This window comes from Taudactylus pleione, unplaced genomic scaffold, assembly GCF_031769625.1.
Source record: "Taudactylus pleione unplaced genomic scaffold, aTauple2 ptg000502l, whole genome shotgun sequence".
NCBI lineage: Eukaryota > Metazoa > Chordata > Amphibia > Anura > Myobatrachidae > Taudactylus > Taudactylus pleione.
The window spans coordinates 2,215,023-2,287,111 of NW_028284904.1; the positions used below are offsets into that span (position 1 = coordinate 2,215,023).

At 45.9% G+C, this 72,089-nt stretch overlaps 1 protein-coding gene across 2 annotated transcripts; it reads left to right on the top strand.

The window, feature by feature from the left end:
• Positions 1–12,670: 12,670 nt before the first annotated feature.
• Positions 12,671–56,736, top strand: LOC148501788 (neurotensin receptor type 1-like). Of its 2 annotated transcripts, none has more exons than XM_088449946.1 (3): positions 12,671–12,691; positions 49,277–50,204; positions 56,236–56,736. In XM_088449946.1, exons 2-3 carry the CDS (start codon positions 49,301–49,303, stop codon positions 56,694–56,696), a joined length of 1,365 nt encoding a protein of 454 aa, XP_088306072.1. In that variant the 5' UTR covers positions 12,671–12,691; positions 49,277–49,300; the 3' UTR covers positions 56,697–56,736. The 2 variants fall into 2 exon arrangements, with proteins under 2 accessions (XP_088306072.1, XP_088306071.1); XM_088449945.1 differs by lacking the exon at positions 12,671–12,691 and adding an exon at positions 33,218–33,277.
• The last annotated feature ends 15,353 nt before the right edge of the window (positions 56,737–72,089 follow it).

The window sequence follows — 72,089 nt, forward strand, 5'->3', positions numbered from 1 at the left end:
CCCTAACTCTCCACTGCCACAGCCTAACTCTCCACTGCCGCAGCCTAACCCTAACTCTCCACTGCCACAGCCTAACCCTAACTCTCCACTGCCGCAGCCTAACCCTAACTCTCCACTGCCGCAGCCTAACCCTAACTCTCTACTGCCGCAGCCTAACCCTAACTCTCCAATGCCACAGCCTAACCCTAACTCTCCAATGCCACAGCCTAACCCTAACTCTCCACTGCCACAGCCTAACCCTAACTCTCCAATGCCACAGCCTAACCCTAACTCTCCACTGCCACAGCCTAACCCTAACTCTCCACTGCCACAGCCTAACCCTAACTCTCCACTGCCGCAGCCTAACCATAACTCTCCACTGCCGCAGCCTAACCCTAACTCTCCACTGCCGCAGCCTAACCCTAACTCTCCACTGCCGCAGCCTAACCCTAACTCTCCACTGCCGCAGCCTAACCCTAACTCTCCACTGCCGCAGCCTAACCCTAACTCTCCACTGCCGCAGCCTAACCCTAACTCTCCACTGCCACAGCCTAACCCTAAATCTCCACTGCCGCAGCCTATCCCTAACTCTCTACTGCCACAGCCTAACCCTAACTCTCCGCTGCTGCATCCTAACCCTCCGCTGCCGCAACCTAACTCTAAACCTCCGCTGCTGCAGCCTAACCCTAACTCTCTACTGCCGCAGCCTAACCCTAACTCTCTACTGCCGCAGCCTAACCCTAACTCTCCACTGCCACAGCTTAACCCTAACTCTCCACCGCCACAGCCTAACCCTAACCCTCCGCTGCCACAGCTTAACCCTAACCCTCCGCTGCCACAGCTTAACCCTAACTCTCCACCGCCACAGCCTAACCCTAACCCTCCGCTGCCGCAGCCTAACCCTAACTCTCCACTGCCACAGCCTAACCCTAACCCTCCGCTGCCGCAGCCTGACCCTTACCTTTCGCTGCTGCATCCTAACCCTGCACTGCCGCAACCTAACTCTAAACCTCCGCTGCTGCAGCCTAACCCTAACCCTCCCCTGGCAAAGCCTAACCGTAACTCTCCACTGCTGCTGCCTAACTCTAACCCTCAACTGGTGGTTCAAGTAGAATGTTTGCATTGTGAACATGTTGACATTCTGCAGATGCCGACATGTTCAATGACAACATTTCAACAATGTCGACTTAATAACCGTTAACATTGTGGTGTTGACAGTATGAGTGGCGACATTGTAAATGTCAATATTATAACTACATTCTGAATATAGGGCCTGATTCAGCTTTGGGAATAGAGTAAGATAGAGCAAGTAACTCTGTACCTGGACAAACCATTTTGCACTGCAAGGGGTGCAAATACATTTATTTATTTATTTATTGCATGCAGGGTAAATGCTGGCTGCTTTTGCATGTAGCCCACAAATGCTGGACAGCTTTATTTTGAAATTGCAATTTATCACATCCCACCTGCAGAGATGCAGGTTGAGATAAATATACCCCAGGTTGAGATAAATATGCCTTGTTTGGAAGCAGCCATGAGAACAATGGGCAACATTTTGAAACAAAACTGAAAGGAAATATGTCCGTGCTCAATTTTACCCATATTGTACTGTACATAGGGCCTGATTCAGACCCGCTCGCAAGCGGGTCGATGGTCCCCCACTGCGCATGCTCCGTCTCCGGCGTGCACATGCACGAGACCCGTCCAGCGACGGCAGCTCAGTCGCTACGGGTCTCGCTACAAGATGTGGCGAGCTGTTACTCACCATCGACAGCCGGGAGGGGGGGTGGCTGCACAAACGCAGACGTTCCCTTAGGAACGCCTGGTGTTTATGGGTGGCCCTACTGACATCACTAGTGAGATTTTAACTTCCTCTATAAGAGGGAGTCTCTGGCACCAGACAGGTGCCAGAGTATAGGCTCATTTACCATACTCCAGCGTACCTGTGATATTCCTTTACCTGTTTCTGACCTTTGCTTCGTTTGTGACTCTTATTGCGCCTGACCCCTGGTACTGCATCTGATATCTGGTTTTGACTTAGGCTATTCCCTGTGACCTGTTTACGCCTGCTCTCTGGTACCGTCTAGTCCGTTTGGTTCTGACCCGGCCTGTCGACTAAGCTATACGTCTTCTCCGCTTCATCCAAAGTTTACCAGCACCTGTATAGGGGAACCTATCCTTAGGGCCGCGACCTGTGTGTCGGACGCAGCCAAGTCCATATCTTCTTGCGAGGGTCCCTGGTGAATACCGCTGGCACATCAGACTCCGCACCTCAGTAGTTAGGTCATGCCAATCCCCAAATATGGGTTACATCCACTATCCACCCAGGAGTTGTGACAGGTGTATATATAAATATATATACAGTATATTTGTGTGTGTGTAAACCCCCTCTGTAAAAATCCTGCTCTTGCCTCTGATTACTAACATCCGCTGGTGCATTTACCGTCACACGGCTGGAGTACTACAACGCCCAGCAATACCCTAAAGTTCCAGTCTGCTTCTATATGCTACAGTGATACCTGTCATATCCCTGGGTCTTATTACACTTGTTGGTCTACAGCACCTTGTTCAATAAACCTAAGAACTGGTAAAGCTGTACCACATGTGGAGTAACCGCCACCAGCACCAAACAACTTGGCACCATACTCAACATCATATATATACTGTAACCAAGTTTATTCCCTCCTGGTGGGTAAATAAATTGTCTGGTGGACTACATACTACATCCAGCATCACTGCTGCGTACCGCACTGTCACACAGTCTGATAATAGGTTATGGGAAAGCAGTTTCAAGTTAATAGGCTCTGGATCCCCATACACCTACTGATACTCTGCCAATAGGGGGCGTGGTTTTCTGTTGTTGATCTTACCCTATTAATTGTAAGCTCCCTCTTAAAGGACCCAAATTTTCCTAAGTAATTAAAGCAACTCTTTTTTTATTTTTAGAGCAATTCTGTACACTGTCTGAGCAATTGAGGAAAAGAAGATACTTTGAAACAGCAGCAGTCGTGACTTCTCATAACCTCTTTGGGGTTTGGTATTAACCCGAGTCAGGTAGTTTAATATAGTAAACCAAAAGAAGTAGTTAACAAATATAAATATTTAAATATAAATTACTTTAGCTTCTGATGTACCATACCACAGTTTCTATTGGGTGAGAGTTACACAAGTTTCAACAGTGATTGGCCGCTAGGAAAACAAACCGGATTGGAGGATTGATACACGCCTCCTCCATTTGAATGGAGAGCTCTGACAATTTAAACCTAGTGCCAAACTATGGTTTTGTGCCAAATCATCCTCTGACGATGTCCTGGTGAACGTGGCTTGGCTTTGCCGCACCGCACATCCCGGGAGTGTTTTTATACTGAGTTTTGTCTGTTCTCAATATACGATAGAGCAGTGTCATTAAAGTCTGTAATATCATCATTTGGTAATAAAATACTCTTGCTTTCGGATGCATACTGTAGTTTTGTTTTTCTATAGCTGCTGATAATAAAGTCCACTTGTACCACGAAGAACGCACCCTGCCTGCTTCCCATCGTCTTTATTAAAAGAAAAATATATAATTTGTGTTTGGGTAGATGCTTCTTATAGGGAAATGTTTTGCACTTCCTTAATACACTTCAATAAATTGGAAATAACATAGGAGTAAATGTATGAAAGATACTGTCATGACAACAATGATTTAATTTAATTTCTTCAAGATGGATGATTAAATCAGATTAGCTGTTTTTATCTGCCCAGTTCAGCCTACAAGCAGCAAATAAAGTCTCCGCATCACAAATCTTTGCTGTTAATTTAGTATGCCCATTGTTCCTGTTCCTCAGTAGGACACAGCCTTTGTGTTGCATTATTTACTTCATAACTATTAACCATATACTGGCACTTTAAGGTAAATTAAATAGGATAATTAAATAAATGACTGAAACACGGACATAGAGATAGGACAATACAGATTGTATGAATCTTATTAACAGACAAATCCGGTTCTCCGCATAATGCAGTCTGTAACATTTCCATCTATAATGCTAATTATTTTAATCTTAGCTAGCTGGCATCTTATTGATGTACATATCTATTGACAATGGGCCTGATTCAGGGATGGCCGCCATTCTCATATTTACGCAGTTGAGCAATTACCGGTAGACTGCACAGGCATTGCGTTTGCTTTGCGCACACGCCAAGGTATTATTGCGATGGAGCTCGCTGTGAGGATTACTTTGCAAAGTGATTGCCAGTCAGGGACCGCTTGGGAGGGGGGTGGCAAAAATCTTAGGCGTGTCCCGACCAGTTTTAGGGACGTGCCTTAGCCTGCACTGCAATCCCGTATGGAGAAAAAGTGGTTCCGGTCAGGGGCGTATTAAGAGAGGGAGGGGGCCTGTGTGCATTCCCCATCTGGGGCCCCCTACTCACTCCCTGGCGGCCAGCAGTGGACTGACCGCAACAGTAGACTCTGGGCACTAGTGTGTGCCCAGAGTCTACTGCGCATGCGCAGGTCACTGGGAAAATGGTGCAACCGCCATTTCCCCAGTGATTTCCCCACTGCGCATGTACAGAATGCCGGGAAAAAGGCCACGGCGGCCATGTTCAGATGGAGATACAGCGCCTCCATAGAGCTGGTGTTATATTCGATGGTGCTACCGATGATGTGCCTTAATACGCACAGTGACAGATTAGCGCCACAGTCAGTAGGGGTCTCATTAGGAAGACCATCGGCCACGGCATTTGAATAAAGACACAGTCACGGCTGTGGCAGTCGCATTAGTGGCTGAAACTGCATCCACCTCTAATTCAGGCCCTGAAGCTCTGGGCCTGATACAGATCTGTATGCAATGCCAATACTTACGGAGTTGAGCAACGTTTTGCAAATGCACATGCGCAAAACAGCCTGAAGAGGCGCTATGAACATGCCCGAATATAGAACTTCGAAGGACTTTGCGAACTCTCTGTCATCGCAAAGACATTAGCACAGAATTGGGAGTTTAAGGGCGGAGTCCGGGAGGTGTCCAGAGTTGATCGCAAATATGGGCGGGGACATGAGTGTGTTGTGAGTGTGTCCGAGATTACAACTGCGTTCCCAGACAGCGCGTATATCAGCACACTTGTATATTTGAGGCTCCTTGTTTGCGTAGCTCTGAGTCAAAGCAGAATGTGTTACTAATGATAATTGATCAGCTGAAACATGGATAATCGGTGCACATCGCCCAATAGCAATGACGGGTGAAATTGCTTTCAATGAAGTTATTAGCTCATTTACTATTTCTCTAACAATGCTGATTTTAAAAGGCACTTTTATTGCACAGGAGTGTTATGAATGCTTATGCGTTTTCATTTGGAACTGTAATTAACACATTTAATAATGACTTCAGAAAAGACTCACCCTTGCTTCACCATAACAACCAATTTGATTTCAGCATATGCTAAAACATTTTAAACATTTAAAGTAAAGATGAGCGGGTTCGGATCTCAGAGATCCAAACCCACCTGAACTTAGGGGATCCAAGTCGGCTCGGGTTTTTCCGCCTGACTCGGATTTGAAAATGAAGCAAAACTTCATCATCCCGCTGTCGGATTCTAGCGGGTTTTGGATTGTATAAAGGTCCCGCCTTTGCCGCCATTTTTCATTCCGGCTGTGGAGATTGAAGAGGGAGGGAGCTGATAGCTGTGCTAAGGGAGCTGGGAGCTGTGCTGTTCTGTTCTGCTTTGCATAGGGACTGGCTAGTGTTGTGTCAGGGGCTGGCTGCTTATGTCCATATATGCATAGGGGCTGGCTAGGCTACTGTTGTGTCAGGGGCTGGCTGCTTATGTCCATAGGGGGCGGGGCTGGCTGTTGTCCATATACTGAGGCTGGCTGGCTGTTGTCCTGTCCACTCCATAGGGGCTGGCTGTTGTCTATAGGGGCTGGCTGTGCTGCTGTGTTGCACCAGGGGGTGCTCTGTCCATCAGGGGTGCTATTAACCCCCAGTGTGAAAAAAATAAAGTATTTTATTTTGTGTGTGCACTCCTGTTAGCCACACTTATCAGCAACGTAGGTGCGTAGGGGTGCTGTGCTACCTGTGTCTTATTTATCAAGGGGCTGCTGCCTCATTCAGGGGTGCTCTTTACCACCAGTGTGAAAATAAAAAATATTTTTTAGTGTATGCGTGTTACCCTGCCACACCACCAGTGAAAAAATAAAAACATTGTTTTGTGTGTACACCACCAGTGTGAAAATAAAATCTTTTTTTTGGGTGTGTGCGTGTTAGCCTGCCACACATCCCATTGTTGGCATGCCTGGGCAAAGGACCAAAAAAATCCACATCTCATGTGTGGAATCATTTCCACCCAAATCCGGACAACCTTTGCAAAGCCATTTGTAACCATTGCCATGTAACAGCGAGTAGAACCATCTTGGATCCTCCTCCCTGTTACCTCACTTGCAGCGCATTCATCAAATTGGAAAGGGCATAGAAACTTTGTGGACAATAAACTGAACAACAATCAGTCCAGTGTCACCTAGCTGCTCCCTTCTATCTGGATCCAAGCGCCTGCAATTTCCAACACCAACACCTGCATCATCATCAACATCCTCATTCGTGATCGGAAGTAGTCCTGCATTCAAAATCATAAGGACTGACTCCTCTCCAATTTGTTGTTCCTCAAAAGGATCCTTGAGTGTTACGCCTGCTGCTGCTGTTGCTATGAGTGGATCTTCATCCCAGAAGGGGACCAGGAAGAAGACTACTTTCAAGTTCAACCAAACAATTGACTATCACACAATCCATTGATTTGGCAAACAAGTATGACAGCAAACACCCAGTTGCACAGCGGATTACTGATGCCGTAACAGCTATGCTGGTATTAGATGTGCATCCAGTATCCGCCATTAATGCAGTCGGTTTTAGACAGTTAATGGAGGACCTGTGTCCCTGCTACCATGTCCCTTCTAGATTCCACTTCTCTAGAATAGCAATTCCCAATCTGTACAAGGACATTAAAAAAACCTTATTAATGTCCTCTGAAATGCCGTTGTGCCCACTGTCCACTTAACCACAGATATGTGGACAAGTGGGACAGGGCAAACTAAAGATTACATGACTGTGACAGCCCACTGGGTAGGTGTATTGCCTCCAACATTGCAAACAGCAGTAGCAGCATCTAACAAATGCCAGCTCATTCACAGGCAGGCTACTCTGTGTATCATTTCACTAAGAGGCATACCGCTGAGAACCTCTCAGGGAAATCATTGCAAAATGGCTTACCCCACTTCGACTCTCCTCGGGATTTGTGATTTCTGACAATGCCAGCAATATTGTGCGAGCATTACATCTGGGCGAATTCGAACACATCCCATGTTTTGCGCACACAATGGATTTGGTGGTGCAACATTTAAAAAAAAAATGACAAGGGCACCTATTTGATCGAGCGCACAGGGCTTTACACCCCAGAGGCATGCTGTCTGAAAGATCCCGGGATATAATCTGCAGATTACACTACTTCCGTGTTAAGGAAGCGATCCTTCGCAAGGTTCGCCAAGTAAAGGAGACCTTTCTTGGAACACAATCTAGCAACGATGCTTGTTACGTCCCCTAACAGAGGAACTTCGGAAGCGGGACATTAAGATTAGATGGGGATTTCCCCTTGGCATTCAAGTCACGCACGAGGGCCAATTTCTTGTTCTCCGGGACTTTGAAGATGTTCCTCAATTCTGCTCCTCCATCGGCTTGCCTACCGTTGCTCTTCTAACTGGCTGGATTCAGCTTCTGCTCCATCCCTTTCACTGCCCCAAGGAGAACCATGGCGGCATGTCTGGAAATCAAGACGAAGGCATGGTGACAATTCTGCTCCTGATGACACTGAAGTTACTTGAATCAGGACTCTATTGCCTCTATTTCATATCCTTTTTTCTGCAAATAATTGGCTGATGCTCTCATTTTATCCTGTTATTTCTTTAGTCCTATATGTCTAGTCCATATTAGTAGACTTTATTTAAGGTTTAACAAGATATCTGAATTTTACGATTTTCTACTTTTATTGTGTTTATTTGTTACTAATATATTGCATTTCTACCACTCATCTTATTTCTAAGGTATTAATATTTTTAGGGGCCTCTATGGCTTTTTTTACAGAGTTGATCCTATTCTCCAGTCTATTTATAGTCTGGTTAGTATTGCATACTACAATGTGTTTCTTTTTTGATTTGCTTTTTGTTTTTCATATGTCTTTCTATCCCCTTCCACCTTTCTTTTGAACTCTCTTGTCTTTGTTTTCACAAGCGGATGTTGTTCACCATTCCAGAAGGGGATCTCATCTCCTGATTCAAAGGTACTCTCCACACCAAGAGATTATGGCTAAACTCTCTATATTTTCTAATAATGCTCAAGGGCTTAACATCCCAGAAAAGCGCTCTCGTCTTTTACACTCCCTACATGTTGATAAAATTGATATAGCTTTTATACAAGAGACTCATTTTAAAAAAGGAGCCTCCCCCTCCCTTCAATCTTGTCATTATCCACTGGAATATTTGAATAACTTTTCTTAGTCCAAGGCTAGAGGAGTGGCTATCCTCTTTTCAAAGAATCTGCGGCTATCTGATATCTCTGAGATGCCAATTGGGGATGGCAGAGGTTGCCTAGTTAAAGCTACCATTGCTGGTCAGAAATTCTCTTTTGTAAATCTATACTTGCCCAACCAAGGCCAATCTGCCTTCATGCGTAAATCTCTAGAATTTATTGAGAGTCAGTTAGAGGGGATTTTAGTTGTTGGGGGGGATTTCAACTGGGCTCTTGAACCCTACTTGGACACCTCCTCAGGTGCCTCTCGCTACTCTCTTAAAGAAACAAGGAAATTTAAATTGACCCTCCATGACTTTCAATTAGTAGACACCTGTTGCTTGCTGCACCCAGCAGAGAGGGACCACACATAGTATAAAAACAATGAAGAGTGCTGGACAGTGGTAAATAATTTATTACTCAAAAAAACACTTTCAAAATACATATAATACAATCTTAATAACATGAATTAACATGTGCACAGAATAAAATCTGACCAGACTAGATATTATTGATATGGCACCTTAAATGCTAATGAGACATGATTAAGCAAGATGGTCGCATGCAATGAAAGGTTAATGGAAATGCATATAATTAACTGCAAAGCGTCTCATGCATCCAGCTGAGCCAGCATTAATACAGCAAGTGGAAGATGTTAGTAATAATTCTATGATCTGTATTCCAAATAACTGTTAGTTATTGATGCAGCACAAACAACTTATAGGGATAACAGGCAGCGGTGGAGTTTGACACCTGTATGGAGATGGAGCTGTAAGCCGGCGTCCCGGCAAACAGCTATATGACAACTTGCCTGCCTCTTGAGAAATCCAAGCGATGGGCAGTGGCTAAACCGCGTGGAGAGGCGGTGAGCCACACTGCTATCACCGGAGTCAAGCGGGTGGTGGCTGCGAGGAAGATGGATGTCGGCGTCTGTGCCTGCAGAAGTCCCGGCAGAGGGCTGTCAGGAGTGGAGTGAGCGGTGGTGCTGTCTCACTCGGGCCCAGTGGGAAGGTTACCCGGGGGCGGAGGTGCAGGCAATGTGTGGATCTGTGGAAGTCCAGACAGGCTGAATGTAACAGCGTGTGCGCCTGTTCCTGTGTGAGTTGCCGGTGTGCTGGAACGCAGGTGGGCTGGCAGCGGCTGGTAAACCTATAGGGTGCTCTCTGAGTCTGGGAAGCACAGGAAATCAACTGACGCGTTTCTCGGCCAATGAAAAAGGCCGTTTCATCAGAGGTAACCAGTGTGCAAAAGTACACTCTATTTATACTAACAATGATTAATTAAACATTAGCACATGAGATAATTAAAAACCATTTCAATTAACCATTTGTGTTTCTGATGGGACAAATAAAAAGAAATATTGAAAAAATCTCTACATATCTATGATAGAGAGTTATTTATATGCACACAGTAATAAATCTATGATGTACTAGATAAATAACTATCTATATATGGATATATGAACCGGACCTACATATATAAACAGGATTTATGCATATATATTTTGTTTAGTTGATATAGTTATCAGTCCTCACACGATTGTAAATATATATACACACACACACGGCTGTGTATATATATATATATATATATATATATAAAATATAATATAAAATATAAATACACATAATTAACAATCTTCCTAGCATAATGAAAAATAAAAAAATAAATAAATATTCTAAAACTTAGATGATGATAACAATAATGATAAATAAAAATAATAATAATGATGATATATAATATATAATAGATTATAATGCATAGTATTAATGCTAGTAATGATGCACAATAAACAAACTGGTCAAAGTACTACAATTAACAAATGGACATCTAAATCAAATATTAAATCCAAAAGCTAAACTAAATGGATAACAATAAATGGGAAAAAAAATAAAAATAGTAAAAATAAAAATATTAATAATAATAATAATAATGAAAATAAAGATGATAATCCTAATAGTGATAATAATAATAATAATAATAATAATAATAATAATAATATACTAATGTCCAAAATGCTTCGATCATATATGTAAGAGGAAATATGTGTATATGACGCTCCATACATATATGTAAATGCTACTGAAGACCTAATAGCAAAATATTAATGAAAACGAATGGATCACTGCCATAAGAATCTTAGACTGGGGATGTATACATATCACAGAACTAGAAGGGTTCTGTCCATGGTGGAACTAGGATGTGACCTGTGGGGATCCAAAGTGTCACTAACTAGTCTAAAACTGAACAGGATCTAATATAAACATATATGTGGAATCTAAATGAACTAGAAATGATTGAGTTCTACTGTATCATTCAAACCGAAAGACATCAAAGTATCTAACTGGAATATCCAGAAGGCCTCTCTTCTACATAACTTGAGAAACCTATCACCTCCTCTCGATGTGTTAGGAATCTGTTCTAAGGCCATAACTGAAAGACCTTCAAGATCTTCTTTAAGGCAAACAACTGCATGTCGAGATAGACTATGGGTTTTGGTGCCATTGAGTATATTCCGTCTGTGTTCAGCAAACCTTACATGTAGGGGCCGAGTGGTCCTACCCACATATTGGATGCCACACTTGCATTGAATGACATAGATAACATATGTAGATTTACAGTTCATAAATTTTGAAATATTATACTTTTTCTTATTATGAAAAGAAACTACTTCTGTCGCTTTATTCTTACAAAACTTGCAGGTTATGCATCTTACTCCACTACATTTGAAAAATCCAGATGGTTTCGGGGGTAACCAGGAGATCGTACTGAAATTGGGGTCTTTGGTTTGGCCTCTGAATAAACTGGGAGCTAAAAATTGTTTGAGATTGGATGCCTTTCTAAATACAACCCTTTGTTGGTCGTCAAGAACAGAGCTCAAAACCCTATCTGCTCTTAAAAGTGAAGTATTTTTAGAAATAATCGTTTTTATAGCATAAGCTGATGTATTATATTGTGTAATGAAAGGAATCTTTTCTTTCAAATCTTCATTCTCTGGAGTTGATTTCAAATATTTGGATTTGTGACCAAGTAATGAAATCCTATCTAGATCAGTGACTTCCTTTATTGCTTTGTCGAGAAGACCATGTGGGTATCCTTGTTTCAAGAAGGTGTCATATAATCCTTTGGCTTGATCTTGAAATAATTCTATATTGGAACAGTTTCTCCTAATACGGAGAAATTGACCTTTGGGTATGTTATTCTTCCTAGGATTATAATGACCACTAGAATAATTTAGATAATTCCCACAATCTACTGGTTTTCTATAGGTGGAAGTCATAATCTGATTATCTACTACTGTCAGCGTGATATCCAGAAAATTAATCGATGATGAACTGTAAGTGCTAGTGAACTTCAACCCAAAAGTGTTAGTGTTAAGATGTTGTGTGAAGGAAAGAATAGAATTGGAGTCCCCATCCCAAACAAAAAACAAATCATTAATAAATCTGCCATAGAGGACCAGGTGCGCCCCAAATCCGCTCTCCCACACATGGTGATCTTCAAATCTACCCATGTAAAGACTTGCGAAACTCAGGGCGAACCTGGTCCCCATGGCAGTCCCCCGTGTCTGTAGATAATAACTTGAATCAAAAGAAAAATAATTGTGCTCTAGAAGGAATCTAATACTATCTAAAATAAAATGGCGTGATGCCTTAGTAGGCATGGTGACGATTCTGCTCCTGATGACACTGAAGTTACTTGAATCGGGACTCTATTGCCTCTATTTCATATCCTTTTTTCTGCAAATAATTGGCTGATGCTCTCATTTTATCCTGTTATTTCTTTAGTCCTATATGTCTAGTCCATATTAGTAGACTTTATTTAAGGTTTAACAAGATATCTGAATTTTACGATTTTCTACTTTTATTGTGTTTAAGCTGTGTCTGATCTTATTTGTTACTAATATATTGCATTTCTACCACTCATCTTATTTACTAAGGTATTAATATTTTTAGGGGCCTCTATGGCTTTTTTTTACGGAGTTGATCCTATTCTCCAGTCTATTTATAGTCTGGTTAGTATTGCATACTACAATGTGTTTCTTTTTTGATTTGCTTTTTGTTTTTCATATGTCTTTCTCTCTATCCCCTTCCACCTTTCTTTTGAACTCTCTTGTCTTTGTTTTCACAAGCGGATGTTGTTCACCATTCCAGAAGGGGATCTCATCTCCTGATTCAAAGGTACTCTCCACACCAAGAGATTATGGCTAAACTCTCTATATTTTCTAATAATGCTCAAGGGCTTAACATCCCAGAAAAGCGCTCTCGTCTTTTACACTCCCTACATGTTGATAAAATTGATATAGCTTTTATACAAGAGACTCATTTTAAAAAAGGAGCCTCCCCCTCCCTTCAATGTTGTCATTATCCACTGGAATATTTGAATAACTTTTCTTAGTCCAAGGCTAGAGGAGTGGCTATCCTCTTTCAAAGAATCTGCGGCTATCTGATATCGCTGAGATGCCAATTGGGGATGGCAGAGGTTGCCTAGTTAAAGCTACCATTGCTGGTCAGAAATTCTCTTTTGTCAATCTATACTTGCCCAACCAAAGCCAATCTGCCTTCATGCGTAAATCTCTAGAATTTATTGAGAGTCAGTTAGAGGGGATTTTAGTTGTTGGGGGGGATTTTATAAAAAATAAAAAATGACAGGGGCGTGCAGGAGATGCTCTCAGTGGCCCGAAAGATTTCTGGACATTTTCGACATTCAGCAACTGCGTGTTGAAGATTGCAGCACCAGCAAGAACTGTTGAATTTGCCCTGCCATCAGCTGAAGCAAGAGGTAGTAACTAGGTGGAATTCTACCCTCTATATGCTTCAGCAGATGGAGGAGCAGAAAAAGGCAATCCAAGACTACTCTGCAGCCTGTGACATAGGGAGAGGAGCGGGAATGCACCTTAGTCAAGCGCAGTGGAGAATAATTTCCATGTTGTGCAAGGTTCTCAAACCCTTTGAACTTGCCACATGTGAAGTTAGTTCAGACACTGCCAGCTTGAGTCCGGTCATTCCCCTAATCAGACTTTTGCAGAAGCAGCTGGAGAAAGGGAAGGAGAAGCTGAAACGGAGTGTTTCTGCTAAGCATACCGGACTTGTAGATCAAGCCCTTCTTTCGCTTCGACAGGATCCAAGGGTCGTCAATCTCTTGAAATCAGATCACTATATTTTGGCGACCATACTTGATTCTAGGTTTAAGTCATACCTTGTGTCTTTCTTTCCGACGGACATAAATCTGAAAAGATGCAAAGAGTTGGTGGTGAAAAATTTGTCTGCTCAAGTGGAATGTGACACGGCAGCATCTCCTCCTTCATTTTCTACAGCTGCCAGGAAAAAATGACATTTTCCTAAGAGACCCACTGCTGGTGGTGATGCGATCAGTCAGCAAAACCTCATGACATCTGGTTGGGTCTGAAAGAACTGGTTACAATGAGTGACATGTCTACCGTTACTTTGTCTGATACGGTCACCATTCAGAGAATGGTGGATGACTATTTCAGGGATAGCCTCCAAATATGCATGTCAGACAGTCCGTTTCACTACTGGCAGGAAATAGAGGCAATTTGGAGTCTCTTACACAAACTGGCTTAGCTATACTTAAGTTGCCCACCCTCCAGTGTGTACTCTGAAAGAGTTTTCAGCGCAGCCGGGAACCTTGTCAGTGATTGTCGTAGGAGGTTACTTCCCCAAGATGTGGAAAAAATGATGTTCATCAAAATTAATGACAAATTAAATGAGTAAGACCTTTGCCAGCGGGGACAAATTAATATTGTGTGAGGAAGAGGAGGATGCACACACTGATGGGGATGATGATGACGACATCTAATCTATTGTATTGTAAAGCCAGTTTGTGTATGGGATCATTGCCACCAATGTCCACTGCGCATTGGCTACTTGTTTTGTGGGGGGTCCAAACAAACCAATCATTTCAGCCACAAGTGGCAGTCCCTGTCGTTGAAGTGATTGATTTGTTAAACTGTGAATGTCCTGTTTCATATATACACAACATAAGGGTGGGTTGGAGGGCCCAAGGACAATTCCATCTTGCACCTTTATTCCTGTCCATTATGTGCTGTTTGGGGCATTGCTGCCTGACATTTTTAATGTTATGGTTTATGAATGTCCAGAAATTATAATGGCCACAGACAGCATCTCCTGCATGCCCCTTTCATTTTTTTTAAAGAAGTCGGAACCAACTGCTGCTTGTTGTGTCAACCTGGAGGCACAAGTCGCACAACAGTGACATTGAGCCAAGGGTTCTCAGCCCTCGAGACTGCTACACGGCCCAAAGGCGATCTGTCGTCACTCCTCACCAGCCCTCAAGGCTGTAACGGCTGCAACTTGCCAAGACTTCCAGCCCTCAAGGCTGTTGCAGGACTGGTTCCTTCCTAATCATAGCTCTGCATTCCACTACTACTCAGCCCGGATGCTGCATCAAAATTTAACTATCATCTATCAATTCTTCAGCCAGTGGCTGCACCAATTATCAAGTCTCATCTCTTCTTACCTCAGCCAGTGGCTGCACCAATTATCAACTCTTCTTTCTTCAGCCAGTGTCTGCACCAACTATCAATTCTTCAGCCAGTGGCTGCACCAATTATCAAGTATCAACTCTGCTTTCTTCAGCCAGTGTCTGTGCCAAATATCAATTCTTCAGCCAGTGGCTGCACCAGTTATCAAGTATCAACTCTTCTTACCTCATCCAGTGCTGCACCAATTATCCAGTATCAACTCTTCTTACATCAGCCAGTGTCTGCGCCAACTATCAATTCTTCAGCCAGTGGCTGCACCAATTATAAAGTACCACCTCTTCTTACTTCAGCCAGTGTCTGCGCCAACTATTATTTCTTCAGCCAGTGGCTGCACCAATTATCAAGTATCAACTCTTCTTACCTCAGCCAGTGGCTTCACCAATTATCAAGTATCAACTCTTCTTTCTTCAGCCAGTGGCTGCGCCAACTATCAACTATCAAGTCTTCAATCCTCAAGGGGTACCCCAACCATCATCTTTGCTCAGTCCTCAACTGTATTTATCACTCAGTTTTGAGCCAGCTAGCTGGATGCAACCATTTGGCCCTGAACTAGATGAAAAAAATCAATATTGTGTGCTGTGAGGTGGTCAAAATTGACTGGAAATGAGTGGAAATAGATGTTGTTGAGCTTAATAATACTGTAGGAACAAAAACAGGCCCATTTTATGTGATTTTAGCTGTTTTTATGATTTTTTTAAGAAAAAATCCAGATCCAAAACCAGAACCGAAAAACAAAACACGGTGGTGAGGTTTTGGAAAATCCAGAGTCAGCGCACATCTCTAATTTAAAGGCATATTTATCACAATCCGCATCTCAGCTGCGGATGGGATGTAATCAATTTGCCCAAATTCGCAATACGATATTGGAATACATTGAAAGGATGTATCAAATATCACGAGCCAGGACATAGCTTGCGAGAATGTTCTGTCCCTGCAAATCCTCTGCCCCCTGCTTCTCAGGGTATTTTTCGCAAATAACCAGAGAGTGTGAGCGAGCATGTGCCACCTGCTATACTCCGTGACCACCCGTGATCTTCCCCTCCTTTCTCTCCCACTAAGCCAGAGGTTCCCAAATGCTGTCCTCAAGGCTCACCAACAGTGCAGGATTTAGAGATATCCATGGTTAAGCACAGGTGACTTACTTAGCACCTCAGCCAATTTAATTTTACCATTTGTGCTCAACCATGGATATCTCTAAAACCTGAACTGTTGGGGAGCCTTAAGAACCGCGTTTGGGAACCTCTGCACTAAGCTAACACTTACTTACACACTGCTGCACCCAATGATCGTCGTCCAGCTCCTCTCTGTGACCCCGGTCAGCTGATCAGTGCTGTAAACTGGGAAGCCGGCTGTGAGTTTCACAGCATCAGCTGACAGGTCACAGGAGCCGGACAGCGATCCCTGGTTCCAGCAGCGTGCAGGTAAGTTTTATGTTATTATTTTTTTTTTTTTAAAGGTTTATTTTATTCAGTAATCAGCCTGTGGTCTATTTAGACACACATCACTGATCACAGGTGCCAGCTCTGAGCTCTTTTCTGGCTGTCAGAGCAGAGCAGGAGTAGGGGAAACAGGAGGGAAGCCATAATAACACCATCTGAAGACAGCGTTATTATCACAGGGCTACCGCCGCTATTTTTTTTAATAATTTAATTTGAAAAAATTTGGGCAAATCCCATTTCCCATTACAAGTATGTAAGGGAGGAGGAAGGTGAGGTGGCAGAATGGCAGGGGGCAGGTGTGAGAAGGATGCACGGAAGGGGGAAGAAGGGATCCAATGGGACATAGGATAGGGGCAGAGCTCAAAAGAAGGGTATCTGGAGGCTGAGGAATAAGGTCCAAGGTTCCTAGACCTTTCTGAACAAGTTAAAGGAGATCCATAAGGCTTCAGTGACTAGATTTGCAACTAAAAGACAATAGAAGTAGTAGGTATGGAACTAGCATGGAAGTTTGGGGTGCAGCTGGGGTGGGGTGCCACCTCCCCTGTTAAAGCCCCATGCAGTAGTAGACCATTTCAAAATAAGACAAATGGTCAGATTGTGCCAAAAAATTATTTTCTGGTAATTTGCATGTAAGCGTCACCCCTTTTCCAGGTCAGCAACTTGGGACTGTCCCATCGAAATGAGGACAGTAGGGAGATATAATCCTGTGGCCTTTTATGGAGCTACAAAACCCAGCATGCTATGGAAGGGTATTATAGTTATTATCTTTATTTATTTGTATAGAGCCACCATATTACGGAGCACTGTACAGGGAATGGTAAATCGTTCACATCTGCCTCAGGCCATTGGAGATTACATTCTATCTTCCTCATAACACAAACATTCGGTTGATTTGTGATCTAAAGCTTTTATTCCCACAGATAGTAAATGATAAAGTTATCTGACATTATATGAGCATGGGTGTAAAGGTCAGGGCATAGCAGGGGGAAATATCAATATACTCGAGTGTAGAGATGGCTAGTGAGTGAGTGTCTCAACACAATGACTCGAATCATTCAGATGTTTGAATGATTCGAGTCACCCAACGACTGCTGTGTTGAGAATCCCATCTCTCTAGTCTCTCGGTCGGTGGGAGCCTGAGTCAGTGGCAGCTCCACCCCCTACACTGCTGATCCGACTTGATCATACTTCTGCACAGATCAGCAGTGTAGGGGGCGGAGCTGTCAGCGACTCACTCGCAGTCGCGATGCTACTGCCTGTGCTCCCCCCAGGAGAGTCAGCGCAGAAGCACGATCTGCAGTGCTGGGCTGCGGGGGGGCGCAGCTGTCATCGACTCACTCAGAGTCACCGGCACCCCTGCTTCCTACAGCTCTAAAGAGCCTTGTCCCGAGACACTGTCTCGATACACTCCACTGAGTTGAGCCATGTGGCTTAATTCAGTACGGGGAAATCGATCTGCCCATCAGTACTCGAGTGCTTCTATAAGCTGGAGAGAATATAAGCACCTGTTTTTTTATGGGAGCAAAATGGACGGTGATTGGTTGATGTATTTTAGCTGGTGATTGGCTTGCTGGGTTGTCAGGGAGTAGTTTAGCCAATCGACAGCTCTTGGTAGGCGGGGTTCTTTAGGTGGTATATATTTGCTGGTCGAGGAGTCATCTTCCTCTTTCCAGTATGTGATCCCTCCCAGGCTGGCTAAGTACTCAGTGTCTCACTGATTTATTGTACCTCAGTTTCATATCTTCCCAAAGCCTTATTCGTTAATTTCACTTCTATTCCTTTACATTAATTTTCAGCCCTCCCCGTCAGTTTATTTATCCTTTAGAGTCCCCTCCTTAGCGTCCCTATTTTTCAGCATGCCCCGTCCCCGCCGTAACGCCCCCCGCCATCCGCTCTCCTCAGTGGCGTTCACCCTGGCGCTCGTTCTGTCCCTCCCCGCGCCTCTGGGCTGGGTCGGCCGCTCAAGGGGATGCCAGGTCTGTAGTGGGATCTGCTCCCTCCCCTTCCACCCTGCAGGTCTCTCTATCCAGGGGGGTCCGCGAGCATTGCAGGCACCCCTGGCCCTGCTTCCCGGCTTTCATCGCCGCAGTTCAGGTTGTGCTCAGCGCCGAAGGCAGGCCCTGCCCTAGTTGTCATGGGCCACCATTTTAGATTCCCTCAGGACTCCAGGAGCTGGGGGAATTCCCTCTGCAGGGCTGATTTCTGCTGTAGCATCTCTGCTTCAGCGCCCGGACATGTTGCTTTCACCTCCCCCGCATAGTCTGCAGTTTTTTAGCCCCCCGGCGCAGTGCGGGGCCGGGCGGCAGTCGGTAATTCCGTGGGTGTTGTCATCCCCAGTGCCACCTAGTCTTCTTAATTTGATATCGCCCATGCCACGATTGCTTCCCTTGAGGCCAACCCAGATGGGTTTTGGCTGGTCACCTTATTTTCAAGACATGCCACAGTAGCAGTTCTGCCCGCCCCTAATGGCTTTTTCACAGCAGCAACCCATGTTTGCTCTCCCCCCCTGCGCAATACATGCAGCAAGCGTATTTTCAGCCTTTGCAGCAGCCTGTCAGTTTTAGTACTGCCCACTATCCGTTGGTTCAGCATTCGCTTGGCACGTCGTTCAGGCCGCAGCAAGCATTTCAACCCCCTCTCCCACTGATTCCCCCTCCAGTTACGCCGCCTCCCCCACCGCAGGTAATGCAGGTGCCCCCCCTGCTCCATCCACCCTGACGGTTTCATCAGCTCCTATTAGGCAGGATGATAATATTGTAGTCCACAGGTTTTGGCAATGCAGTCAGTCGCATCGGTGTCAGAAGTCTCCTGCTTGAAGCCAGTAGATGCTGTATCAGCGAGTCAAGCCGCGGTGGGCACACTGTGCAGCGAAGGACAAGATTCAATCTATAAGGAGCCTTCGGCGAGCCCTTCCACATCAGGAGCAGGTGAGCATGGTGTCTCTTTTCCCAACAGTGCCATGCAGCAGTCATTTTCGGATGATTGTACTGATTCATCCAGCTCTTCAGGAAAACCTTGTAAGCTTATGCGTTATTTTACTCAGCAGCTAAAAGGGAAGCGTGAGTCAGAGGAAATCGCGTAGTGTGGTGAGCAGTTCTGTGCCGGATGCTGATGGGGACATGGTACACTGCGCGAATACAGCTATATTTAAGAGGGGTAAATTTGTAGATTTATTTGCAATAACGCACGATGCCAAGAAGGCTTTAGATGCAGCTAAGTCAGCTAGTCCAGTGGTGGAGAAAACAGGAGGAGTTATGCCAATTGGCTGTCTGGCATGTATATATTTGCGGCTTGTTACTTAGAAACTCATCCCGGGGAGTATGTGAATGTTTTCAAATATATGCATATGGATCATGGCATGAATTTAATAGCTAGGGCTATTGTTTGGCGTCAGTATGACGAAGTGTTTCGGAAGAAGCAGGATGACCACAAGGTGTTGACTTTAGGCTTCAAAGATGTTGAAGTATGGCTTGAAGTTACACAGCATGGGAAGGTCATTGTTGAGGGCCAGTGGCGGGCTGGGCAGGGGGGCAGGGTGCCATGTGCCCCCCGGGCCACAGCGTCATGCGGGCCGCGGGCCGGTGCAGTCTGTGTCACTGTGACACAGACTGCACCGCGTGTGTAGCGCTGACCGGACCGAAGCCGGCAGCTGTGTGTTTGCTGTAATCAGCAGCCGCTGAGAGTCTGTCAGACTCTGATCGGCTGCTGCTGCTCCCACTGCGGGAGCCATCTTCCGGCTCCCGCAGTGGGTAATGGGAGAGCCGTCATCATGACGACATCTCTCCCATAATGCAATGCGGCCAGAGGAGCCGGTGGAAGCGTCGGGACCAGGAGCGGGAGTTTCAGGTAAGTGTTTTTTTTTTATTAATTAAGTCTCTCTCTCTACTGGGGGGGCTACTGGGGGCACTACCAAGGGGGGGATTACTATGGGGGCACTACCAGGGGGGGGATTACTATGGGGGCACTACCAGGGGGGGATTACTATGGGGGCACTACCAGGGGGGGGATTACTATGGGGGCACTACCAGGGGGGGGGATTTCTATGGTGGCACTACCAGGGGGGGATTACTACTGGGGGCACTACCAGGGGGGTGGATTACTACTGGGGGCACTACAAGGGGGGGACTACTACTACTGGGGGCACTACAAGGGGGGACTACTACTAATGGGGGAACTACAAGGGGGGACTACTACTACTACTGGGGGCACTACAAGGGGAGGCGACTACTACTAGGGGCACTGCATAGGGGGGAGGGGACTACTACTAGGGGCACTACATAGGGGGAGGGGACTACTACTGGGGGCACTGCGAGATACCACTGCTGGGGGCTCTATATAAAGGGCAATACTGGGGGTACTGCATAGGGGGGAGACTACAACTGGGGCCACTATTTAAGGGACATTGCATAAGGGTTACCACTATTGGGGGCACTGCATGGGGGAGAGGACTGCTACTGGGGGCACTGCATAGGGGGCACCACTATTGGGGGCACTATATAAGGGGCTTACTACTGGGGGCACAAGGGGCACTGAACAGGGGGGACCACTACTGGGGGCACAAGGGGCACTGCATAGGGGGGGATCACTACTGGGGACACTACTGGAGGCCTGCATAAGGGTGTTCTCTCCTGTGGCACACGGGGGCACTGCATATGGGCACTACGACAGGGGGCTGCCCCATATCTTTATTTTTACCTTACATTAATCCCATATGGACCCGCCTCCTCCCTGAAACACTTGAGGGGGGAGCGGCGCCGTAGCACGCACGTTCTTCGGGCACCCTGGCTACACGCTACTCCTCTGCCAGGGCCGCCTGCATGCATTTGCCCCCCAGGCTAAAAGTTGCCAGCCAGCCCCTGTTGAGGGCTCATTTAACTGTAAGCAGCCCTTTCCGGCAAGGCAAGATCTTAATGTGCCAGGAAGGGGAAGATGTTACACCTTCAACAATGAACAATGTGATAGGGGTACAGGCTGTAAATACAAGCATATCTGCATGTCATGTGGGGGTGGTCATCCTGCCAAAGATTGTAGTCGTCCCAGCGGTCAAGCAGCGGGTCAAGGAGAGAGGAAAGCAACGGATGGTTGGGGCGTTGTCCTCCGAGGGACGAAGTGGCCTTTTTGCTACAGGGTTTTAAAGAGGGTTTTCGTGTGCCGTTTAGTGCGCCCAGTTTTAGTAGTAGCTAGAAGTAATCTTAAGTCTGCTATGGGTTTTCCAGAGGTGGTTTTAACTAAGGTTAAAAAGGTCATAGAGTTGGGTCGCATGGTGGGTCCTTTCCAATCTCTGCTTATTGAGGGTCTCTGTTTCACCTTTAGGGGTGGTGCCAAAAAAGGAGCAGGGTAAGTTCAGGTTGATACAGCACCTCTCTTACATGGAAGGAGGATCAGTAAATGACACGCTCGATCTTTCAGATTATTCTGTCATTTAACAATCCTTCGAGGATTCTCTGAGTGTTGTGCAGGGTTTTGGGGTTTTAGCTTTGCGTTACTAGCTAAGGTGGATATTGAGACCGCTTTTCGGCTGCTTTCCCTTCATCCTAATTCCTTTCAATACTTGGGGTTTAAAGTCGGCAGCCAATAATATGTGGACAAATGTCTGCCGATGGGTTGTTCGATATCAAGTTCCTTTTTTGAATGTTTTAGCTCTTTCTTGCAGTGGTGCATTCAGGCGGGTACAATGCAATCGGGTATTGCCCACTATTTAGATGTCTTGCTGTTGATGGAGCCGGCTGATCCAGCAGTCTGTAGCAAACTTCTTTTTTCAGTAAGGGCGCTTTTCTCAGTTATGGGGGTTCCCATAGCAAAGGAGAAAATGGAGGGGCCGGTGACTAGGTTATCCTACTTAGGTATTGAGATAGATACGGTCTTGGGTCTGTATAGGTTGCCTGTGAGAATAAAGTTTACCGGTTACAGGAGGTATTGGTGTCTTTTGTCTCCGCTAAGAAAGTTTTGCTGAAGCAGATGCAATCATTGTTGGGTTTATAAAAATTTACTTGTAGGGTTATCCCAATGGGGAGAGTTTTCTGCCGTAGATTGGAGAGGACTACTGCCGGGGTGAGGAGGGCTCACCATTTAATCCTACTGTCTGTGGAATTAAGAGGATTTGCGGGTGTGGTTGGCTTTTTTGCAGAGCTTCAATGGCGTTCGCATTTGGCAGCAGCAATCGGTCGCCAACGGCGAACTTCAGTTGTACAGTATACTGACGCTTCTGGCTCGGGTCTTATCCGAGCAATGAATGGTGTGCGGCAGCTTGGCCTGAGTTTTGGAGATCTGAGGGTTTAACTGCTAACATGTTGCTTTTGGAACTTTTTCCGATCGTGGTGGCTGCTGAACTTCGGGCCTCAGAACTCAGCAATCAGTGTATAGTTTTCTGGTGCAATAACAGGCGTAGTGCAGGCCATCAATAACCAGAGAACAGAATGTCATCAGGCTTTGCGTTTGATGAGGCATCTGGTTTTGCTTTGCTTAAAGGTGAATATAGGGTTCACGGCTCGTCATGTCCCAGACATTGAAAACGGGATCTCAGATGCACTATCTTGTTTTCAGTGGGCTAGGTTTAGATCTCTGACACAATTGGCTAGCGAGGTTGGTTTAGCTTGCCCTGATTATATCTGGCAGATTATCAGGCCAGCATTGAAGGACTAGCTCTGAAGGCTTTGGCTCCGGGTACAATTAAATCTTATTCCGCGGCTTGGAGGGATTGGCAGGGTTTTTTGGCAGCGAGATGTGAGGGTAAGGAATTGCATGAGGTAATGTTGGAGTTTGTTTGGGATTGGCATGAAAGGGGCCGTTCCAAAGCTGCAATGTCGGCGGCGTTAGCAGGGATTTCTTATTTTTCTAGAATTTTCAGGTTTTGCGATCCGACAAAATCATTCCTTCTTGCTAAAGCTATGAAAGGTTGGGAGAGGGAACAGGTTCAGGCTGGTGATTCGTGCAGGCCAATAGATATCAATTTGTTGAAAGATTTAGTTGTGGCAGTGTCAGGTATTGCCATGGGACCTTAAAAGGCTGTCTTATTTAGTTTAGCGTTTTCTTCAGCTTTTTTGGGGGCGCTAAGGGTGGGAGAGTTAACAGCATCTAGTAAGAGTTCAATTGATTCCAGGCTTTTAGCCTCCAATGTCATAGTAAAGACAGAGATTGTTTTGTTAAAAATTCAATAGGTCAAAAACTGATCAATTAGGGAGAGGCCGCTGGGTCTCTGTTGCTACACATATGGATCCTAGCATTTACCCGGTGAAGTTAGCTAGGAGTTTCTTGCAGCAACGTCCTAAAGGGGGTGTGCAGTGGTTAATTCATGATGACTTGTCACCCTTATCTAGGTTTCAATTTACTAGCGTGTTTAACAAATGTTTGGTTGCGATGGACTTGCTGCTGGAACACTGTGGGACACATTTTTTTAGAATCGGGGAAGCAACATGTGCAGCAGCATCAGGTTCTTTGGCAGTCTTCAGCTTATAAAGGGTACATTAGGGGAGAATTGCTTTTTGGGAAACCCAAAGCCTTAAGCTTCCTGCCGTATAAAATGGGGGAGCGACGTTATTTTAAATTTTTACCCTCAAAATTTATTAGAAATATAAGAGGTTTTTGAGTTTTTCACCTTCATTTGGGTCACCCAAACAGCTTGTTGCCCCCTCCATGGCCAGTTTGCGTTATTATTCTTTTACACATACTAATTTTTAGATATTTTTTCCTGACAGGTGTCCTGAGGGAATTTTTGGGGCCAGCAGGCATACTTTGGCTTGTCAGGCCCCCTTTGATGCTCAATGGATTGGGGTGAGAGGTTTGAGATGGAGAGGTTTGTTGGACTTGCTGTGGCAGTCTGAGGAGAAGTGGGGTGCGCCTGATTGCTTAGTAATACATTTAGGGGCAAATTACCTGGGCATTTGTAAGGGCATTGAGTTGATAAATGCTATCAAGGGAGCATTTTCAGGTCATTGCGGATCCCTGGCCGCAAGTATTATTGGTTTGGTCAGAGATGATGCCACGTAGGTTTTGGAGGGGCGAGCAAAGAGGGGCTGCTTTGGATAGGGACAGAAGGAAACTTAATGCAACAGTATCCAGGTTTGTTGTGAACCTAGGTCGGCATGTTATAGCGTGTTATATGCTTTGAGGAGGTGGAATTTTACTTGCCGGACTGCGAACATTTGACAGGAGAGGGTTTGGAACTATTTGTCACAGCCCTTACCTCATTTCGTTAGTCGGAGAGGTTTGGTTGGCTTATGGTGGCGGTACTTGGTCTTTGACCCATACGTGGTGGATGGCTTTGCTCCTCGGCAGCTCAATTTTTGCACAATAGGGCTTGACTAGCATTTCCCCAAAGGGAGCGGCGAGTCGGTCACTACCTTGAAGGAGGGACCAGGTCACCATCTCATGGAGGGAAAAGTACTGGGCCATGTAAGGGGAACTGGTTCTACCCAAGTCGGTTATGCGCAGGGGGGTGGATTTCTGCCCCCAAATGTTATTTAATAAGAAGAAGATAAGCCCCTGTTTTTTTATGGGAACAAAACGGACGGTGATTGGTTGATATATTTTAGTTGGTAATTGGTTTGCTGGGTTGTCAGGGAGTAGTTTAGCCAATCGACAGCTCTTGGTAGGTGTTTTTATTTAGGTGGTATATATTTGCTGGTCGAGGAGTCATCTTCCTCTTTCCAGTTTGTGATCCCTCCCACCCTCCCGACAAAGTTTGGTATTGTTTTAATTTTAATTCAATTGATTCGTTGGAATATGATATTATTTTATCTTCCGACATGGGAGGAACAGCAGGCGGAAGGCTGCGCTCCTCAGCAGCTCAATTTTTGCACAACAGGGCTTGACTAGCATTTCCCCTTTGGGAGCGGCGAGTCGGTCACTACCTTAAAGGGGGGGACCAGGTCACCATCTCATGGAGGGACCAGTACTGGGCCATATAAGGGGAACTGGTTCTACCCAAGTCGGTTATGCGCAGGGGGTGGATCTCCGCCCCCAGATGTTATTTAATAATTTAATTCTGGGGCTGTGGCTGAGATGCACTGCCTTTCGCCACCATTGCTATGATCAATCAATAATTTCAATTTGATTAATACATTTGGCTGAGACCTCCCTTTTTGTAAACGTATTCAGTTGCCTGTGTCTTATTTTTTATCTTGGATAAATAGGTGATTAGTAAATAATAAACATTTAGATCTTGTCTGTGTCGTTATTTTATTAGTTAAGTGAAGTGTGAATAATAAAACCTATAGGTGACTTATGAAATATATCCTACATTAGTAACATTCTTATCATTCTTAGTAAAGAATTGCCATGAAATACCAGTGTGTGTGTATATATAATTGTTAAAAGCCCTGTGTTATTTTATGGCACCTTAACTTTGACCAGGGGACATCTGAAGCAGAGATAAGTAAAGAACCGGAGAAATGAAGGATATCCGTCTTCTCTTTTAACAAGTAGATGTTACTTCACTAAGCCCTGTGATGGAAGGGATCTCTTACCACTTAGGAGGTACTGGCTGACTCCAATCACCCCAGGTAGGCTAGTCAATCAGAAAACAAAGATAAGAGGGCTTGCAATCTCATTTTATACCCGCATGAGCTTCATACCATTCATAGGTCAGAAATGTGTGTTTATTAGACAGATGCATATTTATAATCAGGGAATGGAGCCTACAATAGATGTCAAATAGACATTTATCATGTGAGAAAATCAAGAAATTACACTATAATGATATGTTATATTTATGCAAAGGCCGATCCATTCAGATTATTATTATTATTATTATTATTATTGTAAGATTCCTATAAAGCCATATGTGATAAATAAAAATGTAGATATGAGCAGCTCGCTCCCCTCTATAAAAATGTATGTTTATTTAAGTAACTTAGCGGGAGTTATTAGCCCTTGTCATAAATTATACCAGACGAGCTGTCAAAGGGCCTGATTCAGAGCCGCTCGTAAGCGGCCGCTCGTTCGCACTGAGCGATGTTCGCACAACTGCGCATGCGTACGGTTTGTAATACGCATGCGCGAACTAGTCAGTGCGGCCGAAAATCGTTTGTTCGCTATATAGCGAATGCCTGCTACTTTGAGTGACAGGAGGAGGCGTATGTGGGTGGTAATAGGGGAAGGTGCTTGAAAACGGGGAGTGGAGATCAGAACGCAGGCGTGCTTAAAGGTCAAAACAGGCGTTTTAAGGGTGTGCATAATTAAAACAGCAGCGTCATTTACCACGTCACCTGGTTGCTTTATAGTCAGAACTGCTCGCAATATAGTGGTAGGAAAAACTAACCACAAGAATAGCGAGCAGTTCATACGCTGTTCGATGTACTCGATTAATGTAATAAATAGCGGACATGACGTATGGTGCGAGCGGCAAGGGGGCGTATTTTTCAAAATTTCGACCGCAAGTTTTGTTCATTTGAATAGCCACCCCTTGTTTTTGAACGAACGACCGCAAATAGCGAGCGGCTCTGAATGAGGTCCAAAATCTGATCACTAGAGGTATTGTAAGTATTTTAATCTTTTATTCAGTGTCAGACTCAACAAATTGAAAGACCCTATTTCTTGCTGTCCCCCCACCATTCATAAGACACAATCTAAGTGCTCGATGTTCTAAGTTTCTAATTTTTATTTTTAAATCTGTATTTTTGCAATGTTTTGTATGTCGTGTAGTAACATCTTTTCTAGTGAAGCGCTGTACTTTTTTTTGTATATTAAATCAAAATCTAATAAGTTTCTGTCCTTATGCTCTAAAGTAATTAATTTGCCTGGTGAAGATAAATATTGCTAGGCCTAGTTAACTGTTGAATGCTAGACTGCAAAGTATTTAGGACCTGATTCAGGCTGGTTCGCAAGGCTACGTTCGCACACAGCTGGCCGATGTTTGCATTCTGCACATGCATATGTATTGCAGTGCGCGTGCGCAAACCGACCACTGTGATCACAGTAAGCACGCAGTCCTATTACATAGTGATTGACAGGAAGTGACCATTTGGGGGTAGAAAGGGGGGGGCAATTGGGAGAAAGCATGCGTGCATGTGCGTTTGAACGCCGGTACAGGGGCATGCATAATTAAGCCCCTGCGATTGTATATGTAGCCAGAGAGCTAGCTGGCGACAGGAAGTTTAGCAGTTTGTGCATCAGATCATGGTCAACCACAACTGTGCGTATGGGTTCGATGTTACTCAATGTTACCGATGTTTTCGCTGACTTGCGGATGCATGTCATGGGAAGTGGGCAGGCTTTATACAGTGATGGTCGTCTTGGTATAGTGCTGCTGTTGCCGTGCAATTGCATTCATTAGCATATTTTCGCAGCGAGTGGGTGCGTGCGAACCAACCTGAATCAGGCCCTGTTGTGAGTTAGGCTCTCACTGACAGGGATAACATAAAGATGTGTACTTCATTTAGGCTTCAAATGACGCAAAGTTGTGGTGGTAGTAACGGTGTGGGGAGGTCCCACCACTTAAATGCCTCTGCCTGTCAATCAGGCAACTCCGCTGGCCACACGGTCGGCTATAACAAAATGATTTTCCAAAATATCTTTATTGTGGCATTAATCTTAAGTATTAACATTGCATTTATATTTTCCTCCCAAAATGATACAATTTCCCATGTATTTAGGTAGATCTTAAGGCTAATAGTATAGGGGTGTACACACCCATGTGGCACTAGGAAAGGAGGGAGGGTTACACTGCCTGACACTGCGAAGTCAGGTGTCTCCACAACATGCAGTTTTAAAATTTAGATTTATTTTTTTTTTTCTTCAAAAAAACCGACTCATAACAAACATTGCCACTCCCGTTTGAGAGACTTGAACATGTTGGGAAGTACGTTAAAGGCACATGGGGGCCTATTCATCAACACTAAAATAACGTTTTTAAGGACATTTTCCTTAAATAACGTTATTTTGGTATTCATGTAGCCACTTAGCAGAGGAGATATCACAGATATCTCCTTGCTAAGTTCCCCTGCGTTAATTTCCACACTCCCCATACATTAGTACATTAGTATGGGGATGTGGAAATTGTGGTATTCATCAAATTCCGAAAATTATCAATTTTCGGAATTTGATGCAGTTACTATTCGCCACTGTGAGGTGGCGAATAGCAGGTGAAACTTACCTGTATCCGCGTGTGCAGGTCCCCCGACGAGTCCCTCCGGCGCTCTGCTCTGTCCTCAGGCTCCGGAGGCTGGTCGGACATGTGTGCTCCCCAGCAGAGCACAAGAAAGTTTAGAAAAAGAAAAAAAAAGTTCTTTTTTTTTCTAATCTGTCATGTGGTCTGCTGGGAAACCACATGACAGACCAGCAGGACGGAGCCGGAGGCTGCTGCGCGGACAGGTAGGTCGGGGGGGAGGTGAGCAGAGGGGGGTGGGGGAGGGATCGGGGGGGTACGAAACTTAACGCATCTGTAGGCAGTGCTGCGCATGCGCTGGTTTTACAGATGTAACAGCGCATGCGCAGCACTGTTTCCAGATGCGATAAGGTAGTGTAGGCAGGAAAAGTATCTATTTCCCAAAAAGCTGTCATCGCAAAAATGACAGCTTTTCGGAATAGATACTTATGGAGAGGTGGAATGATGAATTCCACCTATAATTAGCTAGAACTCCATGCGAGTTCTAAACCTAATTATCTCTAGAGAATTTTTAGGTTTAATGAATAGGCCCCATAGGCAGCTTGCAATTCAAAATATGTTTTTATGTTATATGTACATGTATGAGCTTTCATTTGTTTAATGAATGGTCCATACCCGCACCAGGTGCACCAGAGGGAGGGAGGGCAGGACCTAATTAACAATGGGGCGGATGGAGCTACAGCTCCAGGCCTCCACATAAAAATAGGCCCATTGTCATGACAATATGATGTTGACTGGCCGTCCGCTCTCCACACGGTCAGCCATAAATCATAAGTAGTAAAATTGTATTTCTATTTACCACACAAAGGGCTCTATTTATTAACATTATTTTTACTAAAATAAAGTGTTAAAGGGTTTTTTCACACCCTTTTCACATTATTTTAGTTTCACCTGTATTTATTACAGGGCAATTGGAGTAGAATTAGTAAAATTCTACTCCAACCCCCAGTATCACTTATTTTTAGTAAAGCAGATCGCATTTCCCATAATTGTAATGGGAAATGTGATCTGTGTGCAAGTTACTAAAAATAAATTGTAAAAAAATACCGGGGGAAGCCCTGTGATAATAACGCCACCTGGAGGTGGCGTTATCCAGAGTCTCCCCCGGTTACCGGGCTCCCACTCTGCTCTAACGGGGAGAGCAGAGGTGGGAGCCGGTACCAGTAATCAGCTATGTGGTCTAAATAGACCGCAAGCTGATTGCTGTAAAAAAAAGAAAAAAAAAAATTTAAATTTTTTTTTTTACTTACCTGAATCCAGGGACCGGTGATCGGGCCTCCGGTGATGGCTCCTCTCCGGTCAGCTGGTCTCCCACAGTGCACTGGGGCCCGGTCATCAGGTGATCGGGCCCCAGTGCAGTATGGGAGATCACCTGACCGGGAAGCCCGGAGAAGACCACCGGAGGCCAGGAGGATGCAGGTAAGTGTAATGAAGGGAGGGGGGGTCGCGGGGGTCCGCGATCGCAGGGGGCGGGGCTTAGTGCCGGGGGCGGGGCTTAGCGTCGGTGGGGGGGTAGTAGCGGTGGTCGGTCGGCACATGCGCGGGCTCTTAGTCGCGGTATTTTTTCCGAAAATACCGCGACTAGAGTACGGATGGGATCCGCAGGGACAGAGCTTTATCGCAAGCTCTGTCCCTGCAAGGGATTTATAGTAAATCCCTGTGATATTACCTGAATTCGCAATGCGAATTCACTCGGTAATATCACACTACAATCCGCATTCAATATGCGGATTGTAGTAAATAGAGCCCCAAATGAAGTATTTGTTTTTCTTTTACATATTTATGGAGACATTGGGGCTGAGAGAATAGGGGTGTATTTGCTCACATGGCACTGGCCACACCCACCCAGCACTGATCACGCCTCCTCTGCTTCTCATAATAGGCCATTGGTCATTTTCAGCTCCAGGCCCATGTGGCCCTCAATCCGGCCCTGAGGAAGGGACGCCACTGCCGAGCAGTACCCTTCATCCTGTGCTGGCGCATGCGCAGTATGGATTCTGGCAAACTGCCAGCACCATTTTCCCTTTGATTTCTGTATTGTGCAGGCGCATGTCTCCAGGAAATGGAGCTGGCACCATTTTCCCCTTAATTCCCCTATTGTGCAGGCGCATATCTCCAATAGAATGGAGCTGGCGCCTTTTTCCCCTTAATTTCTCTGTTGTGAAGCCGCATATCTATAGTAAAATGGAGCTGGCACCGTTTTCCCCTTTATTACATTATTATGCAGACGTATATCTCCAGGAAAATGGATCCAGCATAATTTTCCCCTTGATTTTTCTGCCCTGCGCAGAGCCGTAACTAGACTTTTTGGTACCCTGTGCCAGAGAGAGCATTGGATCTGGATTGGTTTTGCCAAAACCTCCCTTCCATGTTTTATTTTTGGTTTTGGATCTGGATTTTTCATTTAAAAAAATCATAAAAACAGCTTAAACCACATAAAATGGGCCTGTTTTTGTTCCTACAGTATTATTAACCTCAATAACATTTATTTCCACTTGTTTCCAGTCTATTTTGACCACCTCACAGCTCACTATTTGGTTTTCATCCAGTTTTGGCCCAAAATTTGCACCAAGCTAGCTAAGCGGCAGCAGTGGGCGGAACAGACATGTGGCAATTCAACTTCCAACATGGCAAATCAGGAAACAAATATTTGTATTCAAGAGAGGCCTGAGCAGGGGCGTTTCTAGTGAGGAGGGGGCCCGTGTGCAGTTTCCGTCATGGGCCCCCTCTTCGTTCGGGAGGCCGGCAGCGCTCTGAGCTGTGCGCTGCCAGCACCGTAGTTATAGACTCTGGGCACTAGAGTGTGCCCAGAGCATACTTGCCTACCCTCCCGATTTGGTCGGGAGCCTCCCGAAAATCGGGTGGCTGGCAAGCCTCCCAGCTACCGGCGACCCCTCCTATCCCACCGCAATTACATGTAAAGCCCCCGCAGCGGGGGGCGGCGGTGACGTGAGTCATGTGGAATCGTGTCATTTTGGCCCCGCCCCCTGCTTCACACTGCCTGTAATATCGGCAGTGTGTAGCGGGGCGGGGGCAAAATTACGTGATTGCATGGCTCCGCCCCGCCCGCAAACACTCGTCGTCTGGCCGGACCCGCCCCGTTTGCTGGCCACACCCCCCGGTCATGCCGATCTGGCTGCTCCCTCTCGGAAGGGGCGGCCAGATAGTCGGCAAGTATGGCCCAGAGTCTATAGCGCATGCAGAGGTCACCGGGAAAATGGCCGCTACAAACGATGGGAAAATGGCCACTGCGGCCATTTTCCAGACATTTTTACAGCGTCCGACCCCCGCGCCGATTTGGGGCTCCGGAGAGGTAAGTATATTATGGGTGCAGGGTGTGCAGTGTGGGGGGAAAAACACACACACAGAAAAGAAAACTATTTCTTTATTTTTTTCACACTTGGGGTGAAGAGCACCCATGATGGACAGAGCACCCCCTGGACAACACAGCAGCACCCCTTATGGACTGCAGTGACAGAGGAGCCACTGAAGCCCCCCTCTTCTGTCTGCAGCACAGCTGCTAGTAACACAGCCCTTATGGACAACAGGCACAGCAGCGAGCAGCCAGCCCTAGTATGGACTAGTGGAGGACAGCCAGCCAGCCAGCCCATAGGACAAGTGACAACAGTAGCCAGCCCCTATGCACACACAGCACAGCACAGCGATCACAGCCCCCTCCTTCATCTTTACTCTCCACAGCCGGAAGGAAAATGACAGAAATCGCCGGACCTTTTATAGAATCCAAAACCCGCAAGAATCCAACAGCGGGATGATGAAATATTTACCTCGTTTTGAGATCCGAGTCAGGGGGGAAACCAGAGCCGACTCGGATCTCGGTTCGGATCGCTAAGTTCGGGTGGGTTCGGATCTCTGTGATCCGAACCCGCTCATCTCTAGTAACAACACAAGTGGGTACCTACTACCTGGCCTTGGCTACTGGAAGCGGCGGAGTCCTACAACAGCACAGTGCAGTGATGGGAGGCTTCAGTCATACAGATGCAGGAAGATTGTGTTGTTAGATGCACCTCTATGTCAGTTTAAATCCATACGTCCTACTTACTGTCAATTTAATTCCATCTGTGAACTCACATTATTTATTATTTTCTCAAATCTGCAGTTAATCTAACCACTACCTTTCATAGATTGCGCCCAAACTACACTGAGTCTGTGGGGTCTATTTACTAAGCAGTGTTAGGAGACAGAGTGAAAAGTGATAAGGTGCCAGCCAATCAACTCCCAACTGTCTCCTAACACTGCTTAGTAAATAGACCCCACTGTATCTGGTTCCTTGGCTGAAAGTCACTTCAGCACAGTGCTTACAGAGAATGATGCATCACTGAGTGAAAGGCAGATACTCATTACCTGCACCACACAAGAAGCTTCAATAATACAAGGATTATTCATGAGTGATGTCAGACAGATCAGCAGCTTCCGTACACTTCTATCAGGTACAGGACAACGATCTATTTTCTCCCAATGAGCAGCACAGGTGAGCCTATGGTTTATGGAAGTAACTGTGTTACGTCAGAGCTTACACTCTATGGCAGAAAGTCTCACAGTAGAATCTAGCAGCCTCCCACATCTAACCCTGTCACCACCTCATGTAGTGAAGGCATTTATTCTGAAAGCAACATCTGAAGAGAGGAGTCTGTATTACATCTCCCAACTCCACAGCATTATCTCTGGGTTACAGCTGAAAGTAGGTCACAATCCAATTCGTACAGTGTTTTCATCATTATTATTTTGATGCACAAATCCATTTTGTATTGAAACCTGGCTGGAGAAATAACACGTTCATTAAAAATAATGGCAAAAAAATATTCCAAGAGTTTTATACATTAATTTTAGATATATGCTATTAAACATCTTCAAACTGAATCCAGGGGACAGATTATCATTAGTCAGTGCTAATCAAACGGACTGGATTAATATTATTTAGCTTTGCATTATCTCAGTTCTTTATGGAATCTGATGGTCAGTTAAAACAATAATGTTTTATTTCCTCTTATCTCTGGTTATTTCCTATTATTATAGCTATGTATTGATATATTTGTGGTATATATATATATATATTGTTTTTTGTCAGATTAAATAATTTTCATTCATTGAATATTGTGCAAATGTAACGAGGCACTTTTAAAAAAAAAAAAATGCTAATAGAAAATTCTTTCCATAGCACAAACTTTCTCTGTCACAGTATAATACATTGTTTGCAGAATACAGACTTGAATGTTAAATCAAGTGATTTACTTCCTTCTAAATGCATTAATATCTGAAAGGATAGGTAGCCTGTCTTCTCTGACATAAAGATGTTTACTTCATTTAGGCTTCAAGTGACAGAAATTAGCTGCTGGAACAGCAATTGTGTGAAAGAGACCACTATTTAAGTGTAATTACCGGATATGCACCTGTAGGCTAATGCTATATAAGGCTTATTATATTGTTCCATACAGGTTATGTTTTTATAGCTGAAAATACTTGGAGGTCATTTTCTACCACAATGACAGCAATTTGGGTTTATATTTACTGCACATTTATATTTTATAATAATTGCTGTGGCGCTCGTGTACGGTAGAGTTGGGTGTAAATGCATTCTCTGGGTGATAATTGCACGTTTTTGTACAGCTCAGGTGCACAAATAAATTGTATAAGTTTTTGTCCATATAAATTCAGCTGCATTTTGCGCTTACACTTCCTTAAGCTTGAAGTGTCAGAACTGGGAAGGGATTGAGGCGTGCAATCATTGGCAAATTACACTAAGGGCGTATTCAAATGAATGCATCCATGCACATCACAATAAGCTGCATACACGCCATTCGGGAGGTGCATTACTTACAATTGGTCCACACAGCCCAATAGCAGGCTCCCAGACACTAGGGGGTAAACTTACTAAAGTGAGAATTTTTAGAAGTGATGTTGCCCATAGCAACCAATCAGATTCTACTTAACATTTAACTAGCGCCTTCTAGAAGATAATATCTAGAATCAGATTAGTTGCCATGGGCAACATCACTTTTAAAACTCACTTCTAAAAACTCTAACTTTAGTAAATTTACCCCTCGATGTTCGTTTTTTAATTGAACTTAATTAGTAATTTTTTTTTGTGCTTGCATCTGTGTTGAATGGTATTTACATGGCAAATGTTCCTTTATTATTTATCAATACTGTCCAGACTCCTGATTTTGCAGGTAGCCTCCTGCACCCCCCAGAAGAGTAGCCGGATCTCTCGCATTCTGCCCACTTCCTAGTAAAGTGGGCAGGATGGGGAGATAATATTGGGTAACTCCAGTCAATAGGGAAGGGGAGGGGCTAAAATGATGCCAAGTGTCACTTAGCTCCGCCCCTCACCACTACACCATATTTTGCAGTGACAGAGGCCTACTAACGTGAGGAATCCAGCCCCGCCCCTTAAAGTGGTGAGCTGCGGCTCCTCTCCTACTTCTCCCAGAGAGGAGACTTTAAAATTAGGCAAGTATGCAATAACACTGTATAACCACATCTCCTGGTGTAAACCAATTGCATATGCGCATATAAATCCAGCTTGGCATGCTGCACATAATGCTCATTTTGTGCGCGTTCTATGACTGAAATTTTGGAACAAAATCCGCCCAATGCTACTTGAACCTCTGTGCATTCAGGACATTTACATCATCTAACGCAGATGTATAATTTGGGATTAAATTATCTGGATTAGGGCATATTTTTTTGGCTGTTCCTTCCGGGAGGGACCAACCAGATCAGCAGGATGGGGGGGGAGAGTCCGGGCGTGGCCAGGACAAAGGGGAGTGACCGGATGGGTGATGGGTACTTGTAGGCGTGGCAGGGGCGGGCCACGTGAGCGCTTAATTTTGGACCCGCCCCCGCTACACAATGGCGATAATACAGGCATTATAGCAGGGGGCGGGGCCAAAATGACGTGATTCAGTGTGAATCGCATCACCGGCCTCCTCCGCTGCGGGGGTTTAACTATTAATTGCAGGGGTCAGGGGGATCGGCGGCTGCCGGGAGGCTTGTCTGTCTTTCCAGGGGGCCGGGAGCTGCACCTGATTTTCGGGGAGGCTCCCGGTGATATCGGGAGGGTAGGCAAGCCTGGATTAGGGGTTTAAGTGATTGAGGGGGGGAGATGTATCAAACCTCTCAAAAGAGAAAAAGTGGAGAAGTTGTAGACCGCAATCAATCAGCTTCTGTCATTTTATAGAAGGCGCTAGGCAATGACAGTAAGAAGCCGATTGGTTGCTATGGGCAACATCGCCACTTTTTTCTCATTCAGAGGTTTGATACATCTCCCCAAAAAAAGAGGACCAGAAAACACTATAGCAGAAGGCGTGCTGGTGCATGTTCTACTGCCATTCATGCTATTGAATATTCATATTTAAAGCGTTTATTCAGAACAGATTTGAAGCTAAATGTATCACATGGGTATTATTAATGCCAGCTTCGTCCTATCAAGGGGCAAGTGTCATCTTTCCCCAGCAATTTACATGGGGAAAGATATTTAACTATGATCCGGTTATACACGTACCAGGTCATATGATCTAAGGATCCCGCGAACAGAAGAAAATCATAATCAGGTTATTAGAATATTTATAGACTATTTTGCACCTTATTATTTTTTTTTTTTACTTATTTTTGGCAAAGACCGGTCTGGAAAATCACTAAAGTTAACTCCTATCACTCATTTGGCTGGTGGGACCTTTTTGATAAATTGCACCAACGAAAGATTCATTCATTGAGGTAATAATGAAAAGAAGAATTAGACTTATTGCCGCATAATTTGATAAATATGCCATTTAGGGTGGCGTACACAGGCGATCAATGAATGATAACACCAGCCTCTGTATCATAAATATAAAGCCCATTTAATTTTGAGACAGCAATATACATCCTATGTTACAGTACCATCCATTTAGTCATGATAACTGACTCGTTTTACTGAAGCTCTTGTCAATTCAGTATACAGTCCGCACGATATTCAGCTCTGTCCATCATTCCGCAGCAGAGTATTCCTATTGATTTGTTTTTCTCTAGAGACGGGCTCTGCTAATATCTCCGGGGATCACAGATTTACGAGCTGATCCTCTGAGAATACTCAGTCTCCATGTCATTGTGCTGAGATGAAGAGGAATCAGCAGCAGAAGGTCTCCTAATGAGAATGGCACTTTTGAACCTAGTTAATGTACTGATAAGATGTATACTGATACTGACTTAAACCTGCTACAGGCATGATTAAAGACTTCTTACATCTTTTGTGATATTGATCTATTGTGGCATCCAAATGTAGGCAGCTGTGTATATAATACAGCATCGTCCCTGCTTTGATGCTCAATATGTAGATCACATTATTATAGCTACTACTGTATATATTCTGCTCCCTGATGTACATCTGGTTTTTATAGTTTACAGGTATATTGGACCAGTAGAGGAGCAGTGCACTGTGCCAACTCCGCTATTCTAGACGAGTTACTAGGGATGGCCATCGACGGTTCATGGCCGATGTAGAATGCTTTTTGCATTCGATGGGAGAGAACCAGATGGTTTCCCTCCATTGATGTCAAAGTATAACCGAATGGTTTTTTTTTACAAGAAGTCCCGCCCCCAGGTAGTGATTGGCCCACGGGACAGTCAGTTAAAAACCAGGGATGACCTTCGGTTGGTGAAATCATCTATGGCTATCCATTGTATAGTTGGTAGCCATCGATGGCTACTTGCTATTTTGCCATCGATGGTTATCACACTGATAGCCATCCATATGAGTGACATCATGATGAGGGGGCGGGGCCATCAGCATTAGGAAGTATAGCACTGCCCCGAGTGTCGGAATCGCTATGTAATGCCACCGGATCTATGCCTCGGCGGATGAAATACCGACGCCGGAAGGCCGAAGCATGAAGATCCTGACTGGGGTAGGTAAGTACCCTAACCCTCCCCTCTCCCCCCCTAACCCTCCCTTAGTGGTGCCTAACCCTAAAACTCCCGGGATGGTGCCAAACCCTAAGACCCCCCCAGCGGTGCCTAAACCTAACCCCTCCTCCCCGCACCCTAAGCCTAACCCTCCCCGGGGGGGTTGCCCAACCCCAGGGGTGCCTAAACTTAACCCTCTCGCCCCACCCCCCCCCTCCATGGCTACATGCTACGATCCCCCGGTTACCTTTGTTCGGGATGCCCGCCATCAGGATTTCGGCGTCTGGCTAAAGATAGGCGTTGGGCTTTAGACGCCTATCTTTAGTACCAGGTCGGGCTTCCAGCATTGGTATTCCGTCAGCCGGCATTCCGAACGCCGGTAATTGAACGGCATTCCCAGAACACCAGCACTACAAGCTGCAGTATGGCCTCCTGTGCGAGCGGCTTGGCGACTTTAAAAGCAACTACGCCACACCCATGTTACTTCCCAGAAACACCCACTAAAATTCTCAGACCCTATTCTGATCACAGACAATTGGGATGCATGTGCGCTACGAACTTGCATGCATGTGCAGAACAAAAAACTTTGCCCAACTGCGCGCATATTGGCCCTGTGTCTACCTTTGAATCAGGCCCAGCATCTGTGACTCCGCACAGTGGTGAAGTGGATTCTGTAGTAATTGGAAGCGACAGCTGCTGCTTTAGGGAGGGGTAGAAAAGAAGTCGCAGACTGCAGCTTAGGAGCCGGCAAGGGGTAGAAAACAGGACTGCCTGGTCAAACCATGCGATCATGACTTCAAACGTTATCACCTGTCGTTTAGGTGAGGTGGGGAAGTAGGAGGAGTGAGAAGAGGACTAGGGGGCCTATTCATTAACCGATAAATGGTCCGGTAACCATGTGGAAACTTTAGTTTCCGCATATTTATGTTACCGGGCTATTCATCATCAGGGTCTCAAATGAACCCCCTGATATTCAGCAAACTATGAAAACTTTCAGTTTTCTGAGTTTGCTGCTGAGAACAAGTGCTTGGTCTCGCATCCCCACTCCTTTCTATGGGAAGGAGTTCCGGGGATGCAAAGAGGGATCCGAGCGGATCCCTCCGCCGCCTCCTCACTACCTCCCCTGTGCGTATGTGTGACCTCGGATCACACATGCGTAGCCGGGATGACAGAGAGCAGGTAAGTAACGCACCTACAGAAGAATCTGCGCTACTAACCAAGGGGACAGCTGCTTTTCGGAGCAGCTGTCCCCGCACCGGAGCAATGATGAATTGCTCCGGTGTCACGTTTCCCCCTCTTCATCATCGGAGGCCATACGGCCATATGATATGAGATAGATAGATATGAGTTAGATAGATAGATATGAGATAGATAGATATTAGATAGATAGATATGAGATACATGGATGGATAGATAGAAAGATAGATATGAGATAGATAGATATGATAGATATGAGGTAGATAGATAGATAGATATGAGATAGATAGATAGATAGATAGATAGATAGATAGATAGATATTAGATTGATAGATAGATAGATATGAGTTAAATAGATAGATAGATAGATATGAGTTAGATAGATAGATATATATGAGTTAAATATATAGATAGATAGATATGAGTTAAATAGATAGACAGATAGATATTAGATAGATAGATATGAGTTAAATAGATAGATATTAGATAGATAGATATTAAATAGATACATATGAGATAGATAGATAGATAGATAGATAGATAGATAGATAGATATGAGAAAAAAGTACACAGATTATTATAAAGCTGGCCACACACTAGACCAACTTACATCCAACCATCCAACTAGTTGATTGGTTGGAATGAAAATCTGGTAAGGTATGAAAGCAAATGACAATCAGCAATTTGCTCTCAAATGCCGGAAAATGGACAAAAACTGTTGTTTGAACAAATTGTTTAGATCAAACATTTAACAAACTTGTCTGACCGACCATTTTCATCTGTTTTCTGGCATTTAGGAGCAAATTGCTGATCATCATTTACTCCCATACGTTACCAGATTTTCATTCCAACCAATCAACTAGTTGGCTGGTTGGACAGATAATCTTTAGATGTGTGGCCAGTTTAAGACTAGGTTGTGTCCTTTGTGGAATTGCCACGCCCCTCTAGTTGATGACCACAGCTACCCAATGGCTGGTCACACCCCAGCGGGCCCCTGCCATTGCATTCCCCTGGTTTGACACTGGATAACAATATCGTTCATATCGTTCAGCGTGTATGCAGTGAACGACCAACGATGCGAACTCCCGCGGGTTGTTAACGATGTTTGCTGTCGTGCAAACATGCAGGCCAATCTGAAGTTATCGTCAGAAAGTGCCTGTTCAGAGATGTCGCAGGATGATGTCCCTGAACGATATCGTTAACGATATCATTCAGTGTCTACACCCAATATCTTTCACCAATATCTTTCAGCACATCGTCTAGTGTGTATGCCCCTTTAAATCGTCCAATGAAAAAATGTACTTGGGGGTAATGTTTAGTCAGAAACATATAATTATTATAATCTTTGTACATAAACCAAAGTAGAGTGATGGAGAGCACATAGACTTTGCTGGACAACTGAGCAAGTGTCTAGTTGGGTCCATTATTGCATTAAGTACTGTATAACATTGGGGCATACTTGCCAACTTCTTGGCCACCCTCTCAGGGAGAAGACAGCCAGGTGGGCTCAGCAGGTGGGCGTGTCTCAGGAAAGTGGGTGGACCAGTGGGCATGATGATATGATCATATCATCGTGGCCCAGCTACACAATGCCACTTTCACCAGGTAAATGGCCAGTTGGTAACAGGGTTTGGAGACTTGCCCACACTTCTGGGCAGCCGGGAGTGGAACCCGATTTTTGGGAGCCTCCCTGCCATTGGTGCTATTCGTGGGCTTTTTGCAGGCAGTGAATGAATAACTCTGGCACTTAACCCTGGGTCTACAGCTATCCACTTGTTAACCGCGGGCAATAATTAAATAGCTCCGGGCACTTTACAGGGGAGCTAAATCCGCACGGTAAAGCCCGTGACTAATTTAATCTTACTCAATGACTGCCAGAGGGGAGAGAAGGAGGGGAAAGATGTCACAGTTAAAACCGAGCCCAGAGGTTTGTGCCTAAGCCTCTCTGCTCACCACATCATGAACTATGTAACCTTGACAGCCATGGCAGTCACATTACACTAGGGGACAAATCTGAACAATTGTTAATCAGTGATAATAGTCTACAGAAATAAACCAAGTAAAAAGGAAATTACCAAGCTGCTTCTTATAGCTTTCTCGTGGGATTGCATTAGTAAGAAAGAGAAACATTTCACATACTGCAAAGTGACTGGAAATTAGTCATTTTATGTAGTTAAGCTTTTGCAAATAAGAATAAAATTAATAGTGTACCGACTTCAAGCAATGTGACTCCCGTAGATTCCATCACACAGGCATTAATTATGGACTGTAAAATATCAAACTTGCTCATTTAAATCAACTAACATTGTTGTAAATTGTTGTTACTGAATAAACCTGCTGGTGCAAATAAATTGCTAACCAGCTGCTCTGAACGTTTTCAATTAGATTTAGTGCCCTGTTATCGCACTCTCTATGTAATGTGCACTATAGTACACTTTTATGCTTTGCCATCAGGGTACTCAGTAGTTAATAATTATAATGTGCTGTATCTTATAATGCTAATATTTTCTGTTCAGGTCTGATAATTTACACAGTGTAGTTTATAATGCCTTCTTTTCCTAGACAACGCTGCACAATGTTCTTTTAGTGGAGTCAAATATTTGAACATATTGTACTACAAATTCGTACAGTATGCAGTCACAGTAACAGTGTTTAGCTTTTAGTATATCATCTTTTACAATGTCAGAAAGTCAACATTGATTATTTCGACATGTTTAAAAAGTCAACATCATTAATGTTGACACCTGTAAAGCACATTGACAAAATTGTCGACATAGGAAGCTTAGGGGTAAATTTAGTAAAGTGAGACTTTTTAGAAGTGGAGATGTTGCCCATAGCAACCCATCAGTTTATAGCTTTTATCTTCTAGAAGGTGCTAGTTAAATGTTAAGTAGAATCTGATTGGTTGCTATGGGGAACATCACCATTTCTAAAAACTCTCACTTTAGTAAATATACCGCTTAGGATTTAGGATAGTGCTATGGTTAGGGTTGGGATTGCCTCTGAGTTGTACACTTGGTTACCATGTAAAGGGGCACTATAGTGTACCCATGGTTGTCAGGGGAAGGGTTATGTTGTACACTAGGCTACAACGGAATGTGCTATATAGAACATGGCCGCCAGAATGTGGACTATTTATTATTATACACTTGCAGGGACAGTCACAGGATTTCTAGTGGTGGATTTCCACACCACGTCACCAGAGTGGGCCTGACCACAATGCATTGGACTGGGCTTTAATTTTAGCCAGTGCTGGATTCCAATACCTTGCTGGCAGCTTCAAATACACAGGTATGACAATAAACACGAGAACTACAGAGCGGTCTGCATGAGAAAAATAGCACGACAATAATAAACAGCAGGCATAAAGAATACCATTAGAACAAATGAGTGCCAATGTCATGGCTCAGTTATACTATGAGGAAGGTTCATCCAAATGTTACTTTATGCTAGAAAGAAGAATGTAGAAACAGGGTTAACAGCAGTGTGGGCCCTGGGCAAATCAATGCACTGGGCCCCTACCCACCCATTCACAGGAGAAAAATGTAAATGGACAATAAAATTAAACCCTCCTGCATGCCCATCAGACCTCACACATGCAGAGAGACTCTGGGGGTCATTCAGACCGGGTCGTTAGCGCTGATGCGCTCGGACCGGGTCGATGGCCCCCCACAGAGCATGCGCACGATGGCGCCGGCACCGTCGTGCGCATGCGTGAGACCCGCTACGACCGACAGCGCCGGTCATAGAGGGTCTCGATCCAAAGGGGGCGAGCTGTCGATGTTGATTGACAGCTCGCCCCGTTTGGAAGGCGGGCCGGGGGGTGGCAGCCCAAACGGAGGCATTCCCATTCGAACGCCTACCGTTTGGGGGTGGCCCCACTGACATCACTAGTGATGTCAGTGGAGAGCTTCCGGCTCAGAGCCAGAAGCTCTCCGGGGCTTACGACAAGGGAGACCCTACCCTAGGGTCTTGTCTTAACCCCCGATTGTCGTGATGGTCTCTGACCATCGTGACCATCACCGGAGCGGTCGTTAGAGCTGTGGGTGTTAACCCACAGCCTAACGACCGCAACAGAGGTGGGCGGACAGGATGCAAGTGGCCGCCCAGTTTCTGAGCGACCGCTTGCATCCTCCGACTGCCTCTGAATGAGGGCCACTGTCTGACTGGTCTGAAGCTGGCAGATGAAGTGAAACTTGAACTGAGGTGAGCACTCGTAACGGGGGGATGGGGTGGGGGAGGTTAGATAGGAATACAGTGCATCGGCGGCCGTCTTATAAAAATATCACAAATTTAACAATTGGCTGCGGCTGCAGGGGCCGGGTTGGTGGGCCCCTACAAGTTTTGGGCCCTTGGGCAACTGCCCAACAACCCAATGGAAGAGATGGCCCTGTGTAGAAAAGGGGAAGAGTTGAGAATTAGTAAGTAACAATCTGGGGAGGCTGCCTGCAAGCAGGAAAGACAGGATGGGAAGGGGAGAAGGGAGCTAACAGCTGGACAATCCCACAAATCCACTAAGTAGTGAACCTGTTCTGTGGAAGGCCTCACCTCTGCGAGGGAAGGATGAGGGTAAAGCATCGAGGGGATCTATGCAGTGATCAAGAATATGTTGGGAGGGGGATAAAATGAGAGGTCCATGGCTCCCATGTCTTCGTATAAAACAATTCTTGAGAATGCTAGTCATGTATTCCATAGAATGAATATGCCAGATTTTGGCTATGCTCTCTCACATGGACGGAACTTCTATTTTTTTTGCCAAGCAGCTGCTAATAGACATGTGGCTGCCATTACTGTATGTCAAAATAGTTTGTGTTGGTGGTGGGTGACATCAGGGACACACAATGGTAGTAAGAAGTATTTAGGAGTGAGCGGGACGTGTAAGTCCATTATAGAGTGAACCAAAGTATTAATCTCATTCCAAAAGGGGACAAGCTTTGGGCAACTCCACCATATATGTAGAAACATTCCAATATCCGATCCACATCTCCAGCATAGATTTGAGATGTCGGGTGCATTTTTTTTTAGTCTGGAAGAGACATAATACAATCTACAAAACAATTTGTATGCGTTCTCTTTATATAGCTCCTATCTTCAGTGTCTAGAGTTTCTCCCAGGTCAGCCCCCCATGCCATCTCATGAGGGTCTTTTGCCTCGGAACTAGGATGCACGAGTTCTACATACAGTGAGGAGATAAGGCCCTTGGTGTTCGCACCCCTTAAAAGTAAGGACTCTATAATGGTGAGCTGACTACTAGTTAGACGCGATTTAACTGTGGAGTAAAAGTGCCGAATTTGAAAGTATTGAAAAAACTTTGTGGTGGGGATGGAATAATTAGCTTGTATATCCGAAAATGTGGGGAATATAAGATCACGAGTAATATCATTCATTTCTCTGAAATCCCCCATTCTGCCAGTGTATAGAGGAAGCTGAACTACATGCAGGCCAAAAGTCAGGATTGTCAAATAGGGGTACTATTGGGCTAGGTTGTGGAGCAATTTTAAATCGACAGTTGGATACAGGGGCGTCTTAAGAGAGGAGGGGGCCCGTATGCACTCCCCGTGCGGGGCCCCCTCCTCTCTCCCCGGTGGCCCGGCTGCCGACTGATGTGGCTGGCCAGCCACCGGAGCCTTAGCCTTAGCACACTCTAGTGCCCGGAGTCTACTGTGCATGCGCAGAGCACTGGAAAAATGGCTGCGGCGGCCATTTTCCGGTGTTCTGAGCAGCGCTGACACCTGATGTGGAACCACGGACAGGTAAGTTTAAACTTTAAAATAATATGGGTGCAGTGTGTGCGGTGCGGGGCCCCTCTGGACCCGGGGGCCCGTGTACCCCGCACACACTGCACCCATTATAGATACACCACTGGTTGGATAATTCCCATATATCTAGAGTGTGAGAGATAGCTGGATGATGTAAGCAAGTTTTAGGATGGGTCAGTTGGGGGGTTCATAGTAAAGAAGAAATGGAGTGTTCTTTAAGGGTTTCTGTTTCAAGTGACACCCATACTCTCTCAGACTTTGGTAGATCCCGTAGTACACATTGAGCAAGTCTGGCTGCCAAGTAATAAAGCTTAAAGTTTGGGACGCCCATACAGCCACTGGATACAGGTCTTTGCAAAATGTCTCTCCTCACCCTAGGACGCTTTTTGAAACAAACTAAGGGCCTGATTCAGAGCCACTCGTAAGCGGCAGCTCGTTCGCTCCGAGCGATGTTTGCCCAACTGCGCATGCGTACGGATCGTTATACGCATGTGCGAACCAGTCAGTGCGGCCGAAATTCATGTGCTCGCAAAATAGCGAATGCCTGCTATTTTGAGTGACAGAATGAGGCGTATGTGGGTGGTAACAGGGGAAGGTGCTTGAAAACGGGAAGTGGAGATCAGAAAGCAGGCGTGCTTAAAGGTCAAAACGGGCGTTTTAAGGGTGTGCATATTTAAAACAGCAGCGTCATTGACCACGTCACTGTTTTTTTTTTAGCCAGAACTGCTCGCAAAATTGTGGTAGCAAAAACCAACCACAAGAATAGCGAGCAGTTCATACCCTGTTCGATGTACTCGATTAATCTAATAAATAGCGGACATGACGTAGGATGCGAGCGGCCAGGGGGCGTAGTTTCCCAAAAAACGACCGCAAGTTTTGTTCGCTCGTTCAGACCTAGAGGCGTGAACAGACCGCAAACAGCGAACGGTTCATTTGAATAGCCACCCCTATTTTCTGGACGAGCGAGCGCAAATAGCGAACGGCTCTGAATCAGGCCCTAAATTTTTTAGGTGAGGTGTTTCAAATATTTAAATACATATGGGGGAATTCTAATCGGTTAGGTTTGAAATAAGGATAAAAGTCATGGTAATAAATTAATTTTGACGGCGTTGACCCTGAAAACCCACGAGATATAACATCCACTCCAATTGTCAATATCTGTTTAGAATTGTGTTAACAATTTAGGGTAGTTGAAAAGGCTGATGGCAAATTTTTTTCAGAAATGAATCCCTAAATATTTAATCTGGCGACTGTTCCATACCTCTCAGTTTCTTGAAATAGGTGAGGCAGAGAGTAAGCTTGGTGACATATAGGGGCTTATTCATCAAACGATAAATGGCCTGGTAACTATGCGGAAATTTTCAGATGGCGCTTGTTCTCCGATCCCCGCTCCTTTCTATGGGAAGAAGTTCAAGGGATGTGCCACCTTCTCACTACCTCCCTGGCGGCTTTGCGCATGCGTGAACACGGATCACACATGCATAGCCGCGCCAATGGGGGAGAGATAAGTAACGCAGTTACTTCTACAGCTGCACTACTAACCGTGGAGACAGCTGCTTTTCACAGCAGCTGTCTCCGCACCGAAGCAATGATGAATTGCTCCGCTGTAAAGTTTCCCCCGCTGCGAATTGGATACTAAAGTATCCATCACAGTGAGATGTTTACTAAATCAACGGGGACCCCGATGATGAATAGGCCCCTTAGTGAGTAGTATGTAATCTGCATATAATGCTATTTTGTGCTCCTCATTGCCTATCTTAATCCCTCTTATGTGTAAATTAGCGCGGATCCGTGCTGCCAGTGGCCCCCTGCAACCAGCCTCACATATAATTAATATCGTTCACAATTTCAAAAGTATACACCTTTTATCTCTTCGACAACTCTCCCTTACCCGCCACTTCTTCATTATTATTCAAGCTAACTTTTTCCTCCCCTGAGATTTAATCCAACCCTATGCTGGCTGGCTCGCACCGATATATTGTACACTTGGGGGTATATGTACTAACGTGCGGGTTTATAGAATCAGATTCTAGCTATTATCTTTTAGAAGGTGCTAGATAAATCATAAGTAGAATCTGATTGGTTGCTATGGGAAACATCTTCACATCTATAAACCCGTACTTTAATGTATATACCCGTTAGCCATCAGGGAATCAGCTATATAGTTTACATTTGTCCACCAAAGAGTATGCTTTATATTGTACTTTGGTCACGGGTATTGGGTTCTATAGTATGGGTCTCTATTGTACACTGGTCACCAGGGAACGAGCTTCATCTTGTATTCTTGGACAACAGGGATTGGGTCCTGTGTAGTAAACTTGCATACCTTGGCAGGTGCTCCAAAAGGCAAGCTTGGCCATCAGTTACAAGACCACACAGGTAAAAGTACAAGTAAAGTGGTGGTTACACTCGAGAAGAGGCATAGGCATATTTATAATGGGTACAGGGCGGCCGGTGCACATGGTCCCCTGCACCCACTGTATAATTAATGTGTGCCAGCTAGCGGGCCCCTCCTCCTTCGCTTTGCCATTTTCCCAGCCTTTGCTTCCTTGTGCGCATCTGCCATCTTCCCGAATATCACTGGGAAGATGGCACCTCACAGGAGGGGCCCCGTTGCACAAGGGCGTTAATATGCCGCTGAGCATAGTGTTAGTGAGACTAGTAGAAGTAGTGAAGAGAGTTAGGGGAAGAGTGAAAGAGTACAGAGAAGATCGCAGAGACCTCTTAGGGCCATTCCAAAACATCAGGGTCTTGGACCATACCAGGAGACCTGACACCAGACGTCTGGGGGACCAGAACCATCCTGCTGGACAGATTAGTAACACAGAGCCAACCACACACACACAGCTCATAAATCAGAATACACCTCACCAACTAGGAGCGTCGTTTATAAGCCTGGGCCAGGTGAAGTGAATGGATGGAATTCTGTCATATAACCCTGACTTAAACAGATACTCTTACATAAGATTTAGGGGCCTATTTGTCACGCTTTATCTTTCCTATGTATCAATCCTCGAACTGAGGAGATATTGCAGTTACCTCTTGCATTAATGGCGGTATCGGAGAACACAGCTGCCCTATACAGTGTATGGTAACATTGCAATTGTGCGTCTTAGCAAAGCCAAATGTTTTCAGAGCCTGTCTCCTGTAGCTAACGTGCACACTTTTACTTTCCAATGTAAAGAGGTCCATTCATCATATTAAATAACACAAATCCCTCACAAAGTACTCTGGGTCTCATTCAGACCTGCTTGCGAGCGCTGTACGCTCGCAAGCGGGTCGATGTTACCCAAATGCGCATGCGCACGACGGAGGCGCCTCCATCGTGCGCATGCGCGAGACCCAGCGAGCGACGGGGAAGCCGTCGCTCGGGGTCTCGCACCAAAGGGGGCGTGCTGTCGATGGTGAGTGACAGCACGCCCCCTTTGGTGGGCGTGCCAGGGGCGTGGCTACCCAGACAGAGGCGTTCTCATGGGAACGCCTACCCTCTGGGTCCGGCCCCACTGACATCACTAGTGATGTCAGTGGGAGTGTTTTTGGCTCTGATAGAGCCAAAAGCACTCCTGGGCTTGCGGCAGCGAGACCCTACCGCAGGGTCTCGTCGCAAGCCCGATGGTCGTGATGGTCTTGACCATCGTGACCCTCTTTTTGGCCGCTCGCATAAGCTGTGGGTGGTCACCCACAGCTATGCGAGCGGCCAGGAGGCTGCTCCATTTTAAGCTAGGCCGGCCCTGATTCAGAGTGAGCGCTCTGGTCAGAGCGTCCGGCTCTGAATCAGGCCCTCTGTACAATAGTTTACTGTATTTATTATCATTTTTTAAAGTAGGACCTGATTCATTACGAAACGCTATTGCAATCGCGGCCACGATTACGCACGTAGATCTGCTGCGAAAATATGCTAATGAATGCAATCGCACAGCCAGCATAGAGACGCCCACTACCGCTATCTCACATCCATAATACCTTGCAGTCCTGCATATACATTGGGAACATCAAGTAACATCGGCCCCTCACACACAATTACAGTAGGACTGACCTTACTCAGAAATTGCTAACCTCGTCGCACGCAGTGAGTACTCAGGCTGCGTATCCGTCACAGTGGCTAATTTATGCACGCCCATGCAAAGATGTTCAAACGGACAGGCACGCCTGCGTTTCTCCAACCACTCCCCCGTCACCTCCCACAAACGCTGACGTCCCGTCACTCACTTTGCGATGGCTTTGTGTCGGCGTATGTGATCGCAGTGTGAGTGCAATATCGGCCCGCCGCGGCAGTGCAGCACTCTGGAAACTACCAGCAGGTAAGTATAAGACTATAGAGGTGCAGGGTGTTTGGTGTGGGCCCCCATGGGGCACCGCACACCCTACACTCATTATAAATACGCCCTTGGTTTGACGTAGATCCACTCTTTTAAAGAGATTTTCATTTTTCTACCTACCTCACATAACTTTTTTTATTTCATAAATGACCTTCCCAGTATGACACATATATCACAAAACACTAAAGCTTACAATGAGAGTCAAGACTAGTAAGTAAGCATACCGAGTGCTTTTGCATTGAATGTCACTTTTTATGAACCGGTGAAGGTTCTGAGTTAATTACAGTGAAGTATTCAATTAATTTACCAGTAAGCCCATTTATTCTTTAACACTGGATAATGAAAGATACATCAATTTATCAATCTAATCAAGGACTTGTACTACAGGATAATGCAGTCATTTTGCTTAATCACTGACCGTTGTTTCTCAATTGTAATGGGGAATTTTACTTAGTACTGCAATGTACATATGTCTTTTTCTGCTAACATCATTTAATTCATTCTTCTGTCTGTGTTATTCAGCACTCTGCTCTCCAAACTTTAGAAATGAACCAGACAAAAGCAGCCGTTTTCAATGAATGCCAAAACCACATTAATTTCCACAATGAATCTTTATGGAACGATAGTGTTGGCTCGAACACTACCCGTAGGACGCTGCATCACCTTTTCATTGGTGCCCAAAAGCAGGAGCCTAATTATGTGGCGATCCCTGCAACCGTCTTTTACAGTCTCCTTTTCCTCTTCGGGGTTCTGGCTAACGGGATAAGCATCCTAACTTTAATGAGAAATCGAAGGATGAAAGTAAGTGCCATCCGCTTCTATCTCTTCAGCTTGGCTCTGGCGGACATCCTACTACTGCTTACCATCCCGGTGACTCTGTACCGATATTTCTGGCAGTATTATCCTTGGGCACTCTCTGACACCGTGTGCAAACTATACTTCATGGTCAGACAAGTCTACTGTGCTACCACCAGCTGGACAATCATTGCCTTTACGTCTGAGAGATACTTTGCCATATGTCACCCAATGTGGTCCATCACTGGACTCCGGAAATCCCGCATGGCTTACTTACTGGCCTTCATCTGGATATTGTCATTCCTCAGCACTATACCGGTGGCTGTTGTCTATGGAGAAACGTCAGCCTGTATCCTGGACTACACCGCCACCTCTCAGGATGAGGTTGTCCTGGAATCCACAGTATGTGAAATGCTGGAACCAAAGCCCTATATTGTTTACAAGAGCATCATACAGACACGTAACGTCTTGTTCTTCGTCTTGCCCCTGATTACCATCATTATTTTTCACCTCCTAATTTTCAACCACCTCAGTATGAACCACCGTCAGAGGGAAAAGATCGGACTCACAAGAACTCATTGGCGGTTTTCTTCAAAGCAAATTAATCCACCTCATAGTCGTCCATTTTCAGAAAAAAAGGCACGTCAGCTGATGGGTGAGTATACCATATATGTATTGACTAAGCGATGTACGTCAAGAAGACATAAAACTAGGGCAAGACTTAACAGAGGGCATCATTGATATGAAATTTTGTTAACGGGGGGAGATGTACCAAGCAGTGTAGCGGGTGGAGAAGTGGCCCATAGCGAGCAATCAGTTTTGAGGTAGCATTTATCAAGTACATTGTATAAAATGATAGGTAAAAGGTGATTGGTTGCATTGGGAAACTTATTGTGTGGATGCTTTATAAATATGGTGAGAGTTAATGGAATTAATATATGTTAATGCAAAATATAACTGGCCATTAGTGAGGGTTGTGTTCAAAAGGAGGGCGTTATAATATGGGACATGTTATTTACTGTTAATTTTGCCTATGCTTTATAAAAAAAAAAAAACATTTTTCTTGTTGTGCCTGCGGACTACTTTGTAGATCTGCGGAGGCAGATGTTGGAAGCGTGTTCAGGTGTGTTTGTTCACTATGTAGACAAAAGTGATTGGACACTGACAGCAAATAGGTCAACGAGATCAGTACTTTGTAGGTCCACCACGTGCAGTGATTACTGCTGACGCCCTTCTTGGCAAACTGTCCACAAGTTCCTGGACAGCAGCAGGCGGTGTGTTCTGCCATTCCGCCTTATGTACAGTGACCAGCTGTGACACCGAAATCGAGAAGGCCTAGAACACAGCCGTCCCTCCAATTCATCCCAGAGGTTCTCAGTGGTGTTAAGGTCTGGACTCTGAGCTGGCCAGTCCATTCAGGTAACTGAATTTCCTGTATACCGGTCCAGCGTCGCCCTAGAAACGTGACAGGTGACCTTGTCGTCCTGATAAAAACATGCGCTGTTTCTGTAGAACTGCAAGTGCATGGGCCTCCCTACCAAGTGTTCTTGTCTAAACCGCCACATTAGCGGCCATTTGGAACTTGTGTTGAATGGTATGCATGGTATGCTTTTCGCTTGCGCGGGGACGTCCAATCACTATTGTCTATATAGTATATATACTGTATATAGTATGTATATATATATATATATATATCTTGTACTGTCACCTTGCCCACCTGTCATCATGATCTTTTGTGTTATGTGCATGTGCTCAGGAGTGGACGGTTCAGTTGCCGCTGTTCCTCAAATTCAAAAATGGACAACATGTTTATTCAAAATCTAATAACTACATTAACCCAGGATCTGCTGGATCAGTTCAGCCCCCCCCCCCCCCCGCACCCTCAGCAGCTCTCCCTGTTCACACCCCCTCTCTTCCGCGCCCACTTCCATACCTGCCACCTCCTGACCCATTGTACTTGCCACCCCTGTTCCAGGTCATTTTCTCTCCCGTTGGAGCAGCGCGCACGTGCACGCCACACTTCACATGCAAGACGAGTGCACGCCTGGTTTGCGTGATGATCTACTTTAGATCAGGGTACAATTTTATAATAACAGTCTACATATACCACAGTTCCTGTTAAAAATAACGGCGGTAGGTGAGGTGGACATGTATGTGCAGTGGTGCACAGCTTCTATTTACCCACACTGCCAACACTGAAGAGCACCAGTCACCTAGCCTCAGTGCATGCCGCCATTTTGTGACCTGAAAGAAATATTTCATGAGAAGGCAGCCTATCAATTCACTAGAAACCGGTGATATCACTGAGGCGCTTCAAGTCAGTAACTCATGACGCACTGGTCCCTAGTGAAGTGAATTGGTGAGCCTGCACACTTACGACTTTTGGTGCATCACACAAACTGTCTGCCTCCACTGAGTGTAGGTGAGAGGTGCATTTTAAGACCAGCCGTGTACACAGCTCTCATGTCTTTGAGGCCTCAGACCATCTCCTGCTTATAATACAATAATCAGTTCTGTCCTGCTTACCTGTATACCAACTAACTCCTGCCTCAGTGATGTCTCTCATGAAGAAAGATGCTAGGGAATATAGAAGCAATTTAAAATTGATTGAATTTCAGTGGTTCGGTGGCTACAAATATGTCTGCAGTACAAACATCAAAAAAACAAGGGGAGATGTATCCAGCCTTGGAGAGAGATAGAGTGGAGAAGCTGCCAAAAGCAACCAATCAGCTTCTAACTGTCATTTCAAAGACTGCGCTAGGCAACAGAGAGTTATTCGCTGATTGGTTGCTTTGAGCAACTTCTCCACCTTATCTGTCTCCGAGCCTTGATACATCTACCCCCCCCTCCGATCTGAATTTATGACCATTGCTTCCTTTTTCACCAATCGTGTTGAAGATTCCCCATATCCATTAAATTTTTTATTTTTTAACACTATTTAAATATTATTAATGTAAAAGTATTTTAACATTTTTGAGATTCACTGTTAACAACCTCCCAAACGTATCACATTTAATAGCTTTGATGTACTTAAAAATGGTAAAAATCAGCATGAACATGGTCAGTGTTAGGATAAAATAGGAGTGTCGACATTTAGATCATATCGACATACCACGACTAATACTGAAACCTCATAAATCCATACAATGCAATATATTCTAATGCACATGGATATATAATATATACAATAATATCTGTTAGTTCATCGCATGTCACAGCTGCATAGACATGTGTCCATGTATAATTAATATTATCCAAATGAACACAAACCACTACTAAAGAACGTTCATGCACATTACACAGTACACTAATATTCCATGTATTCTTTTTATGAACCTAAAAGACGAGCATCAAAATGATGCTCGTGGACATTATTATCGTGCACATAAGCGCTAACCATAGCATTACAGAAATGAACGCTCACCCTTATATTTTCACCAGGAATCCAGTTTTTGTTCTCGGCATTGTTGGTTTTATTTCTTATCCTTTCATCCGCTATTACATCTCTCCCTCTTCCTACTATCTTACTCTCTCCCTCTTCCTGCCATCTTACTCTCTCCTTCTTCCTGCCATTCATACATTCCCCTCTTCCTGCCATCTTACTCTCTCCTTCCTGTCATCTTAGTCTCTCCTTCTTCCTACCATCTTACTCTCTCCCTCTTCCTGCCATCTTACTCTCTCCTTCTTCCTGTCATCTTACTCTCTCCTTCTTCCTTCCATTCATACATTCCCCTCTTCCTGTCATCTTACTCTCTCCTTCTTCCTGTCATCTTACTCTCTCCTTCTTCCTGCCATCTTACTCTCTCCTTCTTCCTGCCATTCATACATTCCCCTCTTCCTGCCATCTTACTCTCTCCTTCTTCCTGCCATCTTACTCTCTCCATCTGCCTGCCATCTTACTCTCTCCCTCCTCCTGCCATCTTACTCTCTCCTTCTTCCTGCCATCTTACTCTCTCCCTCTTCCTGCCATCTTACTCTCTCCTTCTTCCTGCCATCTTACTCTCTCCCTCTGCCTGCCATCTTACTCTCATCCCTCTTCCTGCCATCTTACTCTCTCCCTCTTCCTGCCATCTTACTCTCTCAATCTTCCTGCCATCTTACTCTCTCCCTCTTCCTGCCATCTTACTCTCCCTCTTCCCACCATCTTACTCTCTCCTTCTGCCTGCCATCTTACTCTCTAACTCTGCCTGCCATCTTACTCTCTCCTTCTTCCTGCCATCTTACTCTCTCCCTCTTCCTGCCATCTTACTCTCTCCTTCTTCCTGCCATCTTACTCTCTCCCCCTTCCTGCCATCTTACTCTCTCCTTCCTGCCATCTTACTCTCTCTCTGCCTGCCATCTTACTCTCTCCCTCTTCCTGCCATCTTACTCTCTCCTTCCTGCCATCTTACGCTCTCCATCTTCCTGCCATCTTACTCTCTCCTTCTTCCTGCCATTTTACTCTCTCCCTCTTCCTGCCATCTTACTCTCTCCCTCTTCCTGCCATCTTACTCTCTCATTCTTCCTGCCATCTTACTCTCTCCTTCTTCCTGCCATCTTACTCTCTCCTTCTTCCTGCCATGTTACTCTCTCCCAAGGAGAAGCGGGTTCCGGTTTTGTTCAGCCGCAGATCAGTCGATTATCGGACTTCTGAGAAAACCTATAGTTGCACAGAATGGCTGCCAGGCTGAGACGCTGGGGCCATTTTCAGCGTGTATAGGATCGCAGTCACAGGCTGAAGCACGCCTAGAAAACGGTCACTACACTGTTGCGTTTGAATCACCCCCTCCCCATTGCCATCCCTGCCTGTCAAACACTTTGCAAATCAATTCTTACTGCAAGCGCCATCGGTAATGACACTTGATGCATGCACAGTGTGACTCAGAAGCACGCACAGACCACCGATAATCGCTCATCTGCGTAAAAATCGGTGCTGCGTCCATCTCTGAACCAGGCCCTAAGTATTGTCAAAATCTTACTCAAGGTGATGTAAAACACCGTGATTCTGACCCATACGCTGCAGCCGGTATTACTTCTGTGACATTATGCAAATATGGCTACAAGCCTTCCCTGGTGCACAGCCATGCGGGTCAATGTACAAGGACTGAGATGCCCACTTTGGCCATTTTTAGACCCTCAAATACTGCTTGGTGCGTCTTTAGACTCAACCATTGGTTGCACCATCGGAACTTGCATCAGCCCCTTGCTAGGAGCAGCCTGTCCATCAGAGTACTACCTCCAACGTGACCAATTATGCAATCACTTCAGTGACCCGCCTGCGACACTCACATAACGCGTCCATATACCCACCTCCCTATAACCGCCCATTTTCACTCACTATCTCTCCCTTCTGTATCACCCGTCTGTATGCTCACCCCATTTCCCTCAGCCATACGTCATCTCCTCCCTATTGCCAACAGGGAGACAGAACCTTGGGCTCCAGCTGGTGTTAGACGGTTTTTTAAACAATATTCGTTTTCTGATGGATCAGACTGACAAACCGTTCAAATCGTCCAGTGTGCGTGCACTATGGGCCCGATTCAGCAAGGATCAAAACTGCGATTACGCACGCAATCGGCCGATTGTTGCATTCTGGGCATACGTATGCATCGCAGTGCGCATGTGCAAACCAGTCACTGCAATCGGGACTGTGATTGCAGTGACTACGCAGACCCATCGCAGAGTGATTGACAGGAAGTGCCGTTTGTGGGAGGTGACGGGGTCGGTGAAACGCAGGCGTGCCAGTGCGTTTGAACACCAATGCATGGGCATGCATAAATTAACCACTGCAATGCCATTCGCAGCTTGAGCTCTCACAGCATGCGATGAGGTCAGCAATTTCTGAGTGAGGTCAGAGCTTGTGCAAGTGTGCGTGAAACTGCGATGGTACTCGATGTTACCGATGGTTTCGCAGTCTTGCGAAACATTACAGATGTGTGTAAGGTAATGTGGGCGTCCTTATGTAGTGCTGCGACGGCAATGGATTAGCATATCTTAGCAGAGAGACTGCGTGCGTAATTGCTATTGCATTCGCAGATGCAATCCTTGCTGAATCAGGCTCTATGCTCGCTCCTGCGGGGTCCTCCGTCACATCCTCACATCTGCCGTACAGGATGCTCAATTTGAGGATCTGACTGACGACCCCATGCATTTGGATGCGGCAGGGGAACGACATATTGTGCGTTCGTTCACCAGGACGTGAGGTGTGTACAGACCGCACGATAAGTCGTTCGCCACATCTGCCGTCGGCCGGGAACACACGTCGTCTAGTTTGTACCCAGCTAAGTTTGCGCATTTTACTTGGTTTGTTTGCACTGCTATTGTTTATGTACTATGTAAGGCCATGCAGACCCCGTGTGGAACCATATGAAGGATAACAGTAACATTCTGTTATGGATGCAAAGTTCTAATTCTACTTAGTAATTGGGAAAGTTTGACATGGTTTTACTATCTGCTTTGTAACACAATGCTTCAATGACAATACAAGCAAATGCAATAAGAAATGAAATACAGGGGTAGAGCAGTTGTCTTTTTACGGTTGTTCCTTGATGGGCAGAGGATTTATTCAATGACCGTAGTGATGTTAGAGGTAGAAGGAAGTTGGATTTGTCATATGACGTTTACACTTTTGCACAGATTGTTACTCCTCCCCAGGATTGCAGAATCCACTCTGGAATAAGATACTAATAAATGTATTTTCTTTGCAGGCGCCGTGGTGGCGGCATTTTTCCTGTGCAACTTCCCCGACACTGCCTCATCCCTCATGCAGATCTATATAGATAACTGGAACACACACGTCCTCAAGGTCTATACCCTACTGAAGACCTACCTATCCCTCCCACTTTGGTACCTCAATAGCGCTTTGGATCCAATTCTGTTTTGTATATCCTCGACATCTTTCCGCAATGCATGCTGGGAAACCCTGACAGCAATTTGCCCGTGGCAGGAGAAATCCACCGATGGGCCAATTCACACATACCAAGCTTCTAATGCTCGGCCTGGTGGCTCTTCCCTGGCATCAGCACCGAGCATGCGTTCAACGTGGACGCTAAACTCCAATGAAGACGAGCAAAAAGGATGCTATAGTCAGGCTCGATCTACTGACCCAAAACTCTTATCTTTCCGACACATTGATGTCATGGAGACAGGGGACTTTTCTGTTCCCTAGAGAAATGGTATCGAAGCCACTGCAATTAAACACGACACACGCCGAATCATCTACAGGGCTGTCACGTAAAGAAAAGAGCTTGAGTGGATCTAATAAAATGGTGAAAAATACCTTTTAATACATTTAAGCACGGTGTGATTTTAATAGCTTTGGAAATTGGTGGATAACAAGCACATCAAAGCTGTGAGCTGCAACAGAACATTAAGTCATGCTTCTAAGAGGATTATGTGAATACTATTATTGTTGTTTAATTGGAATTTTAACGTCACTTTCTTTATGCATATTTAATTATGTTTGAAACATAAAAAATAAGAGTAACAGATAGTGGTAACAGTTGCTGGAAAATTCCACCCAAAAAAATTTAAATTCAGTTGTTGGTGGGGCTCATTCACATTGTTTATAAAGTATGCTAGTGCAAAACTCCTTGGCTTTCCACCGCGGTGTCTAGATGTCCTGCCCAGCGTGTATCAAGGTGGACGTTTATTCTACACACTCGGGAGATGCCACAAGTGCTCCTAGGTTGGCAGGGAGGTGGAAAACCTCAAAAGGGCTTGTGGAATTGTCACAAAAGCAGGACAGTCCCACCATGGAAGAGGCAGCTGCGAGATATCCAAGTCGTGGTTACAGATACTTGTTTCTCAAAAATCCTTATACCTACCAATACAGGTTGCATAAATTATCCTTTAGTCAGATACAAACTCTTGACAGTGGTTAAAAAATTTAAAATCTTTTTGTCATCCAGATTGAAAATGGAAGACCCACGCCTGAGGTGGCCTACTGTCTAAAAACATAAGTGATAGTTTTGTGTGATCATCCAATTTCCAACCATCATTAGTTCAACAGAAACGAAATTCCAGTCTGCAAGAGATTTGTAGAGACCCGATTTGTACAAAAAAATGTTTTTATGGAATTGACTCCCCCCCCCCCCCCAAAAAAAAAAAATTGAATCCCCAAGACCCACACTCCCCCAAAGTACCAAAAATACAAAGGAAAAATAAACACATGGAAAACATTTACAGAAGAACATTTCATTGAAGAATTACACACTGCTCCTCACTCCGTCAATTAGCAAAACCAAAGTCTCTTTTCTTTCATCAAACATAATCAATGCACTCACTGCGCATTTTCAACCTAGCCGCAGGGGCTACTTCTAGTGTCTGTAGGGGGCCACCCTGCCCAGTTTTCACCAATTATTTATTTAATGTTCTCATTTCAGCAGTGTTGGTCCTTATAGGTTAGTGGTCACCAACCTTAAATGGGGCTGTGAGCTACTCGAGAAAATAGAATATAACAAAAAATAGAATAAAACAATTAATTTAATTATTACAGTGATATTGTTGCAAATTGTAAATAACAGGCACATTCCATTGTTAATTACCTGCTCCAAGGAGGTAAGTGCAGTGGAGGAGATAAAGATATAGGCAGGGCTGCTATGTGATTTTCCAGGAGGGCCGGGCAGGAGTCATTCGGGGTGTTTGTCACATATTGTGCCACTCCACTGTGGCGTAGACGCCATGGGTGGAACCTTGGGGAAGCACGTCTGGTGATCGTAGTGGCTATGTCAATCACTTGACAAACTTCCCTGTGGCTCCACCCACAGTGTCAATGTCACAGGGGAGCATGCATCAGAGGTCGCTTCCACCTAGTGGGCTCCTAGCTGACTCGGCAGTACTGCAGCTAGGCAGGCTACCCTCCTAGTTGACACAGCAGTACTGCAGCTACTGTAGGCGAGCTACCAAAATTAAGACTGCGAGCTACCAGTAGCTCGCGAGCTACGGGTTGGAGACCACTGCTATAGGTGGCCAGTTGAACAATTTTTTTTACCAGTAGTCGGTCCCACCAGATCTACCATAAAATTTAATGAAACTAATCAATACATGGGCAGGATGCAAAGACAATCCATTATTGCCACAAAAAAACCCATAAAAGTGGGACTGAGCAGGATACAGCTCAAATAGAAGGTAGACTTAGGTGGGGACGGGGGTCTCTCAAGAAAGTCTTGAGCAGTTCTCTCGGCTGTGGAGTCAGGCGTATGAATTACAGGTCATTGATAACCCATGTCTTCCTGCAAATCGTTCCTCCCTCTCAAGCCACTCGATCGCCCACATAAGTCTTTCATTTATTCTATCCCAACAAAATAAAATAAAAGGTTAATGACTGAGCTAACGAGCACTTTTCTTTCATCCACAGAGATTAGCAAAAGAAAAGATGGATTTTCATAATGAATGTTTGGATTCACATCACCATTATAAGTGGCACTTTGGGAAAAAAAAAAAAAGTGAAATATATATTTATGTTTGAAAAGCCCGGAGCTTGAAGAAAGATCGCAATTCGGATTGCTAGCTCTGTGGGTTTTTATATTGCAAACATCATTTCCTCTATTGCATTATATTGGGAGCTGTAGAGAGCTCGATGCACAGGTGGGCGCAGTATCGATTTCATTCGCAAGTCGCTGATGTTTTCATTGTGCACAAGCATCCGAGTCGCAGTGCGCATGTGTTCCGATGGTTACCGCCAGGGGGATGCAGAACGTATATGGAAGCAGAGAGAGACCATATCATTGGTCGTTCCTGGATGGTAACAGAGGGGCAGCTAGCTAGAAGAGGGCGCGTCGCGGCCAGCATCCGCGTCTTTTCTCGCAGTTGCACTGGCACAGGCTATCATGTTCCGATGAACATTCTGAGTAACCATAGGGCTGCTGTAATGTCCGATGGGGCGTATGATGGCGCAACTTATTTGTCAAGTGGCAGGTGTGAGTGGCAGACAGTGGGCGTCTATGTACAAATTCTATCGGCCGCAGCATTAGTATAAAGACGCAGTCGCACTGCGTAAGAAAAAGCATTCGCGGATCTCATTACTGTCCGCCTCCGAATCAGGCCCTAAGTCAGAAGAGGCCAATAAGCGTCCTTCAAGCTGCTGGGGAACTACACATCCCAGCAAGCCCTGCCACAGTTTTAGCATATCCTAATAGCAAACTTGTGGCAGGGCATGCTGGGATGTGTTGTCCCATAGCAGCTGGAGGGCAGTTTATTGCCCACCCCTGCCCTAAGTTCTGTATTTTGAAAAGCAGGTAAAATTGTAATGTAGCGTATGGCAAGCTGTCGGTCACCTTTATTTATGCCAGCGTTACCAAGGGTGCCTGGGTACCAAATATGAAGCAGCTAAATGTTACACCTCTTGGATATGCTTTAGGCTTACGATTCCTTTTCATAATTCATGAACTAAACAAAGAATAAAAGGCATCTGTATACTGCACTGTACCCATACTGCTATGCACCCAGTAACGTGTTGGCACAGACGACACAACCTCTCAAAGGTGGAGGATCTGGACGCATTACTGCTAATCACTTCAATGGAGTGACTGGGTACCCGCTGGAAGTGCCTTCCTGCAGCAAAAAGATTCAAGGGGGGGATGCATCAAACCTTCTACATCTCCCCCTAAATTTGAACGTGTAGCAGGATTTCTAAAGCCAGCCCCAGCATTTTCTACAAATGACCATTGTGATGTATTCTGACCTTTACATTTTGTTACGTTGCCAAGTGTAGCTTTGATGGTTGGAGTCTAACGCTATGAACTGGGTTCTTTTGTTCCATCAGTTTATAGCATGCGATTAGGGGCTGGCTGGCTCTGTGCTGTGTGCAGACGGACATCTATCCAGTGATAGGGGCAGGTGCACAGCTCAGTGGCTATAGCGAGAGCAGAGTGCATGTCAGGGATTTTACTTATTGTAATAGTACTTTTGGTCATTTTTTTTTATAACCCACTGATTGTAATTTTTTTTCTTTACTTCAGAAATAAACGAAGTACAGTATAATAAATTGGCGTTTGTTTTTCAATGCACTTGGGGACCAATTTAGACTTGGGTCTATGGGCCTGATTCAGAGCCGCTCACTATTTGCGGTCATTCGTTCAAAAAAAAGGGGTGGCTATTCAAATGAACCGTTCGCTCTTTGCGGTCTGTTCGCGCCTCTAAGTCTGAACGAGCGAGCAAAACTTACGCCCCCTTGCCGCTCGCACCATACGTCATGTCCGCTATTTATTATATTAATCGAGTACATCGAACAGCGTATGAACTGCTCGCTATTCTTGTGGTTGGTTTTTCCTACCACTATATTGCGAGCAGTTCTGACTATAAAACAACCAGGTGACGTGGTCAATGATGCTGCTGTTTTAATTATGCACACCCTTAAAACGCCCGTTTTGACCTTTAAGCACGCCTGCGTTCTGAATTCCACTCCCCGTTTTCAAGCACCTTCCCCTGTTACCACCCACATACGCCTCCTCCTGTCACTCAAAGTAGCAGGCATTCGCTATATAGCGAACAAACGATTTTTGGCCGCAAAGACTGGTTCGCGCATGCCTATTACAATCCGTACGCATGCACAGATGAGCGAACATCGGTCAGAACGAACGAGCGGCCGCTTACGAGCGGCTCTGAATCAGGCCCTATGTCAGTTTTTGTGGAATACATGTGCGCTATTGCGTAGTGTGTGCGTACCAAAATGAGCCTGTATACCTTACACCATACTTGCCTACTTTTGAACTCTCTTCTACAGGTGAAGCCAGGAGGAGAGATGAAGCTGACTGGAGGTGGGGATGTGGCCCTGCGCTACACATCTCTAGACCAGAGGCGTCACGGGGTATGGTGACACCATGTGCGCACTCTAAATCCCACCCCCCATGCATGCCCCAAAAGGGGGCATGGCCCACCATAAAGGGGCGTGGCCTTGCTCCCTGGAACTCCTGACAGCACCACTCAAGGGGCGTGTCCAGCATCCCCGGACATGCTGGACTGTCCCCAGAGACTAGTGCCTGCACGGTCGGCTCCTCCTCTGTGAAGGAGCCGAGTGCTGCAGGAGAATGTCACACTGCGCTGTCACTGCCCCGGCCCCCCTCCCCCCCACGCACCCCTATAGTGATGCCACTGCTCTAGGCCCCTCACCATCACAGGGGATTGAGCGAGAGGGGGTGGCGTCAATATGATGTAATTTTCATAGAAGCATGTTATATTAATCCGGCCCTCTGCCCATTTACTTGTAATTATCTCATACTTGCCTACCCTCCCGATTCGGCCGGGAACCTCGCTAAAATCGCGTGCCACTCCCAGCCCCCCGGAAATGCAGGCAAGCCTCCCAGACCCCTGCTTCAGAATGTCGGCAATAACGACATTGTGTAGCGGGGGCGGGGCCAAAATGACACAAACACGTGACCACGCCCCGGAGAGGGCAGCCGGAATGTCGGCAAGCATGAATTATCGACATTAACCTCCCCATAGTGCCCACTGTTAGGAAGTGGCCAGGATGTGGGAGGTCCACTTACTTTTCTAGGGGGTCTGGGGGACTGTCTGCAAATGCATCTTCAGATGCGCAAATACGCACCATCAAAACTCTAGGCGCAGATTCTGCAATCCAATGTCAACGATTATGCATCTGAGTTTGCAACCAGTTCAGTGACGCTCCCATAATACACCAATAAGACGGACCATCTGTGCACGTCCTCTTAGCCACCTCCAAGTCACTTCCTGTGCCTCTCATTCGCAACTGCAACTCTGTGCGCACGGACTCTGGATGCATGCGCAGTGTGACTTTGATGCATAAGTAGTAGAAAATAATTGCTCAACTGTGTGTGACATCGACATAAGTAGGGCTTATTCTGCTGCGACCACTTCAGCATCTTTTGCCCGAATCTTTATGCCCATGCTAGTATCAGCTATTCCACTGGTGTACAGCCGTGCGTCCAGTTCCCGGTGGCTGCGAGGGCTCCAGTGGGGGCGTCTCCATACAAATTCCGCCGGCTGATGCACTAGCATACTTTAGCGATTGCTAAGTGGCAAAATGCGTAAATGCGTTTGTATTAATGTACAACTCTAAATCAGGCCCCAAGTTGCGACTCCTCTAGCGACACGACCGCGACACTCCTATAACACACCCGTCAGAAGGCGTATCTTTGTTCACCCAATACATTCCTGAGGAAGTGCGGATCAGTCCTGAGACTCTGTAGGTGAATGACCCTGGACCCTGATTCAGAGCCGCTTGCTGCTGCTGCCCGCACGCTGGGATTGTGGGCGTTTTTTTTTGTTTTTGTGCGAGCGGCCAGGAGATCATCGCGATAATCGCGACCATCGACCTTGTGACTAGACCCTACGGCAGGGTCTAGGCTGCCACAAGGCCGAGTGGACTTCCAGCTCTAATAGGGCAGGAAGTCCACTACTGACATCAGTCCGGCCACCCCCCTACCCACCCACAAAACGGGGCGAGCTGTCATTCACCATCGACAGCCGTCTCGTCTTGTTTCGAGCCCCGTAGCAACTGAACTTCAGTCTCTTGGCGGGGCTCGCGCACGCCGGACAAGGCGCATGCGCAGTGCCTAAACATGGGGCCGCTTGCAATCACACATCGCTTGCGAGCGGCTCTGAATCAGGGCCCTGGTGTGCAGGCCCCAAGTGACGTTTTAGAGATATAGGCCCTCATTCAGAGCCGCTCGTTAGCGGCAGTACGCTCGTTCCGAGCGATGTTTGCACATCTGCGCATGCGTACGGTTTTTAGTACGCATGCGCGAACCAGTCAGTGCGGCCGAAAATCGTTTGTACGCTATATAGCGAGTGCCTGCTATTTTGAGTGACAGAATGAGGCGTATGTGGGTGGTAACAGGGGAAGGTGCTTGAAAATGGGGAGTGGAGATCCGAACGCAGGCGTGCTTAAAGGTCAAAACGGGCGTTTTATGGGTGTGTATATTTAAAACAGCAGCGTCATTGACCACGTCACTGGGTTATTTTAGAGCCCGAACTGCTCGCAAATTTGTGGTAGCAAACACCAACCACAAGAATAGCGAGCAGTTCATACGCTGGTCGATGTACTCGATTAATCTAATAAATAGCGGACATGACGTATGATGCGAGCGGCCAGGGGGCGTTTTTAACAAATAAACGAGCGTATGTTTTGCTCGTTCGTTCAGACTTAGAGGTGTGAACAGACTGCAATGTGCGTACGGATCATTTGAATAGCCAACCCTTGTTTTTAAACGAACGACCGCAAATAGCGAACGGCTCTGAATGAGGGCCATAGGCCTGTATTCAATTTGAGGCAAAAAGTCCAGACTTTTTGCCTGCTGGACTTTTCGCCTCCTTTGCCTGTTTTCCAAGCGGAAAAGTATCACACGCGTGTCCGCTATTCCCCGTATTCAATTCTAAAGTATGCGAATTCGGGAACCAGCAAAACTTTGATCGGCGAAAAAATACGGGAATTTTTGGGAAATAATTGTTGGACCCCCCTAAAGATGTCCAGACCTGAGGGATCACTATGGGTTCCCCCGTTTTTGCCTGCAGAGGAAAGTCGGGTTTTTAAATAGCCGCGGCAGGTGTTTTTCCCCGACATTTAATAAGTGGTGCAGAACAGCACTTAGCTTTTTTTTTTGTTTTTAAAAGTGTTCCCATCAAATTTGGGGTACATGAAAATGGGTACTGGCAAAATTTTAAGTCCCTAAACTAATTGTTTTTAAATTCTGCAAAAAAGCACCTGCCGCTAATAGCCTATAAAACCCCTGCCGCATACTTACAGAATACCCCTGAACTTATTTCACTATTTTTAAACACTGTTCCCCTATTTTTTTTTCTCCCCAAAATTTAAAATAATTTTTTGGGGATTTCCCGATTTTTTTTTTTTTACTTTTTTTTGCACATTCCCAAGGGTGCAGGCTATTTTTTTTAAGCCTGCGCTCCTAAACCCCAATTCTGCATTTTTCTTCGCCTACTAAAGGCTGGCGAAAAATTATCCCCGTTTTTTACATTGACTTTTCGGGATATTTCAAATAGGCGAAAATGACGTCATCCGTTAATTCGCCTCAAATTGAATACAGGCATTAGATGCAATGCGCAAGTCACAAAAAATGCAGATTCGCGTGAGCATCGGCAATGCGAGGAGACGGAGTGGGAGGATGTCACAGCGCAGTCAGAGCTCACGGGCATTCCGTAGCATTGTATTTATTCTGCATTACTGCATCTAAATTACTGTTTAAAAGGTGCATAAATAGGGTGATCTAGATGCTCAGGCCAACCACCAAGAGACTTGATCTGTGAGATTTGGCCATACATGTACACACGAGATTGGAAACGTTACATGCAAGAGTGAATCCAGGGGCGTGTTAAAAGGGGAGGGGGCCCGTGTGCAGTCTCCGTCTGGGGCCCACTCCTCTCTCTCTGGCAGCGCACTGAGCACAGCGCCGCAGCAGTAGACTCTGGGCAGCGACAATTTCCAGGTGATTTTCAGAGCTGATAGCGCCGGCGTGGGACACCGGAGAGATAAGTATTAGAAATATGGGTGTGTAGTGTGGGCCTTCCTGGACCCAGGGCCCATGTGCCCCGCACGTGATGTAGTGAATAGACCGGCGGACTCAATGCCGCCGGTCTAAATCCTGACTCCAGAATCCCGGCAAGGGACAGAAGATAGGCATTGAAATACAGACGCCTACCTTCATCCCGACACCAGAGTGCCAAAGGACGCCGGACCAATGGAGGTAAGTACGGACGTCCCTAGCACTTAGCCGTGGGGGGGGATTAGGTTTAGGCAACCCAAGGGGTCCAAGGGTTAGCCACCCCTTGGGGACGGTTAGGGTTAGGCTAGGGGAAGGGGTGGTTAGGGTTAGGCGCCATTAGGGGGGGTTAGGGTTAGGCGCCATTAGGGGGGCTTAGGGTTAGGCACCCCTCGTGGAGGGTTAGGCTAGGGGAAGGGGGGTTAGGGTTAGGCACCCCTGGGGGGAGGTTAGGGTTAGGCCCTAGCTGGGGAGGTTAGGGTTAGGCATTACAATTCCATTCCGCCTCGTGCACCCTGCACCCATTATTGATTTGCCCCTGGGTGTATCTATAATGGGTGCAGGGTGTGCGTTGACCACGGGCTCCTGGGTCCAGGGGGCCCACATAGCAAGCCCTGCACTCGCTCACGATAGTTACCACTCCGTCTGCGCATCACTGACGCATTACTGAAATCAGCAGGAAAATGGCGCAGGAGCAGTGCCCGAGTCTACTGGGGACATGGGCTGGCGAGAGAGAGGGCCTGCAGGGAGACTGCACGTGGACCCCCTCCTCTTTTGAACCATCCTTCGTTACATGACCCTTCACTGTTAGCACAGTCAGACAATGGCAGCATATTAGGTGAGATAGTGTCATCCTCCAGCCGGATCTGATCATATTCGGAGCCCCATCATACTCTGATCGGCACTGGTGATCTTTTCTGTTCAGTACAGGCAGCAATGTTCAGCCAATGGGGTCCCAAACATCCTAATTTGCTGTAAAACACATAGGAGAATATGTAATGTTTCCTATTTTATGGAACCAGCGGGATTGCTGCTAAATTTAAGTTGGCAATAAAATATATATAAGGCTTATAACTGATTGGCACTTTAAATTTAGAGCCAATCTCATTGAAATCCAACCATTTCCATAGGGTGGTAACCTCTTGCACAACCCCCATAGCGTGCATGGGCACTTTACCCCATGGGAACTGAATTGCAATCTGGCAGGCACACGGCGCGGACTGCTTGTCCCACCATCCATGATAACAGGAGATCAGAGTGGATCAATATTTGAATTGGTGCTAAAGTCTTTTCTTATTGCACATGTTAGATGAAGTAGATGTTTCTACACCATTTTATGAACTACAGTACGAATAACAAATAAAACTGAGAAAACACCAATTTATTCTATATTATTTCCCTCTCTATGGTATGCCGTCGTTTATTGTCCTTATGCTCTGATAGCCTTTATGTGATGATGTCACGCCCTGCATCCTGGGTAGAGAAGAGAGGACGGACTGGTATAAAATACTGCCTCCGCCAGTTCACACGCAACCCCCCCCTCTCCCCGCACACCCGGCGGGGGTGGTAGCAGGCAACGGACTGGCGGGTGCGGGCATGTGTGTTAGTGGCTGCGCAAGCGGGTGCAAGCAGGAGTGTGGCGGCGAGGGGGTGGAATGCGTGCATGAGTGTGCGGCTTTTGGTGTCACCCCCTTGGAGGGTGACACCTGGAGCGGCCCACGCCCCCTTTGTGACGCCACTGGTGCCTAATTTGCACAAATGAGGGACTGAGTATATGTTGTCCCTATTTTGCCTGGATAAATGTTGGGACGTATGGTTAATCTCCTCCAGTGTCTCCCAAAATGTTATGTTTACTGCGTGGGTAAATCTTTCCAATACTGGGCCTGATTCAGTGGTGGATGCAGAGGCGACGTCGGACGCAAGCGCCTGATGTGTTATGTCTGTGCACGATGCTGAGTCGCAATGTGCATGTGTCCCCATGGTTACCGCCGAAAGCTGCAGAACAAATTTGCAGCAAAGAGAGGTAATTACAGTGGGCGTGCCTGGGGGGTAACAGCGGGTTGGCTAGCCAGACGTGGGCGTGTTGTTGGAGTGTCGCGGCCAGCGACTGCGTCTTTTTCTGCAGGCGCATTGGCTCCCGCGGCGGCCATGTTCAGAGGGACATTCTGCGCCTCCATAGGGCTTGTGTAATGTCCGATGGTGCATCTTTGTGCGCACGGCGGCGGATTAGCGCCACAGCCGGTGGGCGTCTCAGGAGGAATTAACATAAAGACGAGGTCGCGCTGTGTAGAGATACGCAGTCGCAGCAAGAATAGCGTCCACCTCTGAATGAGGCCCACTATGTTTCAAGGCCCTGTGAGATCACCTGTGGATGAATTACATGCAATTACTCACAACATCTCCTATTTCTCTTTCCTTTCCGAATTGCAACCTCTCCTTTCATCATCTTACTAATCTGTGATTCCCATGCGCGGCTGCCAGCGTTCTGCCCATCCCCCGTGATCATTTAGAATTACTAGTAGAACAGAGTTGAACATGCGCCGGTTTTGCGAAGTGCATCTTTTGTGTATTCACACTGCACGCGCTCCGACACTGTGCCCACGTAGTGCAGAGACTGACGCATTTCTGTCACATCTCCTCTGCCAACTGAAGAGGCGCAGCTGGGCTGTATTTTGGGAGTTCTCATGTGTGCACTGGGGGTCATTCAGACCCGCTCGTGAGCGGCAGTACGCTTGCAAGCGGGTCGATGTTCCCCCACTGTGCATGCGCACGACGGAGGGAGCTCCGTCGTGCGCATGCGCGAGACCCGGCGAGCGACGGGCTCTCCATCGGTCCGGTTCTCGCACCAAAGGGGGCGTGCTGTCGATGTTGATTGACAGCACGCCCCCTTTAGTGGGCGTGCCTGCCAGACGGAGGCGTTCCCATGGGAACGCCTACCGACTCAAGCCGGCCCCACTGACATCTCTAGTGATGTCAGTGGGAGTGATTTTGGCACTGATAGAGCCAAAATCACTCCAGGGCTTGCGGCAGCGAGACCCTACCGCAGGGTCTCCATCGCAAGCCCGATGGTCGCGATGGTCAAGACCATCGCGACCATCATCATGGACGCTCGCTATATCTGTGGGTGGTAACCCACAGCTATGCGAGCGTCCATGAGGACGCTCCAAAAAAAGGTAGGAGGGCACTGATTCAGAGCGAGCGCTCTGGTCAGAGCGTTCAGCTCTGAATCAGGCCCACAGTTCACAGAGGGTGTGTCGACGGAACTGCAGGTTATGCAGGGCCGGGATCCGGTCCGAATGACGCCATTCAGAATGTTGACATTTTCTGAAGGTGGACAGTCAGAATGTCGACATGGATGTTAGGTCAACATGAAAAATATCAATCATAAATGTGCATAATGTCAAAATTTTAGTGTTTTTTGTTTTTTTTAGGGATAGGTTTAGGCTAAAATATGTAGTCAGCATTCTGATGAACATGTCATTATGATATTTTGGTGTTGACATTCAGACAGTCGATGTTCAGAATGTCGACCTTTCATACTACACCCGTGGGGTCAAACGTAAAGGTAGACACGCCTGTTTCCAAGTTCGCACTGATGATGACGATGGGTATCATTTTCCTGCACGCCAGGCGGCAGCACCTATGGCCTTCAATTCCGCACCAGGGGCCTGATTCAGCAGCAATCGCAACTGAGATTACGCACGCAATCGGCCAATTGTTGTGTTCTGCTCATGCTTCACAGTGCGCGAACACTCCACTGAGATCGGGACTGCGATCGCAGTGACTACGCAGACCCATAGCAGAGTGATTGACAGGATGTACCATTTGGGGGGGTGGTGACTGGGGGGGTGGTCCGCGAAACACAGGCGTATCAGTGCATTTGAACGCCGTTGCAGGGGCGTGCATAAATTATTTACTGTGATGCCATACGTAGCTTGGCCTTTCACTGCGTGCGATGAGGTTAGCAAGGTCAGAGCTTGTGCAAGTGTGCGTGAGGCTGCGATTGTACTCGATGTTACCGATGGTTTTGACCGTCCTATCCTTTGCAGCTATACATTTTTTTTTTTGGTGAATGTGAAAAGACTGTTCCTGCCCATGATACTTATCTGATGCATTACAGAGTACACGCTGCAATCTCTTGTGTTCTGTGGGCCTGATACAGTACGGATTGCAACTGCGATTGCAATACGCACGCAGTCTCACTGCTAATCCTCTGCGATCGCTATGCCGTTACAGCACAACATAAGGACGCCCACCTTACCTTACACACATCCGTAATACTTAGCAAGACTGCGAAACCATCGGTAACATCGAGCCTACAGCACACTTGCACAAGCCCTGACCTTACTCAGGAATTGTTAACCTCAGCAAGCCCAAGCTGCGTATGGCATTGCAGTGGCTAATTTTTGCACGCACCTGCACCGGCGTTCAAACAAATGCACTGGCACGCCTGCTTTTCGCCGACCTTCCCACGCCGTCACCTCCTCCAAATGGTACTTCCTGTCAATCACTTTGTGATGGGTCTGCCTACTTACTGCGATCGCAATCCCGATCCCGGTGGAGTGTTTGTGCACACAGCGACATCTGATTGCGTGCATAATCGCAGCTGCGATTGCTTCTGAATCAGGCCCTGTGTCCTCTCCTTGATTCTGAGCTTCTCTGATAGGCTTCCCATCTGTTCATGAAGCAAGCATGCTTTCATTGGAATTCTAGCAGCAAACGCCAGCTCTAATGGCGTACTCCCTAGCCCTGAGAGCCAGCCTGATCCGTATCCCCTGGACATGTAATTGTGGTTTCTGCGCAGTCTCTCGGATCAGCAGAAAAACACGGATGCTGCATGGATCTGATTACTGAGATCAATGATCTCTATAGAAGACCCATGTGTATCGTATCTATCAGGAACATATTGCAGCTACAGACAAAGGGCCTGATTCAAAGCCGGACGCTATTTGCGCTCGCTCGTTCATTAAAAAGGGGTGGCTATTCAAATGAACCGTTCGCACTTTGCGGTCTGTTCACGCCTCTATGTCTGAACGAGCGAACAAAACTTGCGGTCGTAATTTTGAAAAAGACGCCCCCTGGCCACTCGCACCATACGTCATGTCCGCTATTTAATAGATTAATCAAGTACATCGAACAGCGTATGAATTGCTCGCTATTCTTGTGGTTGGTTTTTCCTACCACAATCTTGCGAGCAGTTCTGGCTATAAATCAACCAAGTGACGTGGTTAATGAAGCTCCTGTATTAATTATGCACACCCATAAAACGCCCGTTTTGACCTTTTGGCACGCCTGTGTTCTGATTTCCACTCCCAGTTTTCAAGCACCTTCCCCTGTTACCACCCACATACGCCTCCTCCTGTCACTCATATTAGCAGGCATTCGCTATTTAGCGAACAAACGATTTTCTACCGCACTGACTGGTTCGCGCATGCGTATTAAAATCCGTACGCATGCGCAGTTGTGCGAACATCGGTCGGAACGAACGAGCGGCCGCTTACGAGCGGCTCTGAATCAGGCCCAAACACAGGAACAACCTGGAAAAAAAACAACTGGGTCTTGCTATTATTTTGCGATGATGTTATAGGTCATTATAAGTCGCAGGGGCAGATGTACTAAGCTCTGGAAAGTGATACATTGGAAAATTATAAACTACCAACCAATAAGCTTTCAACTGTAATTTTTCAAATACGGGACCTGATTCAGACTTGGACGCTAAGTTGCGCTCGCTCTGAGCGATGGTTGCCCATCTGCGCATGCGTATAAGTCACAGTGCGCGTGCGCAAACTAGTACGAGCGATCGGATTTTGCTCGCTCGCCCTGAAAAGACTGCCCAGTGGAATGAGTGACAGATAGCGCCGTTTGGGGGTGGTAACAGGGGAAGGTGCTTGTGAATGGGGGAGTGGTGCTGTGAACGCAGGCGTGTCTGACCGTCAGAACGGAGTTTAATGGGTGTGCATGATTAGCAAAGTAGCGTCATTGAATACGTCACTTGGTTGTTTTTTACCCTGAACTGCTCGCAGTGCTTGCGGGAGGGTAAGGTCTACCTCAAGCGCTGCGAGCAGCACCGATGGCCCTCGATGTTACCGATTAATCCTTCAAATACCAGAGATGACGTGTGTTGTGAGTGGCAAGGGGGAGTCTTTATACACTAGCGAGCGCTTATTGCCGGGGCTCGCTAAGACATAGAGGGCGTCCTTACGAGATGCAGTGCGAGCGATTAATTTAAATATCCGGCCCCTATTTTGCCAGCGAACGGCCACAATTTGCGAGTGGGTCTGAATCAGGCCCACAGCCTGTAACATGGCAGTTCGGAGAGTGGATTGTAGTTAATCACTTTCCAGAGCTTAGTACATCTCCCACACAGGGCCGTATTCAATTAGTTGTGAAAACGTCTGTTTTTGCTAAAAAAAAAAAAAACGGTGAAAGCGGCAAAACAGACGGAAAAATACTGGAGAAAAGTTCTCTTGATCCCAGACCAGGCGAAAAAAAATGCAAAATCCCCATTTTGGGCTAAAAATGTGGAGATTTCTTTCAGAACGCTTTGGACAATTCCCCCTCCCGAAATGATAAATTACTGGAAAAAAAATCATACGTTGCGTACTTTGGCGAAAAACGACTGCACAAATTTTGGGCGAAAAGAAAAAAACACATTGAAAAAAGATAGAAAGCTATTTTTTTCAAATAAATTACTGTTCCACGTAAATTGGGGGTACGTTAAAATGGGTGCAAGAATATTTTCGTGTCGTAAAAACATAATTTTAAAAACCGTAAAAAAGCACCTGCTGCAACCGCGTGTGATATTTAAAACACTTGACGCATCCATACCGCCCATTGAAAAAACTCAGACCCAATATGTTAAAACCATTTTCAATAATTTTTTTTTTTTCGCCCAAAATTTGAGCGGTCGTTTTTCGCCAAAGTACGCAATTTACGATTTTTTTTCCAGTAATTTATCATTAGGGGGGAGGTGTCCAAAGAGTTCTGAAAGAAATCCCCACATTTTTAACCCAAAATAGGGATTCAAACTCAGCAACTCGTATCAGCTTGTCTCTTCCTAACTTTTTCCTGTCTACATGGCCACA

Excerpts from the sequence above, each read along its gene's own strand:
- LOC148501788 (XM_088449946.1), top strand. The coding sequence starts at position 49,301 with ATGAACCAGACAAAAGCAGCCGTTTTCAATGAATGCCAAAACCACATT. Across the intron at positions 50,205-56,235 it reads AAAGGCACGTCAGCTGATGG|GCGCCGTGGTGGCGGCATTT; the intron begins GTGAGTATACCA and ends TTTTCTTTGCAG.